The 72,089-nt window shown below is 36.1% G+C and overlaps 2 protein-coding genes across 3 annotated transcripts; one reads left to right on the top strand and one right to left on the bottom strand.

Annotated features, from left to right (window-relative positions):
* Window positions 1-25,888: 25,888 nt before the first annotated feature.
* Window positions 25,889-42,902, bottom strand: NIFK (nucleolar protein interacting with the FHA domain of MKI67). Of its 2 annotated transcripts, none has more exons than XM_051985720.1 (7): window positions 42,708-42,902; window positions 41,390-41,518; window positions 37,630-37,738; window positions 35,097-35,308; window positions 27,889-27,954; window positions 27,678-27,740; window positions 25,889-26,938 (listed from the first exon to the last, which is right to left on the bottom strand). In XM_051985720.1, exons 1-7 carry the CDS (start codon window positions 42,873-42,875, stop codon window positions 26,744-26,746), a joined length of 942 nt encoding a protein of 313 aa, XP_051841680.1. In that variant the 5' UTR covers window positions 42,876-42,902; the 3' UTR covers window positions 25,889-26,743. The 2 variants fall into 2 exon arrangements, with proteins under 2 accessions (XP_051841680.1, XP_051841681.1); XM_051985721.1 differs by lacking the exon at window positions 35,097-35,308 and adding an exon at window positions 31,894-32,105.
* Window positions 42,903-50,827: 7,925 nt separating this feature from the next.
* TSN (translin) lies at window positions 50,828-58,183 on the top strand. The gene is made up of 6 exons (XM_051985722.1): window positions 50,828-51,048; window positions 52,213-52,306; window positions 53,296-53,392; window positions 53,952-54,067; window positions 54,826-54,905; window positions 56,185-58,183. The coding sequence occupies exons 1-6, from the start codon at window positions 50,983-50,985 to the stop codon at window positions 56,416-56,418; spliced, it is 687 nt and encodes a 228-aa protein (XP_051841682.1). The 5' UTR covers window positions 50,828-50,982; the 3' UTR covers window positions 56,419-58,183.
* Window positions 58,184-72,089: the final 13,906 nt, after the last annotated feature.

Here is a 72,089-nt window from a genome sequence, read left to right as displayed (position 1 = left end):
CCAGCCCTGAAGTCAGGGGATCTAAGTTCAAATATATATGCCCTGAAGTCAGGAATATCTGAATTCAAATATATATATATATATTGTCCTGACTTTTGTTGTTGTGATTATCAATTGAGTTACTTCCAAAATTTTGAAACTGAATTAAACATCTAATTTGGTTTTATTATTGAATTACCTTTATAATGTGGAAAAATGCAAAATAAGTATTATAGGTATTTAAGAGCTCTTTGGATTATAAACATATATAACTTATATTTATAATTATAAACACAGCAATTGTGTCTTATTTATCTTTTTATTCCATAGAAACTTGAACATAATAAACATTTAAAGTTTATTAAGGTGTTTCTCAAAGGGGAAGCTTACTGAGGGTTGATAGAGTGAAGGAGGCTTCACATTTTTTTTTATTTACAAAACATGAATGGGTAATTTTTTCAGTATTGACCTTTGCAAAACCTTCTATTCCAACTTTTCCCCTCCTTCCGCTCACCCTCTCCCCTATAATGACAGGTAGTCCAATACATGTTATATATATGTTAAATGCGATACATGTATACATATTTATATAATTATCTTGCTGCACAAGAAAAATCAGATTTAGAAAAAAAGTAAAAATAACCTGAGAAGTAAAACAAAAAATGCAAACAAACAATAACAGGAGTGGAAATGCTATGTTGTGGTTCACACTCACACTGAAGAGGCAATATTTAGCTAGACTTTGAAGGTGACTAGAATTTGGATAAACAAGAGGAGGGAGAGAAGAGATTAGGTATTTAAAAAAATTTAATCTGGTAGCAAAGTGACGGACAGACTAGAAATAGAAAGAGAAGAAGCAGGGATATCATTTGAGATGCTAGTCCTGTAGTCTAGGTAACTAAGGCCTGAATGAGAAAATGAGAAGGAATGAAATAAAGAGAAAGAATTAATGGGACTTTGTGATCGATTCAGTCCTTTACCACAAACATATATGTTACCTTCCCAACTGCCAAAAAAAGCCCCAAGCCAAAGATTATTTATGTAAGTCTATCCAATTTCAGTTCACTAGACCAGGACTTTTAAGCTTTTTTTCATTCATGATCCCTTTTAGCCAGAGAAATTTTCACACAAGATGTTTCTGGAAACGTTTGTGCATGCATAATGCAAAGTGCACACAATATGTGTTCAGAACCAAGGCTGCAGTGAAGTTTTGTGATGTAACACAAGCAAACACTGCCAGAAACAACATGAATTCATTACAAGTTTGATTTTGAATGAATTTTTGGTCACTGAGCATTAAGAAATCTACTGTTGTCAGTTTTTTTTCATCTCTCACATTCAGTTGTGTGACCCTGTATGGGGTTACAACTCACAGTTTAAGAAGCTTTGCGTGGAGAGCCAGACTGAAATGTCTGGTCCCTGATAAAGAAGTGGTATTCTGGACAATATGAGCCTTGCTTATGTTCATTCTATACCATTGGAATAAAAAAGCATTGTTCCTTCAGTGGTGGAGATAGGAGATATCCAGCCTTACCTGGTTCTTCTCAAGGCCAACTTGATTTGTCTTTGAGATGGCCAATGAGGAATGGAGGTATGTGTAATCTGTGATCTATATTTTAAGTCTCTTTTTATCCCTTGCAATGCCTTTCATGCAGGATAAGGCACTCACTGAGTTATATCCTAAGTACAAAACTCCTAGGTTGTGCGATTATTCTGAGCAACTGAACAATTATTTGGAATGAATCACTCACTGTTTTTAGGAACTCATGATGGCATTAGAGATTATAATCTTTGGCTCTATAATCTCTAAATGAATATTTAAAACAGTCCAACACAAATCTTGCTTCTTCTATGGCTGCAGGCTAGAATAAGATTAGATGATAATGTAATACAATATTTTTAATATAGCATAAATAGACTGTATGGGGAAAACCCAAGAATGTGAATGACTTTGGAATATTTTATACTTATAAGGTTTAAATCAATTCCACACATATTTATGTGTGGAAGTGTCTCCTTACTATATATAAGGCCTTGTGTTGGGTGCTGGGGGTACAAAGACAATTCTTTATTCCAAGGAACTTACATCCTAGTTGAGGAATACAACATGTACCAAGTAGATACTACATAAAGCAGAGTAATTTCAAGAGGAAGGGAGTATTAATAATTGAATAAGGAAAGGGGACATTCTCAGATGTCTTAGAGGACTTAGCAAGATGGCAAGAATACACAGGATATTGTCTGAGACTTTCCCCAGCTTCCCACAGAATCAATGCTAGATCAAGCCTCTGAACGGATTTTGGAGTGACAGAACCCACAAGCATTTGGAGTGTAAGAATTTTCCAGCCTAAGATGTTTTGGAAGGACTTCAGGAAAGGTCTGTCTCACTGGGTAGGGTAGATATGGCCCAGTGCAGGTGCAGTGTGGTGAGCCCCAGTGCATGGATGCTGGCCCTGGGCAATCAGCAGGAGGTTCTTAGCCAAAATACAATAATGTTGGTTACTCTGTTTGGTTCAAAAGGCCAGTGGAAATGCAGACCTGTGAGACTCCCAATGCAAGTACAGAAAGCAAACCATGAGCCTCCAAACTCCAGCATAACAGGTGAGACTTGACCAGGCCCACCCCATGCAGTGGGAAAGCCTGTAGTACCACCAGCTCCCAGCCCACCTCTAGACCAGCTTAGTCAGTGAGAGGCTCTTGTCCCCTTGCAAAAGAATTTAGGACAATCTCCCTGTGGAACCAGGTCTCAACTTTTAAAAGTAAGAAAAAAAGCAAAAAGAGCTCTGACCATAGAGAAGTACTATGGAAATGTGAAAGATCAGAACACAGATCCAGAAAAAAAGGGTAAAGGCAAAATGCCTTCAGGTGAAACCTCAAAGGAGAATATGAACTGGACTCCAGCTTCAAAGGCTCCCTTGGAAGAGTTCAAAAAGGACCTTAAAAGAGAGATAGAAGAAAAATGGGAAAAAGAAATGACTGTCATACAGGAGATGTATGAGAGGTTGGGGGAAAGAGCCAATAGCTTAGAAAAGGAAACAGAAATTGATGGAACAAAGCAATTCCTTAAAAAATAAATTTGGTGAAAGGGAAAAAATATACTGAAGAAAACAACTTCTCAAAAAAAAATTGATGAAATAGAAAAGAAAAAAACTCTTTGAAAAATAGAATTGGCAAAATGGGGGGAAAAAATCATGGAACAAAACAACTCCTTTAAAAATACAATTGGCCAAATTCAAAAGGAGGTTAAAAGGCTAACTGATAAAAATAATTCACTAAAAATTAGAATTGAACAAATAGAAGTGAATGTTACTCAATGAGACATAAGAATCAGCCAAATAAAACCAAAAAGAAGAAAAAAATAGAAGAAAACATAAAATACTTTGTTGGAAAAGCATCTAATCTGGAAAATAAATCTAGGAGATATAATCTAAGAATTATTTAACTACCTGCAAGCTATGATGAAAAAAGGAGCTGGACAACATCTTTCAAGAAATCAAGGAAAACTGTTCTGATATAAAACTAAAGGGTAAAACAATCTTTAAAAGAATTTATCAAACACCTCCTGAAAGAGACCCCCAAAATGGGGGCAGCTAGGTGGCGCAGCATATAGAGCACCAGCCCTGAACTCAGGAGGACTTGAGTTCAAATTTGATCTCAGACACTTAACACCTCCTAACTGTGTGACTTTGGGCAAGTCACTTAACTCCAATTGCCTCAGAAAAAAAAAGACCCCAAAATGAAAACTTCAGGGAAGATAGTAGCTTAATTCCAGAATTATCAAATCAAAGAGAACATACTGAATTCAGCCAGAGAGAAATAATTCAGATGTTGAGGAGCCACAATTAGGATTATGCAGAATTTAGCAGTTTCCACTTTAAAGGACTGAAGGGACCAGAATATAATATTCCAAAAGACAAAGAAGCTTGAACTATAACAAAAGTCAACTAAACAAAACTAAGCATTATATTTCAGGGGGAAAAGATGGACATTCAATGAAATAGAAGATTTTCAATCATTTTTGATTAAAAGATTAGAATGGAACAGAAAATTTGATATCCTAATACAAGACTCAAGAGAAGCATAAGAAGGTTAAAAGGGAAGAAAAAAAAATCATTGTTTTTTAAAGGTTAAAATCTTTATATCTCTATATGAGATAGATATTATAGATATGGATTTATTTTTTATGAGATAATAAATATAATTCTTGAGAACTATATTTTTGACAGGGCAGTTAGAAGGGATATACTTAAGTTTTTTTTTTCTTTATTTTTTTTTTAATTTTTTATTTAATAATTACATTATATTGACACTCGTTTCTGTTCCGATTTTTTCCCCCTCCCTCCCTCCACCCCCTCCCCTAGATGGCAAGCAGTCCTTTATATGCTGGATATGTTGCAGTATATCCTAGATACAATATATGTTTGCAGAACCGAACAGTTCTCTTGTTGCGTAGGGAGAATTGGATTCAGAAGGTATAAATAATCCGGGAAGAAAAACAAAAATGCAGATAGTTTACATTCGTTTCCCAGTGTTCTTTCTTTGGGTGTAGCTGCTTTTGTCCGTCATTTATCAATTGAAACTCAGGTCTCTTTGTCAAAGAAATCCACTTCCATCTAAATATGTCCTCATACAACATCGTTGTCGAAGTGTATAATGATCTCCTGGTTCTGCTCATTTCACTTAGCATCAGTTCATGTAAGTCTCGCCAGTCCTCTCTGTATTCATCCTGCTGGTCATTTCTTACAGAACAATAATATTCCATAACATTCATATGCCACAATTTACCCAGCCATTCTCCAATTGATGGGCATCCATTCATTTTCCAGTTTCTAGCCACTACAAACAGGGCTGCTACAAACATTTTGGCACATACAGGTCCCTTTCCCTTCTTTAGTATTTCTTTGGGATATAAGCCCAATAGAAACACTGCTGGATCAAAGGGTATGCACAATTTGATAATTTTTTGGGCATAATTCCAGATTGCTCTCCAGAATGGTTGGATTCGTTCACAACTCCACCAACAATGCATTGGTGTCCCAGTTTTCCCGCATCTCCTCCAACATTCATCATTATTTTTTCCTGTCATCTTAGCCAATCTGACAGGTGTGTAGTGGTATCTCAGAGTTGTCTTAATTTGCATTTCTCTGATCAATAATGATTTGGAACACTCTTTCATATGAGTGGTAATAGTTTCAATCTCATCCTCTGAAAATTGTCTGTTCATATCCTTTGATCATTTATCAATTGGAGAATGGCTTGATTTCTTATAAATTTGAGTCAGTTCTCTATATATTTTGGAAATGAGGCCTTTATCAGAACCTTTAACTGTGAAAATGTTTTCCCAGTTTGTTGCTTCCCTTCTAATCTTGTTTGCATTAGTTTTATTTGTACAAAAGCTTTTTAATTTGATGTAATCGAAATTTTCTATTCTGTGATCAGTCATGGTCTCTAGTTCATCTTTGGTCACAAATTTCTTTCTCCTCCACAAGTCTGAGAGATAAACTATTCTATGTTCCTCTAATTTATTTATAGTCTCGTTCTTTATGCCTAGGTCATAGACCCATTTTGATCTTATCTTGGTATATGGTGTTAAGTGTGGGTCCATGCCTAATTTCTGCCATACTAATTTCCAATTATCCCAGCAGTTTTTATCAAATAATGAATTCTTTTCCCAGAAGTTAGGGGCTTTGGGTTTGTCAAACACTAGATTGCTATAATTGACTATTCTGTCTTGTGAGCCTAGCCTTTTCCACTGATCCACTAATCTATTTCTTAGCCAATACCAAATGGTTTTGGTGACTGCTGCTTTATAATATAATTTTAGATCAGGTACAGCTAGGCCACCTTCATTTGATTTTTTTTTCATTAATTCCCTTGAGATTCTCGACTTTTTATTGTTCCATATGAATTTTGTTGTTATTTTTTCTAGATCAATAAAATATTTTCTTGGAAGTCTGATTGGTATAGCACTAAATAAATAGATTAGTTTAGGGAGTATTGTCATCTTTATTATGTTTGCTCGGCCGATCCAAGAGCACTTAATATTTTTCCAATTATTTAAGTCTGACTTTATTTGTGTGGAGACTTTTTTATAATTTTGCTCATATAATTCCTGACTTTCCTTTGGTAGATCGATTCCCAAATATTTTATGGTATCAACAGTTATTCTGAATGGAATTTCTCTTTGTATCTCTTGCTCTTGGATTTTGTTGGTGGTGTATAAGAATGCTGAGGATTTATGGGGATTTATTTTGTAGCCAGCTACTTTGCTAAAATTATGAATTATTTCCAATAGCTTTTTGGTAGAATCTCTAGGGTTCTCTAGGTATACCATCATATCATCTGCAAAGAGTGATAGTTTGGTTTCCTCATTGCCTACTCTAATTCCTTTTATATCTTTCTCGACTCTTATTGCCGAGGCTAGTGTTTCTAATACGATATTAAATAATAATGGTGATAGTGGGCAGCCTTGCTTCACTCCAGATCTTACTGGGAAAGATTCCAGTTTTTCCCCATTGCATATGATGCTTACTGATGGTTTTAAATATATGCTCCTGACTATTTTAAGGAAAAGTCCATTTATTCCTATGCTCTCAAGTGTTTTTATTAGGAATGGATGTTGGATTTTATCAAATGCTTTTTCTGCATCTATTGAGATGATCATGTGGTTTTTGTTTGTTTGGTTATTGATATAGTCAATTATGCTAATAGTTTTCCTAATATTGAACCAGCCCTGCATTCCTGGTATAAATCCTACTTGGTCATAGTGTATTATCCTGGTGACAATTTTCTGTAATCTTTTTGCTAATATTTTATTTAAGATTTTAGCATCAATATTCATTAGGGAGATTGGTCTATAATTTTCTTTCTCTGTTTTCAGCCTACCTGGTTTAGGTATCAGTACCATATCTGTGTCATAAAAGGAGTTTGGTAGGACTCCTTCAATCCCTATTTTTTCAAATAGTTTATATAACATTGGAGTTAATTGTTCTTTAAATGTTTGGTAGAATTCACATGTAAATCCATCTGGTCCTGGGGATTTTTTCTTAGGGAGTTGATTGATAGTTTGTTCTATTTCTTTTTCTGAGATGGGACTGTTTAGGATATTTACTTCTTCCTCTGTTAGTTTGGGCAAGCTGTATTTTTGGAGGTATTTTTCTATTTCATTTAAGTTGTCGAATTTATTGGCATAAAGTTGGGCAAAGTAACTCCTAATTATTGCTCTAATTTCCTCTTCGTTAGTGGTGAGTTCTCCCTTTTCATTTTTAAGACTAACAATTTGATTTTCCTCTTTCCTTTTTTTAATCAGATTTACTAAGGGTTTGTCTATTTTGTTGGTTTTTTCATAGAACCAACTCTTAGTTTTATTAATCAATTCAATAGTTTTTTTACTTTCAATTTTATTGATCTCACCTTTTACTTTTAGAATTTCAAGTTTAGTGTTTGACTGGGGGTTTTTAATTTGTTCCTTTTCTAGCATTTTTAATTGCAAACCCAATTCATTGACCTTCTCTTTCTCTATTTTATACAAATAGGCCTCTAGAGATATGAAATTTCCCCTTATTACCGTTTTGGCTGCATCCCATACATTTTGGTATGATGTCTCATTATTATCGTTTTCTTGGGTGAAGTTATTAATTATGTCTATGATTTGCTGTTTCACCCAATCATTCTTTAGTATGAGATTATTTAGTTTCCAATTATTTTTTGGTCTACTTCCCCCTGCTTTTTTGTTGAATGTAATTTTCATTGCATCGTGGTCTGAAAAGGATGCATTTACTATTTCTGCCTTACTACATTTGAGTTTGAGGTTTTTATGTCCTAATATATGGTCAATTTTTGTATAGGTTCCATGAACTGCTGAAAAGAAAGTGTATTCCTTTCTGTCTCCATTACATTTTCTCCAGAGATCTATCATATCTAACTTTTCTAGTATTCTATTTACCTCTTTGACTTCTTTCTTATTTATTTTGTGGTTTGATTTATCTAATTCTGAGAGTGCAAGGTTAAGATCTCCCACTATTATAGTTTTACTGTCTATTTCTTCTTGCAGCTCTCTTAGTTTCTCTTTTAAGAATTTAGATGCTACCCCACTTGGTGCATATATGTTTAATATAGATAGTGCTTCATTATCCATGCTACCCTTTAGCAAGATATAGTGCCCTTCCTTATCTCTTTTAATTAGATCAATTTTTGCTTTAGCTTGATCTGAGATCAGGATGGCTACCCCTGCTTTTTTGACTTCACCTGAAGCATAGTAGATTTTGCTCCAACCTTTTACCTTTAACCTGCATGTATCTCCCCGCTTCAGGTGTGTTTCCTGTAAACAACATATTGTAGGATTCTGGCTTTTAATCCATTCTGCTAACCGCTTCCTCTTTATGGGGGAGTTTACCCCGTTCACGTTTATGGTTAGAATGACCAATTCTGTATTACTTGCCATCTTGTTAACCCCGGTTTATGCTTTCCTCCCTTCTTTCCCCTTTCCCCCCCTTCCAAGTATTAAGCTTGTGAGCACCCCTTGCTTCTCACAGCCCTCCCTTTTTAGTGTCCCTCCCCCCGCCTTAGAGTTCCTCCCCCTATCTTACCCCTTTCCCTCCCAGTTCCCGTATTCCCTTCCGCTTAGCTTATTCCTTCCCTTTCCACTTTTCCCTTCTCACTTTTCAATGAGATGGGAGAAGTTTCACCATAGATTGAATATGTCTTAAGATTTTTCACTTAAAGCCAATTCTGAAGGCAGTAAGATACCCACTATATTCATCCCCCTCCATTCTTTCTCTCAGATATAATAGGTTTCCTATGCCTCTTCATGAGATGTACTACCCCCACTTTACCCTTTTTCTGGTACAGTGTCCTTTCCACATCAATTTCTAGAACAAGGTATACATGTATACTTTATACATCTATATAGTCAAAATATAGTTCCCAAGATTAATCTTTACCTTTTTAGATTTCTCTTGAGTTCTATATTTGTAGATCAAACTTTTTGTTAAGTTCTGGTTTTTTCATCAGAAATAGATGAAATTCGCTTACTTCGTTGAATGTCCATCTTCTTCCCTGGAAAAAGATGCTCATTCTCGCTGGGTAAGTTATTTTTGGTTGCATACCAAGTTCCTTAGCCTTTCGGAATATCATATTCCAGGCCCTTCGATCTTTTAATATGGATGCTGCCAGATCCTGGGTGATCCTTATTGTGGCTCCTTGATACTTGAATTGGGTTTTTCTAGCCGCTTGCAATATTTTTTCTTTCATCTGAGGGTTCTGGCATTTGGCCACTATATTCCTTGGTGTTTTGATTTTAGGATCCCTTTCAGTGGGTGATCGATGAATCCTTTCAATGTTTATTTTTTCCTCTGTTCCTATGACTTCTGGGCAGTTCTCTTTGATAATTTCCTGGAAGACAGTGTCCAGGCTCTTTTTTTCATCATGTTTTTCTGGGAGTCCAATGATTCTCAGATTGTCTCTCCTGGATCTGTTTTCCAGGTCTGTTGTCTTCCCCAGAAGGTATTTCACATTTTTCTCCATTGTTTGATTTTTTTGGATTTGCTTGACTGATTCTTCTTGTCTCCTCGAGTCATTCAATTCCACTTGTTCAATTCTGATTTTCAGTGAAGTATTCTCTTCACTCACTTTTTTAAAATCTTTCTCTAATTGTCCAATTGAGTTCTTTTGTTCTGTGGAATTTTTTTCCATTTCGCCAATTTTGTTTTTTAGAGAGCTGTTTTCTGTTTCCAGTTCACTAATCCTATTTTTCAAGGATTTTACTTCTTTATCCACTCTCTCTTTAACTTTCTCCAGGCTCTTTTGCCAAGCCTCCCTCTCCTTTTCCCAAGCTTCACTCTGCTTTCCCCATTTTTCTTCTAGCTCCCTTGTGAGAGCCTTTTTAATCACTTCTATGAGGTTCATCTGTGCTGAGGAACAGACAATCTCCTCCTTTGAAGATTCACCTGGGGACTGCCTGTTTTTAGTCTCCTCAGGATTTAGAGTCTGCTCTCTATCTGTGTAGAAGCTGTCAAGGGTTAAAGTCCTCTTCAGCTTCTTGCTCATTCTGTCTATTAATCAAAGACAAACTACCAAAGAAAAACAGAAAAAACTGGAGTCTTTCTTTGGGGGGGGGGCTGGGTGTGTTATCGAGCTTCCTCTACAGACTGCAGGGGGCAGCAGTGAGGCACTAGCAGGACTGTGTGCGCCTGCGCTCTGAGATCCCAGAGCGTGCTGAGTCACTGGGGGGGGGGGGAAGGGGGGGGGGCGGCCAGGTCCTGAGAGACTCCAGCTGTTTGGGGTTGTATTCTTCAGCCCCGGTGTTTTTAGCTTCTCTGCTGGGCTGTTGACTTGCTGCCGGAGGAAAGTATCCAAACCTGTAGCGAAGCTCTCCCCGCAGAAACGGCTACGATCACTCTCCACCCCCTCTCCAGTCTGCTCCTGTGCTCTCACTGCCACTGCCCTCAGCCTGCGCCCGATCTAAAACCGCCCCAGCCCTCCAGTAAAGACAGACCTTTCTTGGCGGATCTCAAGGATGGCTTCTCTTGGTAACTATTTGTGGGTTTTTTTCAGTCAAGCATTGATTCAGAGGCTTGTAATGAAATGGATAGTGAGAGAAAGCGCGGAGCTTATGCAGCTGTGAGCCTCCTCTCCGCCATCTTAACCGGAAGTCCCTCGGGATATACTTAAGTTGACTTTAATGTGATATAAAAAAGAAATTGGGGTGGAAAAGGGATTGTAATGGAAAGGGGAGGTTAAAAATGGATAAATTATTCTATATCAAAAAACACAAAAGATCTGTTACAATTGAGGGAAAGAAGGGAGCAGAATGAGCATTGTTTGAACCTTAATCTCATTGGATTTGGCTCAAAGAGGGAATAGAATACATACTTAATTTGGTATACAAATTTGTTTCACTATAAAGGAAAGTAGTAGGGGAAAGGGGAGATAAAGAGGAGGCTAATTGCAGGGAAGGAAGAAGTAGAAGGGTAAGGGATAAGAAAGGGAGAAAGAGTTGATGTGGTGGTCAGAAGCAAAATACTATTGATGAAAGAAACGATGAAAGGACAAAGAAAAGTATAATTTAGGGAAAATAGGATGCTAGAAAATACAGAGTTAGTAATTTTAACTGTGAATGTGAATGGTTTGAACTCTCCCATAAAACAGAATTGGATAGCAGAGTGAAATAAAAGTCAGAATCCTATAATATATATTTCAGATAAAAAAACAAAACAAAAATAGATCTAATTAGAAGAGATAAGAAGAGAAATTACATCTTGCTCAAGGATACCATAGGTAATGAAATAATATCAATATTAAACATATATACACCAAGAGGTACAGCATCCAAATTCTTAGAGAAGTTAAGTGAATTGCAAGAAGAAATAGCAAAAATATAGTAGTGTGTAATGCCAGAGAAACTGAGGCAGGAGAGAGATTAGAGAGTTTTTTAATATTTTATTAATGGGAGAGTAAGATTGACTGGACAGGACTCTCGTCTCAAATTATCCAGTCAGACAGAGATAAAGATATGCTGGGACCAAGGAATTCATGTTGGTCCCAGGTCTGGAGGAGACTATCATCTCAAAGAATCCAGCGTCCAGCATCCACAGCCAGCCGCCATTCTCCAGCAATGAATGGAGAATCTCTAACCTTTATATACCTTTTAGAGACAAAGAAGAGGGAAAAAGAGCTGGAAAAGCCCAGCTGGAAAAGGCTGTGAATCAAAAAGGAACCCAGAGACAGGATGTCTGAATACCCAGAGATAAAGATGTTAGTGAAATATCTTAGAATATTTTAGAGGGATGTTGTAAATTCTCAAGGACAGAAGATAATCAGGAGGTCTACTCTCTTGTTTATCTTGCTTGGGCTAACAATTTATAACCTTAGTCTAATTGGTCCTCAGCCTTCATGGACCAGAGGGAGATTTACAGCTTAGGGGAGTAATTAGGAAGACTGAGACAAGGGAAACTTGTACAAGGAAACTGAGTCAGGACAGTTAAAGAGAACTGTGGCATAACAAGTGGAGTTTCTCAACTTCCCTTGAGAACTAGATAAGTCTAGCTACAAAATAAACAAGAAAAAAGTTAAAGTGAATAGAATTTTAGAAAAATTAGCTATGATAGACCTTTGTAGAAAGTTGAATGGGAATAGAAAGGAAAATCCTTTTTTTTCTCAGCGATACATGACATCTACACAAAAATTGACCATGTATTAAGGCAAAACAACAACAACAAAAAAAACCCAAACAAACAAACAAAAAAAACCCCTCACAACCAAATGCAGCAAGACAGAAATAGTAAATGCATCTTTTTCGGATCATGATGCAACAAAAATTACTTTAATAAGGAGTCAGGGAAAGATAAACTAAAAAGCAATAGGAAATTAAATAATCTAATTCTAAAGAATAAATGGGTGAAGCAACAAATAGAAACAATGAATAATTTTATTCAAGAGGACAATAATGAGAAAACATATCAAAACCTATAGAATGTAGTCAAAGCAATTCTTGGAGGAAATTTATATTTCTAGGGGCTTACATGAATAAAATAGAGAAAGAGAAGATCAATGAATTAGGCATGCAACTAAAAAAGCTAGAAAAAGAGCAAATTAAAAATCCCCAATTATATACCAAATTAGAAATTCTGAAAATCAAAGCAGATATCAGTAAAACTGAAAGGAAACTATTGAACTAATAACAAAAAAAAAAGGTTGGTTTTATGAGAAAACCAACAAAATAGATAAACCTTTGGTTAATTTGATTAGAAAAAGGAAAGAAAAAAAATTACTAGTATAAAATGAAAATGGTGAATTTGCCACCAATGAAGAGGAAATTAAAGCAATAATTAGAAACTATTTGCCCAAATGTATATCAATAAATCTGATAATGTAGGTGAGATGGATGAATACTTATAAAAATATAGACTGCCTAGATTAACAGATGAGAAAATAAATTACTTAAGTAGTCCAATTTAAAAAAAAGAAAAGAAAAGAAAATGAACAAGCCATTAATGAACTCCCTAAGAAAAAATCTCCAGAGCCACATAGATCTACAAGTGAATTCTACCAAACATTTATGACACAGATATGGTGCAGATACCTAAACCAGGAAGGGCCAAAACAGAGAAAGAAAATTATGAACCAATTCCCCTAATGAATGTTGATGCAAAAATCTTAAATAAAATGTTACCAAAGAGATTTCAGCAATCTACCATCAGGATAATACCCTGTGACTAAGTAGGATTTATACCAAGAATGAAGGACAAGTTTACTATCAGGAAAGCTATCAGCATAATTGACCATATCAATAACCAAACTAATAGAAATCATATGATCATCTCAATAAATGCAGAAAAAGCATTTGACATAATACAAAATCCATTCCTATTGAAAACACTAGAGAATGCAGAACTTCAAATCATCAGCAAGTATTATATGTAATGGGGATAAACTAGAAGCATTTCTAATAAGATCAGGGGGGAAACAAATATGCCTCTTATCACCATTACTATTCAACATTATACTAAAATGTTAGCTTTAGCAATAAGAGAAGAAAAAGAAATTGAAGGAATTAAAGTAGGTAATTAGAAAATAAAATTATTACTCTTTGCAGATGATATGATGGTATACTTAGAGAATCCTAGAGAATCAACTAAAAACTAAGAGAAACAATTAAACTTTAGCATAGTTGCAGGATATAAAATAAACCCACATAAATCATGTGCATTTCTATATGTTATCAACAAAATCCAGCAGCAAAAGATAAAAAGAGAAATTCCATTTAAAATAACTATTATAATATGATGTATTTGAGAGTCTATCTGCCAAGATAAAACCAGGAACTTTATGAACACAATTACAAACACTTTTCCCCACAAATAAAGTTTGTTCTAAATAATTAGAAGAATATCAAATGCTCATGATTAGGCCATGCTAATGTAATAGAAATGACAATTCTACCTAAATTAATCTACTTTTTCAGTGTCATACCAATCAAACTGCCAAGAAATTACTTTACGAGATAGACCAAAATAACAATCAAATTCATCTGGAAGAAAAAAAAGGTCAAGAATTTCAAAGGAATTAATGAAAAAAAGGAAGGTAGCCTAATTATACTAGACTTAAAACTATATTATAAAGCAGTGGTCATCAAAACCTTTTAGTATTGGCTAAGAAATAAAATAGTGGATCAGTGGAACAGGTTAGGTTTATAAGAAACAATAGTCAATGACTATAGGAGTCTCATGTTTGACTAATTCAAAGACTCAAGTTTCTGGGATAAGAATCACTATTTGTCAAAAATTGCTGGGAAAACTAGAAAATGGCATGGCAGAAACTAAGCACTGACCAACACCTAACATCCTACAGCTATATAAGATCGAAATGAGTTCATGATTTGTACAAAAAGGATAATATTATAAGCAAATTAGGAGAACAAAGGATAAGATCCCTTGTAAGATCTCAGATCTGTGGAGAAAGGAGGAATTTATGGCTAAAGAAGAACTAGAGAATATTATGAAATGCAAAATGGATAATTACATTAAATTAAAAGTTTTTGTACAAATAAAACCAATGTAGCCACAATAAGAAGGGAGGCAGAAAACTTAGTGGAGGGAATTTTTATATCAAGTGTTTCTGATAAAGGCCTCATTTCCAAAATATATAGAGAATTGACTCAAATTTATAAGACTACAAGCCATTCCCCAATTGATAAATGATCAAAGGATATGAACAATTTTCAGATTATAATATTAAAACCATTTCTAGTCATATGAAAAAATATCCTAAATCACTATTGAATAGATAAATGCAGATTAAGACAATTCTGAGCTACCACTTCATACCTCTGAGATAGGCTAAAATAACAGGAAAAGATTTTGATAAATGTTGGAGCAGATGTGGAAAATCTGGGACACTGATGCCTTGTTTGTGGAGTTGTAAATTGATGCAATCATTTTGGAGAGCAATTTGGAACTATGCTCAAAGCATTATCAAACTTTGATTTAGCAGCATACTGGATCTGTATCCCAAAGAGATCATAAAAAAAGAAAAAAGGACTCATACATGCAAAAATGTTTATGGCAGCCCTTTTTGCAGTGACAAGGAACTGGAAATTGAGTGGATGCTCATCATTTGGGGAATGATTGAATAAACTATTGTATATGAATGTAATAGAATATTATTCTATTAAATATAATGAAGAGAAAGATTTCAGAAAAGTCTGGAAAAACTTACATGAACTGATGCTACATGAAGTGAGGGAAATCAAAAGAGCATTGTACACAATAACAAGAAGATTATGTAATGATCAGCTGTGATGTACTTGGCTCTTTTCAAAAGGCAATTCTAATAGACTTGTGATAGAAAGAGCCATCGACATCCAGAGAGAAAACTATGGAGATTGAATGTGAATCAGAGCATAGTATTTTCACATTTTTGTTTGTTTGCTTGAGGTTTTTTCTTTCTGATCTGATTTTTCTTGTGCAATATGATACATATGGAAATATTTGGAAGAATTGCATGTGTTTAATCTATATTGATTGCTTACTGTCCAGGGTGGGGGAAGGGGAAGAATGGAAAGGAGAGGGAGAAAAATTGGAATACAAGGTTTTGCACAGGTGAATGTTGAAAACTATCTTTGTGTGTATTTGGAAAAATAAAAAGCTATTATTAAAAAAAGAAAAGATGATTTATTATAAGAAAAGTCATAACTTCACTACTAAAGATCTATAAATGGGAGTGAGGATTAGAGTGCATTTCTAGATATGAGTTGGCAAACCATTTTTGCCTGGAACAGAGTGAGTTAAAGGGAATATTGCTATTATGCTGGTAATTGTATAGTTATAAGTATGCTGGAAAAGGCTTTGGAATCATGCAACCTTAATTTCAATCTTAATCTGGTTCTGCTACTTACTAGGTGAGACCAGGGAAGAGTAATTTATCTTTTCTGAGATTCTCCAAAAGGAGTATTATGGAATATACGAAAATTTTTTTTAGTTTTGATAATTTTTTATTATGCTTTATTTTTTCTAAGAGTATTTTATTTTTCCAAATATGTGTAAAGATTGCTTTCACCATTCATTTTTGTAAAACTTTGTATTACAAATTTTTTTCTCTCTTTTTCCTCTCCCCTCCCCAAGATAGCAAGCAATCTGATACAAGTTAAATATGTGCAATCATTTTAAACATATTTCCATATTTGTCATGTTGTGCAAGGAAAATCAGACCAAAAGTAAAAAAAAAGCAAGAGAAAGAAAAAGCAACCAATCAACAAAAAGGTGAAAATACTGTGCTTCAATCTACAGCCATTCTCCATAATTCTTTCTCAGGATCTGATTGGCATTTTCTATCCCAAGTCTATTGGAATTGCCCTGAATTATTGCATTTTTGAGAAGAGCCAAGTCCAACTAGATGAAATCTAAGGTCCTTTCTAGCTCTAACAAATTGAGGTGATTCCCAAGGGCTGCTATGAGAAAAGTAATGGAAGTGTGAAGTTGTGCTTGTCTCCTGCTTGATTTCTCGCCTTCCTTGGGAAAAGGAGAGGTTGATTTCTCACCTTCCTTGAGAAAAGGAGAGGTAACATGGGCCTTCTATTATCATACCTTTACATTATTCTGTGTGTATTTCCTACAGAGAGAGGAGAAGATGTTTCCATCTTGTGGCACCTGTCTCCTGATTGACTTTTAGCATCCAACTGGAATGTGAGAAGGAGCATGTAGATAGAAGAAAAAAGAAGAAACAGACTTTCCATTTGACTGCATGTCATCCACCTTATACCATCTCCTTTCTGATCTCCAGCCTCCCCAAGGAAGAGGAGAATCACTTTTTGCTTAAGGATTAACAACTTCACTCCTAGTCATACCGTACACATCTCAGAAACTCTGAACTCCTGCAAATAATAATTCAAATCCATTTTTCATTCCTCACTAGCCAATTTTTCTTTTTATTTTCCTCAACTCACTCACCCCAAAATTTCAGTCAAATGCTATCTACCCCTTTGAATGCCTACTACATAGATAATAATCTTGCTTTTATTTTAAATGGTTTCCTCTCCTACTCCTTCCATCTTCTGGTTATTACTGAGACCTGATTCCCCACTGATGACAGGCCTCCCTGGCCACATTTTCTAACACTGTATTCTCACTCATTTCTCTCAATTGGTTTGTCAAGATGGGAGTGTCAAAATACTCTTTGCTCTCCATTGCCATTTAAATTTCTCCCCCTACCTATTTCACTCAATAACTTTTTATCCTTTGAGAATTTTACAATTCACATCTCCCTCTCAGTCAAAATTTTGCTGCTATTGTTTATAGATCTCCAGAATACTCTTCCTTTTTTCAATAAGCCCAGTATCTGGGGCTTATATCCCAAAGAAATCTTAAAGAAGGGAAAGGTACTTGTGTGTGCAAGAATGTTTGTGGCAGATCTCTTTGTAGTGGCCAGAAACTGGAAACTGAGTGCATGCCCATCAATTAGAGAATGGCTGAATAAATTGTGGTATATGTATGTTATGGAATATTATTGTTCTGTAAGAAATGACCAACAGGATAATTTCAGAGAGGCTTGGAGAGACTTACATGAACTAATGCTGAGTGAAATGAGCAGGAGCAGGAAATCACTATATACTTCAACAACAATACTATATGATGATCAATTCTGATGGCCGTGGCCATCTCCAGCAATGAGATGAACCAAATCAGTTCCAATAGAACAGTAATGAATTGAACCAGCTACACCAGCGAAAAATTCTGGGAGATGACTATGAACCACTACATAGAATTCCCAATCCCTATATTTTTGTCTGCCTGCATTTTTGATTTCCTTCACAAGCTAATTGTACACTATTTTTTGTACAGCAAAATAACTGTTAGGACGTGTATACTTATATTGTATTTAATTTATACTTTAACATATTTAAAATGTATTGGTCAACCTGCCATCTGGGGGAGGAAATGAGGGGAAGGAGGGGAAAAATTGGAACAAAAGGTTGGCAATTGTCAATGCTGTAAAATTACCCATGCATATAACTTGTAAATAAAAAGCTATAATAAAAAAAAAAATAAGCCCAGTACCTGGTTAACAATTTTCCTTTTCTCTTCAACACATGCCCTCATGCTAGGGAATTTTAACATAATACACATTGATGCTCCCTAAAAGTCCCTAATTTCCCAGTGCCTTAATATATTTACCTTCTGTGATCCACTCCACTTCATCTTAGCCACATAGACAGGTGATTATACCCCTGATCTTTCCATCACCTACAAATGCACCAGTTCAAGAACGCTGAGATTCCTTACCTGATCACAACCTTTCTACTCTGAGGCTTTCCCACACCAAACTTTACTATATCACGGACCTTCAGTTCCTTGATCTTTTGTTTCTCTCCTAAGTTAATCTCCTTTGCACTATCTTGCTCCTTTGGTGAATCAATTCATCTTTGCATTGTCCTCTTCTGTTAACTCCCAGTTCTCCTTGTCATATCCCTAAATTGTGTCCTGATAATCCCGAATCTTGGGTCACTCCCATTATCTACTGCCTTCATTCCCATGATGAGAAAAATCATGTTACCCTTCTGACTGCATCCACTACAAATATATGATACATAAACTCAATTAGGTCCTCACTACAGGTAGAAAATCCTTCTACTTATCAACTCACTATTCCACGGCCCACAGTGATTCTTCCAAACCTTTTTATTTCACCTCAAATCTCCCACGATATTCTCTTTCTCTCACCACTCAGCTGAGAACCTAACCTTTAATTTTACTTAAAAAATAAACAAATGAAGCCATTCATCATGCTTTCTCTTCTCTCTTCCTTATATCTCTTCCTTCATCTTACTTCAATGCTTTTTACCACTATATATTCCTTCTCTTCTGTTTTATACAAATCAGTGAACCTATTTCTTGCCAAGGGAAATCTCTCTACTTGGACAAATGATCTCATTACATCCTATTTTTTTTCCCAGTAGATTACTAGTCTACAAAATGCTTACATTTCAACCCATTCTCAAAAATCCTCACTTGATCCTTCCAATCCTGCTAAAATATCATCTCATATTTTTTTTTCTCCTTAAAAAAACAGACAAAAATAGGTGTCTCTACTTTCTCTATTTTTAATCTCTTCTTAACTCTCTATAATCTGGCTTCCAGTCTCTACTCCACTGAACTTGTTCCTTCCAAAGTTACTAGTGACCTCTTAATTTTTAGATTTGATGACCTCTTCTCAATCCTCATGCTTCTTGACTTCTAGGAAGCCTTTGACACTCTTGATCATCTTTCTCTCTTTAATACTCTCTTCCTTTTTTTTTTTTAAATTATTTGTTATTTTTTTACCCAAATTGTATTTTATTTGGAGAAACAGAATAAGCAAAAAGAAAAACAGAAGAAAAAGAAAACAAAACAAAATGAAACAAAACAAGAGAACATTTTCATGTGCACAGCAGAATAGGGAGGATTCAAAATATGTAACAACAAATGCCAATTAAAGAAAGTATATATATTAGAAGAAATTATATTCATTGGTATCTGTCTTTTCTTTACTTCCTTGTAAGTTGTTCTTTTGTTCTCTGCTGTATACCTTATTTACTTTATTCTTTCTCCTCCCCCCCCCCATTTCATCTCCCCCATCCTCCAGCAGGCTATAGTTAAGAAAGGACACATTTATATATACACATGTACATATATAAATACACATACATGCATATACACACACATATTTCCTTTTCATCTCCACCCTCCCAAGCAAGCTATGGTTAAGATATATTTATGTATACATACCCACACTCACACACATATAACCCACATACACACGTCTTTTCTATCCCTATTGCTTCTTTAATTAAATTCTCCATAACTTGCCTTGCTATTACTTAACTTCCCCCCCATCCAAGGATCCCTCCCCTTGTCTTCTTCCCTTAGCCTTTACTTCATCCACCTATCCCTTCCCCCTTATTTCTTTAAACATTTTAGAGGGTGCTACACCCTTCATGGTATATATGTAGGGTTGCCTATTGAACCCATTCCCGATGTGAATAGGTTTTCAGAACTGTGAGCCACCCCCCTACTCCCCCAAGGCTTCTGTGTCTATTCTTCCTCTGCACATCATTTGAATAACATGATTATTATTTTTATCTTTACTTTGCCAATCTTTCTTTTGAACTTACTCTATTGTTGATGTAAATCTAAAATATAAAGTATATATTTCCTATGTAAAAAAAATAAATAATTTGACTATGTTTAAACAGTTTGTCCATGTTGAGTTTTTAAAAATTGCTCTTTGATATTAGCTCTTACATGATAAACTTTTTGTTAAATTTGGGTTTGGTTGATAGAAAATCCTGAAAATATGTTAGTTGAATGTCAATTTTTTTCCTCATTCAAAATTATAATTTTGCTGGATATCATATTTTTGGTTACAGGCCTAGTTCTTTTGCTTTTCTGTGGATATGATTTCAAGACTTGATATCTCTTATTGTAGCTGCTGATAAGTCTTATACAATTCCATTTGTAGCTCCAGTATATTTGAATTGTTTTTTTTCTTGTTTCTTGTAAAATTTTCTCTTTGATCTAGGAATTTTGAAATTTGGCAATAATATTCCTATATGTTTTCCACAAATAATCTATTTAAAGTAGTAATTGGAGGATTTTTTCTATTTCTACTTTCCACTAATGTTCTATCACTCCAGGACAATTTTCTAGGATTATTTCCTACATTATTGTGTCAATATTCTCTTTTTGGTCAGAACTTTCTGGCAGTCCAATTATTCTTATATTTTCTCTTCTTGATCTGTTCTGAAGATCTATTGTTTTTCTTATGAGATGTTTCACATTTTGTTCTATTTTCTCATTCTTTATAATCTGTTTTATTTCTTGGTCTCTCATAGTTTCACTGACTTCCCCTTGCCCAATTTTAATTTTTAGAGTTATTTTCATCTTTGAGACTCTACCTCTTCTAATTGGTTAACTTTTCCCCCATAATCTTGTTTTTCTTGGTTTTAATTTTTTTTCTTTAGTTTTTCTTTAAAGTCTCTTATTTGATTTTTGAATTCTTTTTTGAATTCTCCTATAAATTCTCTCTAGGCAGGGAGCCATTTTACATTACTCTTTGGGGTAGAAACTTTTTTTTTTTTTTAACTAAAGTTTTCTCTGAAGATGAACTCTAATCTTCTTGTTTCCATAATGTGTTTCAATGGTGGGGTTCTTTCTTTGGTAGTTCATTTTAAAATAAGAGGTATTAGTGTAAGCCCCTCTAATCATGGGGTAGGAGTGTTATGCCACAGTTCTCTTTAACTGTCCTGACTCAGTTTCCTTGTACAAGTTTCCCTTGTCCCAGTCTCCCTAATTACTGCCCTAAGCTGTAAATCTCCCTCTGGTCCAAGAAGGCTGAGGACCAATTAGTCTAAGGTTATAAATTGTTAGCCCAAGCAAGATAAACAAGAGAGTAGACTTCCTGATTATCTTCTGTCAACATCCCTCTAAAACATTCCAAGGTATTTCACTAACATCTTTATCTCTGGGTGTTCAGACATCATGTCTCTGGATTCCTCTTTGATTCACAGCCTTTTCCAGCTGGGCTTTCCCCGCTCTTTCCCTCTTCTTTGTCTCCAAAAGGTATATAAAGGTTAGAGAGTCTCCATTTTATTGCTGGAGAATAGCAGCTGGCGGTGGATGCTGGACGCTGGATTCTTTGAGACGATAGTCCCCTCCAGACCTGGGACTAACATGAATTCCTTGGTCCCAGTATACTTATCTCTGTCTGACTGGATAATTTGAGACGAGAGTCCTGTCCAGTCAATCTTACTCTCCCATTAATAAAATATTAAAAACTCTCTAATCTCTCTCCTGCCTCAGTTTCTCTGGCATTACAGGAGGATGATTCTTTAAGCTTCCCTTCAGCTCTCCCCTCTGACGAGGAATCCCAAACCAAGAGCTCCCTCCTCCTGCCGGTGCCTGCAGCCCACAGTGTCCCTGCCTCCCTGCCTCTGTACTTACATGTTCTTCTTGTTATCCAATCAGCGGCTCCTGGAAAAACAATCCGAGAGGTCAAAGCGTCTGTGGCTCCAGTCACAACCAAAGAGCCTGAGGGGCCCCTATTTGTTGTTTCTGCAGAGGTCTTTGCACTTCAGACTGGTTAATCCGAGGTCAGGGTTTTTTTTCAGATCTTTAGTTGTATCTGGAGGACCCCTGTTCTGTTCCAAGTCTTCTTGGTTTTTCATCAATCTATGTTTATCTTGAGAAGCAAATTTGTTCTATTTATGGGGGAAATCGGGAGAACTTGAAATTTGCCAACTATTCTGCCATCTTCTCAGAATTCTCCCCCACATTCTCTAGATTTTTGGAACACCATTCTCTTCTGGCTCTCTTCCTCTCTAATCCCTCCTAGTCATGGTTGAGAGATTTTCATCCAGGTCACTCACAGGGCTCTCCCTTGGGCCTCTTCTCCCTCTATCTTAACTACTTCACTTGATGAGCTCAACAGCTCCCACAGATTTAATCTTCATCTCTGTGCTGATTTTGAAATCTGCTTATCCAACCCTAACCTCTCTGCCAACCTCCACTTATACATTTCTAACTGCTTTTTGAACCTCTTGACCTGGATATCTAGCAGACATCTTAAACTCAGCGTTTCCAAAAACCCTCCTTTCCCTGAACTTTTTTGGTATTACAGGGCACCAAACTCCCAGTCTCTCCACCGAGGTGCCTTGTCCGATTCCTCTCTATTTCTCACTCTCCCACTCCCATAGTCAATCTTTTTGCCAAGACCTGTTGATTTGGAGATTGAGGTAGCAATTCCTACTTCAAAATAAACATGTGACTAATTCACAATGGCCATTCTCTTTGGCAAAAGGAAGGTTTATTTAGGAGTTTACATACAAAATAAGAAGTAAAACAGGGACCAGGAGTGGCAAATATGAAAGAATTAGGAGAGTACATAGAAAGGAGAGGAATTTGCCATGAGACCTAAGCAGGCTGCAGACTGGCAGGTTAGGTCCAGAGGCCACTCCTGATGTCTATTTTACAGATCTTTCCTGCCAAATGTTTAAGTCACCTTTGGCATCTCTGGGCTGAGATCTGACCAGTGCTGCCACTGGTGCAGAAGCCCCAAGGCCTGCTCCTGGTTTACTGGGGCGAGGGTTCTGCTGGCATGGTGCAACAGACCTTTCCTGCTAACCTTCTAAGTTGTCTTTGGCTGGAAAATTGTTTGACTCCATCTCTTTGTAGGTTCTGATGCGCTAAAATTTTAGTCATTATTTAAAAGTATTTGGAGGGGTTTGGGGGAAGAGTTTGGGTGAGATCCTTTTTTGTTTCCTTTATTCTTCCAGCCTTTCTTAATTTTGTACTTTTAGTTTTGGGTTCAGTTCTTCTCTATGGGGAATGTCTGGCCTGAGCTTCTATCTTTTTCTTAATTTTTTTTTTTTTTTTTTTCCAAAATGGTCCTGGGAGAGATCTGCTCACTGTTCTCACAGTCTCAGTTTTTGATCCAGGTTTGGATTTGTTGGCTTGTGTGGTTGAGTACAAAGAGTCCACAGATTCAGAGAAACTAATTTGCTAGCTCCTCTTTGATCTTGGTCTCCCTGCTCTGGTTATTTTACTGTAGGTTTATGTGTGGGAGCTAAAGATTAGAATTGAGTCCCCATTCTGCTTCTGGAATCAGTCACACAGCTTTATTTCTGAAACTTGTGCCTTGATCTGTACATAGGGACCCTCCTACTTGTGACTGCTCCTCTCTCCATTGGAACTGTGTAATGGGCAGCAAAGCTGTCAAATGGTAGTCATTCCCACTCCTAGATCTAGGTCAGGTAGATGTCTCCTGGGATCTCTTTCTGCTTTGCTGCTTACTGCTCTGTGTTCAATCTAAGCATATCATGGTTACTGTTGCAATTCCTTTCATACCTACTTTCATACTGTTGTCCTGCACTTCTAACCAGCCCCACCCCTAGTACCCACAGAGCTACCTTTCTAAGCTATCTCAGGCTGGAAAAGGATTCACTATCATTTTTGACTTTGTTATTCAGAATTTGTGGAGAAAGTGGACTTAGTGAGCTGGGCAAATATGTTGATCAGCCAGAAAATCTATTATCTTATCTCTTCAGGGGCAGGCTTGGTCCTTATAATTATATGCCATAATTTTTTAATTTCAGTTATTTTGGGGGTTGCTTTTTATTTTTTCCATTTACATTGTTGTAAACATCTTTTAAAAAGGGGCTTATATATATTATAGGTTAGAGTGCTGGTCTCCATCAAGAGCAACATTTGAATATTGGCTCAAACACTTACTGGCTAAATGAACATGGGTCATTACTGATATCTCTAAGCATATTACATATGGATTACTGAATGTAAATGGTGTAGCTAGATGGTTCAATGGATAGTGCATGGGCCTAAAGTCAGGAAGACCCAAGTTCAAATCCAGCCTTACTAGCGGTGTAGCTCTGGCAAGTCACTTGGCCTGCTTAGGTCAGGCAGCTAGGCTCCAGGCCCAGGTGATGGGCCTGGAGCAAACAAGACAGAAGTTCAGATCTGGCCTCAGTCACTTGGGCAAGTCACAGCCTTGGCTAATCTAAATCTATTGAAGAACAGTGGAAATAAATGAATAAAAATACACAACCATCTAAAGATCATGTAATGAAAATGTAATTGTACGACAACTGCTAGTACATACTAACCGGAAGGTGGCCTGCAGTGTTTGTCCCTGGAGCATAGTTTATAACGATCTAAGAACTGCAGCATGATGTAGTACAAAAAATACTGAATTTCCTGGATTCAGGAAAGTTGGGTTCCCTATCAGGTCTGGTGTCATGTAAAGATCCTCAAAACCAAAAGTACTACACTTATCAACCGCAGGGTATTGTGGAGAAAGTGACCCTCCCCCCTCCCCAATTACAGTGCCATTCTTGACTCTCTCCCCTGTGTTGTTTTCTTTGTATCCCCTTTACTCTCTTAACACTGCTAACATGATACATGGTTCCTCATCACCTCCTGCTCAATTACTGCAATAGCCTTCGAGTTGGCCTCCGTGCTTCAGGTCTCTCCCCAGTTCAATCTGTTTCTCACTTGGCTGCCAATGGTGTTCCTAAACTGACGAGCACCTCCCTTGCCCTAACATTCCAAGGGCTGCTTTGGGATTGTATATAAAATTTTGTTTGGCATCTACAGCCCTTCACACAATCTGTACCTTTACCTTTCTCAACAATCTAGTGACAACAGGCCTCTTACTGTGTTCATTAAAAACACTCCCAATTCTGTGGGTTTTCATCTACTGTTCCCCCTGCCTACATTGGTGTCCTCCCTCAACTCTTCCTTACTACAAGACTCAAATCCTTTGCAAGCCTGTCCAGATCTCTCCCACTTCTAGTGCCTTATTCTGAGAATACCACTCTCATTTATATTGCATTAATCTCACATGTATACAATAGGAATACTTTGTGGGAGGGGGAAGAGTAGGGATGCTGTTTTTTGTTTTTGAATCTCTAATAATTGCTTCTTGGTGACACTACCTTTCTGTAATTTACAGTAGATAATTTATGGCCATTCAAATTAAGGATAGGAGGGATAAGTGCTCCTAGAGTGAAATACTTAACTTGGTTGTCTAGAATTTAAAAAATGTTTTGTACAAAATCATTTTTAATTTTGCTATAGGCCTGTGCACATCTAGATAGCCACATAAAAGGAGGCTCTGTAGTTCAGCCTGGGAACTTAACTATTTATGTCCAATGTAGGCATTAAGGAGCCAAGAACATTTGGATCCCAATTTGATGGCTCAGATTTAGGTAAAAAGGAAAGTGGTAGAGAATCCAGGCCTCCAACCCTCCCTCCTCCCCAGACCCCTGCAGGTACCCATGCATTATTATTTTTCTCTAGTTATCAGCCAAGTTCTATTATTTTATGAATTCTCAATTGACTACTGGGAGCTTAAATCGTTCACATTTATGATTTGAAAAGCACTTTAATACATATTGTTCTCAAATTTTAATATAAAGGTAAACTGTTAGAAAATAATTGTACTTGTCAAATAAGGTAGCTGAGAACAAACAACTACTACCTTCTATATACTCCATGAAAATAAGCCATTAGGTAAACACAAAAGGAACAATTTGTTTTATACTACAGGAATATCATAAATGGATTTTTTTTGGGGGGACAATGAATAACTACAGTTGTAATGTGTTAATATTACTGCAAAATAACAGGTCCAGTAACAAAAGGGCATGCCTTTAACATGAATTTCTTTGTTAGTATGTTGGGCAAAGATTAGGTTACAAGCTGATGCCCCAAACCAATGTGATTTAATATAGTTTTCAGTAAGTGTTCCTTCCAACCACAGGGTTCATCTATGGGATTATGGATAAACAAAAGCAACAGAATTGGAAACTATTTGTATTATTAGTGAGCAGCACAAGTAGGGCAACTGAAAGGCTAGTTATGTATTAATACTTTTTGTCAAAAGGTTAAATTTTTCTTTTTTATGTATGCATACTGATGTTGTTTCTTCCCCTAAATCTGAGTACTATTTTTCTACATCTTAAAAAGCCTGAAAATGTTTAACTTGTTTTAACGTGCTAAAGAATAAGTAAATACAAAAGTAATTTTACTTCCTTTCATAAAAACATTATTAAAGTATTATTAAAGTATTATTACATAAATGGAAGAATTTTACAAAAGTTTTCCCCCCACAAAACTAACAATGAATAAATGGTTAAGAACAACCACTCAAAACTGCCATTCTATACAAAGAATAGGTTCTAATAACAAAACCCAAGTTCTCCTGGCAGATGTCATATTCAGGATAAACCTTTATTGTTCTTTGCCTTTTTTCTTCTTGAACTTGGTGGAGTCTGAGTCAATGGAGTTGCTTTCTTGTTAACAATTGGTGGTAGCTTAAGTACAATTTCATTATCTTCATCATCATCATTCATTTCAGCTGCTTGAGCTTTCCGCCTCTCTAAAAATGTTGGTGAACAAATGGGTGTGGGCCCCTAGATAAAAAAGCAAAAGAAAAAAAATATGTTGAATGCCATTTATGATTTGTATATATACTTTAAATTTTCAGAGCTACAGAAATGTGCACTCTTTCTAAGATGAAATAAGGATGCAAGAGGTAATCTAATACAAATTTTATTTTACAGATTAGAGACTTAAGTAAGAGGCTAGGAAAGTCAAGTGATTTGCACTAAATCAAAGAGTTAGGACATTAGACCTAAGTATCAGTTCATTTTTAGAAAGCAGCTATAAAGCTGGTTTCTACATTAATTTCAAGGTCATTATACCGTGACATATTTAACATGCATAGGACTGCTTGCCATCTGGGGGAGAGGGTGGAGGGAGAGAAGGGAAAAATCAGAACAGAAGTGAGTGCAAGGGATAATGTTGTAAAAAATTACCCTGGCATGGGTTCTGTCAATAAAAAGTTATTAAAAAAAAAAAAAATTTTCAAGGCCCTATCATACCTCTTAATTCAATTTGCATATACAAGTAGGTAATAGTTCAGATACAGTAAATAACATGACTCATATCTTCCCCTCTAAATTAATGAGAACATTAATACTGCAGGTCCATGATATTGATTGCAAATACTACTTTTTCAGATTATACATCGCGTATAAATTTAGGTGAATCAAAATGTTTTAACAGAAATGAATTACTTATCTTCATCTATAGAATTTATTATAGATACTGTGTCTAAAACTCTATGCAATGTAAATAATGTAAATTTACCTGGCTATCCACAGAATCAAATGCAGTTTCTGAAATATTCATTTTTTCTTTCTTGGGTAAATCCTGTAATACATTATTTAACATGTTACTTAATATGTACACACATTCCCCATCAATACATTTCTACACATGCATCTCCTCTATTCATTCTGCTGGCTTCTGAAACAATCTTAGTTATCTATTGCTAACATTTGGTTCCCCAAACACTTACCTCATTATCAACAGACTTTTGAAGAGTAGTCCCTGAAACCTTCTTTTTTCTCCTGTTCCGTAAAACCTTAAAACAAAATTTTAAGAAGATAAAAGTTTTAATACAGTTTCAAGATTATTACTTGTTATTGATGATAATTTAAACTAGTAATTTTCATCCTTTATTTTCATGGACACCCTGCTTCTCCCACCCCAGCCTTGTGAAGTGTAGAGGGCCACAGACAGCGGGGGAAACTCTGGGCTAAAGGGTCTTATACCTTACCCAGAGTTCCCCCAATATCCGTGGCTCTCTACATAGAAGCCCAGAGATCCCTTTCTTAGAACAGTTTTTAAATGAATTAAAAAGGAAACCAATTATATTGAGATAGCTATAAAAATATTATGAAAAAAGAGTTAATAGACTGCAAGTTAAGTACTCCTGAAATCTTCCATATATAACATAAAACATAGCAGTTGCTTCCCTTAAGAGGTTTAGATGCTTCTAGTAAGGTGGAGAGAGAGAAAAAGGCAAGGATGAAATCCAAAGTTCTCTAGGAAAATTTGTGGAGGGCAAAACCAAAGCCAACCAAGAAGAGTTGTTGGAATAAAAGAATTTGTACTAATTTCATGGAGGGTAGCAGCTGAGATGTGCCTTGAAGGGGGATTTTTAACAAGCCTAGGGAAGGAAAACAGAAGTTTGTTGAGAGAGCAAGTTGAATATTCCAATCTGGGTTGTGAAAGGAAATAATGGAAAACAAGGCTAGAATGACAAACTGGACAATTAAGATTGCGGACTGACTTGAATGTTAGGCCAAAAAATTTCTATTTTATCTTAGGAGCCATAAAAAGTTGTGGAAAAGCTTTTTGGCATAGAATGCAACATAGTCATATCTATACATTAGGGAAGAACCTTGTTGTTGTTTGCCCTTTGTTCTCAAAGAGGACCATGATATTAGGCAGGTAGTACATGACATGCAAGTGAATTAAATAGATTTAAGCAAGGGAGAGCTGGGCAAGGTTCCCCTGCCTCACTTTCCCCTCCAGAGCCATCTGGGTCCAGTGACCAGATTTAGATCAGAAACTATAGATATAGCCCTACAGGAAATGGGAGATTTTGGCCTTTTTAAGCTAGGTCTCAGTTTGATTGAGGCTGCATCCATCCCCTGATTAAGGCTAGGTAGCTCCTCAGGCAAAGACTCTTTTACCTAGTCCCTCCCCCCCTCCAAAAAAAAATTCTAGAACTAATTAGCCTGATGCAGAGTATACTTGTAAGCAGAGAACAAATGACAAGACTGAAACTGAATGAGCTCTAAGGAGAAGGGAGAGAAATAATGTTCCCGACATTTTGAAGGAAAATGGTAGTGTTCTCAACAGAAAGAAAACTGAGAACACAGAAGAGGAGTTGTGTTCTGGAAATTTCTACCCTTCTCCGCTCCAATATCTCAAAACATAAACCTATGAGATTATTTGAAATATAGGAAGGAGTTCCAGATGTTGGAATTGAACATTTAGATTTGAAGATTAAATAGAGGTAAAAATTAAGCCATGGAAATAGATGAAGCAAAGAAGTTTAGAGAGAGCTAAGATGAAGTAGGAAGGGAAATTATATTTAAGGAATAGTCAAGTAGACAATGAATCAATGAAGATGACTGAAGATAAATAGGTAAAGAAGCAGCAGGAACGAATAATGTTATGAAAGTCAAAGAAGAAGAGAATATTCAAGAAGTAGGTGTAAATGACTAAAACAAATTTCAGCAAGGTCAAGAAGGGAAAAAGAAATTTACCAATTAGAAAGTACTAGTAATTTGTATTGGCATTTGAAGAAAATCCATAAATACAGTATAGGGACACAGAGAGAATATGGAAGAAGCTGTTAAGAGTCCAAATAGGATCAAAGACTTAAGCTGTTCAGAAAGACATCAGAGTCATGTTCGGGAAGCCAGCCGATCCACAGTAAGGTAACATGTTTATAATTATATAATATGTACCCTCATCCCCACTTTAGCTGTTAACTAACAAAGCTGACCTACAAAGAACCTACGCTATATAAACATAATTAAGCCATATCTGAAAATTGCTTTAAAAATCAATCATTTCAGCTTTGAACTGGTCCAGGAAAAAAAAGAGGTGGGGGGGAGGGAAGGAGAAGGGGAAGATAGACACACAATCCTCTAAGATCTTAGGAAGAAGCTAAAAAATAAGCTTGACTTTTGTCATTGGGTTGACAAGTTTTTCTACTGTCTGCTGCCCATTCTGCCCTTCACATTTAGCCCATTCGTCATGGAAAGGACTACGTCACTTCTAGACTCTGAGCATTCTATCCTAGGTTGGAAAGGACTATTAACACAGGCCTGAGCACTGCTTCTTCCATCCTCCTGTGCTAGACAAAAGCACGGTAGCTGCTGCTACTGCTAGGGCCTAATGCTTCCTTCCTAAATTGGAGAATAGATATAGTACAACACAAAAGTTAACAAGCTACAAACTTCTCTAGGCCAGTACATGTGCTTTATTTCTCTATGTGAAAGCAGCATTTCTGTTGGAGTTAAGGAAATGCCCTTGAAGCCCGAGTTCTATGATCTTCAGAGACCCCAAGTTAGAAGAGAATGAATAGTTCATTAAGGGAGCCAGGGTGAAGTATGGGGTGCAGGAGGGAGAGTAGAAACTTTTTCAACTAATACAGCATTCCTGATTGTCCTCAGCTAATTAAGTGGGAGGCAATGGGTGTCCAAATCCTTAATTCTATAAATATCTCTGGGCCTCTAAGGGAGAATTCAGGATTATCTTTTCAAATGCTATTCCTTCATCCCAAAGGTTGACAACAAAGATCCGATTGATCTATTGCAGCAAAATTAAGTGTCTCTCAAATTCCAAGTTAAAAATCAAAACTCAATATAGTTTCTTTAGCACAGTTAAAAAATACTAAGATACAACGGATCTGCTTTGGATTGCATTACCTCACTGCTAAGAATTTCATATTGCCTTTTTAAAGGCAAGTTATTTCCATATACAATTTTAGGATTGCAAATTCAGCTGCATAATTCTTCAAAAGGTCATTCATTCAAAACCAAAGTGTTTTATATGACTTCCTAAAAGCTAGTTAGCTTTGTAAGTTTCAGAAGGTTGCTCTTAAATTGGGTGACAATATCTAAGGAATCCAGTCCTAGTTGGAATTAGTCTTCCTAATGAAGGGAAATCTTTCTCCATTCTCTAAACTTCAGCCCCTCTAAGCTGCTCTAAAGGTAAACTGAGATCTTTAAGAGATTCTCCCAGCAGAATATAAAGGCTTAAATTATCAGGCTGTTAATCCAAACAAAACCAGAAGGTCTAAAACAAAATTTGCCCAATCACCTTCATTTCACCTGGCCTAAAGAAGTTCACCCTCTAATTGTTTATGAGGTGAAGCTCACAGCTAGCAACCACCATTCCAGAAGCATTACCAAAAGTATGAGAACTAGTCAGGGCTTACCATCCTTTGCACTGCCAATTCACTGAGTTCATTATGTTGGGATAAAGATGTTTTTATCCTTCAAAAAACTAGGGCAAATATTCTAGTCTGGTCTTGATTCAATCAAGTCTTTGAAGTACTTTAGGTTTGATATCAGAACAGAATGAGATATTAGCCTTAACAGATAAATATTCAAGATGATTTAACAGAGCTTCCTTTTCTAAATTCCTTATCAAGATTATCAGCCAAGTATCAAGAGAACCTCTGGAGCCATTCAGGACTGCTTTGTGGTCAGATGATGAGAACAGAGTCAACCAAATGTGGAGGAAATCTCCATACCTTTTAAGGAAAAACTAGATTAATTTGCCTGGGAGTAGGGATTAGGATATTGCTTCTATTATAGAATGGTAGTGATATTCGACTTATCTTCAAATTTAAGGTGCCATAAAGTAAATAAACTTTACTGAATAAATTCCCAAGGTTTACTTTCGGCAAAGATAAATTCCTAACTTGGCCAAATTCATAAAATTCTTAAAACACATCAGACATTATATTAAATGTACTTCATGAAGAAACACCTACTAATTTAGGGAATGTATAATCAATTCCCTTTTCAGCTAATCTCTTTCGGAGCTTATTTTCTTTCTTTTTAAATCGTTTTTCCATTCTTATCTTTTCTTCATATGTCCGTTCCTTGTTATAGCGTTTTACTGCTGGATGAGAGGGCTTTGAAAATGGAATGTCACAGCCTTTGAAAAGTTCTTCATGTACTTTTTCAGGTGGCACAAAATGACCTATAAAATACAAACAAAAGGTCTCTCAAGCAAAATTGAAGATGCTTTCCCTAGTTACTAACTTTTGAACCATAATAAGTTATAGAATATAATTAATGAGGAAAAAGTATTATTGATCTCATAAATAATATGCTTCATTTCATGTGTTAGAACAATGATAACGAAATCTTTGAGTTCTTTATATACTTAGTTCTGAAATTCTTATAGGAGGTCCATTGTTACATTTATTTTATTGTCATTTCCTTACCACCAATCCTTTTATATTTAATGTTCCAGAAGTAATCAAAGTTCAGTTGGAAACAGAAAGTTTCCAAGAAATTTTCATTTGCCTGTCTGTAGCTTTATGATAACTAGTATCTATATATAAGTTACTATGTATATCAGGCACTATGCTAAGGCTTTATAAATGTCATCTCATTTTATCCTCACAATAACTTTGGGAAATAGTTATCCCCATCCTATGAATGAGGAAACCGACTAATAAGAGGTAAACTAACTTGCCCACGGAGACACAGGTAGTTAAGTGTCAAAGGCTGCATGTTAAGTGTTCCCAACTCCAAGCCCAGAGCTCCATCCATTGCCATCACCAGCTACCTCACTACTTACTAATTTTAACTAATACTGGATTCTAGATCTCCTGATCTTTAGGCTAGTGTTCAGAAATGTACAAGCATGGAAGACTATAATCATCTTAAATAATAATTATTATTTAAAGTATAGCACGGGTTTAAGGCATGGATAATAAAACCTATCTTTCTTTTGTCTTTTGAAAATTATTCTGTACTTATTTTAAAATATGTAAATAGCTGAATGATAGTGAAACCCAGAGTGGCTAGAACCACTCTAACCATTTAATTCAGAAGATATTAGAAAGCTCTCTAGCATCAGCAATTATTCACAGAGCAAAAAGCTGAATATTACCTATGTGTCAAATTAATTGCAAAATGGTTCAACTGTGTTATCAAAATGTAATGAATTATTATGGGACTGCTGTTGCTCAATCATTTCTGTTATGTCTGACTCTTCTTGAACCCATGTGGAGTTTTCTCAGTACATACTGGAATGACTTGCCATTTCTTTCTCCAATTCATTTCACAAATGAAGAAATGGGGGGGGGGGGGGGGGGGAAGATAGACACACAATCCTCTAAGATCTTAGGAAGAAGCTAAAAAATAAGCTTGACTTTTGTCATTGGGTTGACAAGTTTTTCTACTGTCTGCTGCCCATTCTGCCCTTCACATTTAGCCCATTCGTCATGGAAAGGACTACGTCACTTCTAGACTCTGAGCATTCTATCCTAGGTTGGAAAGGACTATTAACACAGGCCTGAGCACTGCTTCTTCCATCCTCCTGTGCTAGACAAAAGCACGGTAGCTGCTGCTACTGCTAGGGCCTAATGCTTCCTTCCTAAATTGGAGAATAGATATAGTACAACACAAAAGTTAACAAGCTACAAACTTCTCTAGGCCAGTACATGTGCTTTATTTCTCTATGTGAAAGCAGCATTTCTGTTGGAGTTAAGGAAATGCCCTTGAAGCCCGAGTTCTATGATCTTCAGAGACCCCAAGTTAGAAGAGAATGAATAGTTCATTAAGGGAGCCAGGGTGAAGTATGGGGTGCAGGAGGGAGAGTAGAAACTTTTTCAACTAATACAGCATTCCTGATTGTCCTCAGCTAATTAAGTGGGAGGCAATGGGTGTCCAAATCCTTAATTCTATAAATATCTCTGGGCCTCTAAGGGAGAATTCAGGATTATCTTTTCAAATGCTATTCCTTCATCCCAAAGGTTGACAACAAAGATCCGATTGATCTATTGCAGCAAAATTAAGTGTCTCTCAAATTCCAAGTTAAAAATCAAAACTCAATATAGTTTCTTTAGCACAGTTAAAAAATACTAAGATACAATGGATCTGCTTTGGATTGCATTACCTCACTGCTAAGAATTTCATATTGCCTTTTTAAAGGCAAGTTATTTCCATATACAATTTTAGGATTGCAAATTCAGCTGCATAATTCTTCAAAAGGTCATTCATTCAAAACCAAAGTGTTTTATATGACTTCCTAAAAGCTAGTTAGCTTTGTAAGTTTCAGAAGGTTGCTCTTAAATTGGGTGACATATCTAAGGAATCCAGTCCTAGTTGGAATTAGTCTTCCTAATGAAGGGAAATCTTTCTCCATTCTCTAAACTTCAGCCCCTCTAAGCTGCTCTAAAGGTAAACTGAGATCTTTAAGAGATTCTCCCAGCAGAATATAAAGGCTTAAATTATCAGGCTGTTAATCCAAACAAAACCAGAAGGTCTAAAACAAAATTTGCCCAATCACCTTCATTTCACCTGGCCTAAAGAAGTTCACCCTCTAATTGTTTATGAGGTGAAGCTCACAGCTAGCAACCACCATTCCAGAAGCATTACCAAAAGTATGAGAACTAGTCAGGGCTTACCATCCTTTGCACTGCCAATTCACTGAGTTCATTATGTTGGGATAAAGATGTTTTTATCCTTCAAAAAACTAGGGCAAATATTCTAGTCTGGTCTTGATTCAATCAAGTCTTTGAAGTACTTTAGGTTTGATATCAGAACAGAATGAGATATTAGCCTTAACAGATAAATATTCAAGATGATTTAACAGAGCTTCCTTATCAAGATTATCAGCCAAGTATCAAGAGAACCTCTGGAGCCATTCAGGACTGCTTTGTGGTCAGATGATGAGAACAACAGAGTCAACCAAATGTGGAGGAAATCTCCATACCTTTTAAGGAAAAACTAGATTAATTTGCCTGGGAGTAGGGATTAGGATATTGCTTCTATTATAGAATGGTAGTGATATTCGACTTATCTTCAAATTTAAGGTGCCACAAAGTAAATAAACTTTACTGAATAAATTCCCAAGGTTTACTTTCGGCAAAGATAAATTCCTAACTTGGCCAAATTCATAAAATTCTTAAAACACATCAGACATTATATTAAATGTACTTCATGAAGAAACACCTACTAATTTAGGGAATGTATAATCAATTCCCTTTTCAGCTAATCTCTTTCGGAGCTTATTTTCTTTCTTTTTAAATCGTTTTTCCATTCTTATCTTTTCTTCATATGTCCGTTCCTTGTTATAGCGTTTTACTGCTGGATGAGAGGGCTTTGAAAATGGAATGTCACAGCCTTTGAAAAGTTCTTCATGTACTTTTTCAGGTGGCACGAAATGACCTATAAAATACAAACAAAAGGTCTCTCAAGCAAAATTGAAGATGCTTTCCCTAGTTACTAACTTTTGAACCATAATAAGTTATAGAATATAATTAATGAGGAAAAAGTATTAAATATTGATCTCATAAATAATATGCTTCATTTCATGTGTTAGAACAATGATAACGAAATCTTTGAGTTCTTTATATACTTAGTTCTGAAATTCTTATAGGAGGTCCATTGTTACATTTATTTTATTGTCATTTCCTTACCACCAATCCTTTTATATTTAATGTTCCAGAAGTAATCAAAGTTCAGTTGGAAACAGAAAGTTTCCAAGAAATTTTCATTTGCCTGTCTGTAGCTTTATGATAACTAGTATCTATATATAAGTTACTATGTATATCAGGCACTATGCTAAGGCTTTATAAATGTCATCTCATTTTATCCTCACAATAACTTTGGGAAATAGGTATCCCCATTCCTATGAATGAGGAAACCGACTAATAGAGGTAAACTAACTTGCCCACGGAGACACAGGTAGTTAAGTGTCAAAGGCTGCATGTTAAGTGTTCCCAACTCCAAGCCCAGAGCTCCATCCATTGCCACCACCAGCTACCTCACTACTTACTAATTTTAACTAATACTGGAGTCTAGATCTCCTGATCTTTAGGCTAGTGTTCAGAAATGTACAAGCATGGAAGACTATAATCATCTTAAATAATAATTATTATTTAAAGTATAGCATGGGTTTAAGGCATGGATAATAAAACCTATCTTTCTTTTGTCTTTTGAAAATTATTCTGTACTTATTTTAAAATATGTAAATAGCTGAATGACAGTGAAACCCAGAGTGGCTAGAACCACTCTAACCATTTAATTCAGAAGATATTAGAAAGCTCTCTAGCATCAGCAATTATTCACAGAGCAAAAAGCTGAATATTACCTATGTGTCAAATTAATTGCAAAATGGTTCAACTGTGTTATCAAAATGTAATGAATTATTATGGGACTGCTGTTGCTCAATCATTTCTGTTATGTCTGACTCTTCTTGAACCCATGTGGAGTTTTCTCAGTACATACTGGAATGACTTGCCATTTCTTTCTCCAATTCATTTCACAAATGAAGAAATGGGGGGGGGGGGGGGGGGGGAAGAGTTAAGTGACTTCCCCCAGTATCATGCATAGGTAGTGTCTAAGATCCTATTTTAACTCAGGAAGATGAATTCACCTGACTCAAGACCTGGCAGTCTATCCACTGAGCCTCTCAGCTGTCCAAAGGGGTGTGGGAACGCTAGATGTGGAATGCAGCATCTCAAGAATGAAGTAGGTACTCAGTACACCAGAGGTACCATAGCAAAATAGTAGAGGATGCCAAACAAACACATACTTATAGAGATTGCATTCCAGGTAGGCAAAACAAAACTACGAAACTAGATAATAATTTTAAGCAATACCCATTAACATTCCACTTATGTGGAGATCAGAGCACAGATTTATAGCTAAAAGAAAACACAGAGGTCAAACCCAAGTCTTTGAAAACTATCACTTAGAGATACCAACTTGCTCAAAGTCACAAAGAGAGCAAACAGAAGAGCAATGATTTGAACTCAGGTTTTCCAACTCCACATCTGGATTTCTTTCTTTTATACCAAACTGCATCTTGTTTTTATCTTGGGGCAGGCTGACCTATTGCTCACTTAAAGAGAAATTCTGCTTTGTTGAAACTACTGTAAATTATGGTAATGTTTTAGTAAGACTTCCTTCAGACCCAATCACAGTAAAATTTATGTAAGATAAAAGCTTGACAAATAGAATATTCATCATGTAGAATGTTCTCCTATGCGGTTGGAAAAGTAAAGAATCACTGTCTAATCAGGCAGGAAACATAGTCATGCCCTGGATGGTACTTTATAGACATGCTTTTTCCTGGCTCACACCTTGTCCCTGTTTCCTTCAAGGGACAAGGATCAAGTTAATTATTTTGCTTTAAAAATGAGGGAAGCTCAAATAAGTTTTTCATGAAATTATCTTTAAAAAGCTCATTGCTCTTACAGCATTACATAACCTATACATTTTTGATAAGTATTACTCTAAAATTAAAACTGGAAAATGAACCTAAATCTCACCCATCATCCACAAGGAATTACTCTGGAAAGTAAATGAATTGTTTCTAAGTGGCTGAGCAGCTTGATCACCATACACAAAAACCACCACCACTAGTAATTTTAAATGTAAGACAAAAAAGAAAATGAGAAGACTGTCCATCTCTGGGATGGAGACCATAATACAATGATGTCACAAGTCTGACAGGAAAACATCTTCCAAACAGAGATACTTACACTTCAATAGCCTTTCACAAAAAAGGTAGTTGTTCATTGTATCAGCAACAATCTTAGCAACATCATCAGATTCAAACTCCAGAAATCCATAGCCCTTACTATTTCCAGTCTGCAAGAGAAAGTCCATCATGAGAAGGCACAGTGTGAAAATTTTAATAGTCAAACCAAAGCATTTCACTAATTAAATCATGTAAATTACTTGTTAAGTATGCCAGACCAAAGACATCTAACAGAATACTTCACACAATGATAAATGGCCAGCAATTAAAATTAAAAAAATAATAATAGTCTTTTATTTTTCAAAATACATGCAAAAATATTTTCAATATTCACCCTTGCAAAACCTCATGTTCCAAATTTTTCTCCTTCCCCTGAACAGCAAGTTATCCAATATAGTTTAAACATGTGCAATTCTAAACATATTTCCAAATTTATCATGCCATGCCAAGAAAAATCAGATCAAAAGATAAAGAAAATAAGAAAAAAAAAAAAGCAAACATCAACAAAAAAGATGAAAATACTGTGGTATAATACACATTGAGTCTTCATAGTTCTCTCTCTGGAGGTCGACAGCTACTTTCTATCACAACTTTATTGGAAATGTCTTGAATCACCTCATTGTTGAAAAAAGCAAAGTCCACCATAGTTGATCACATAAGCTTGTTGTTACTATGTACAATATTCTCTTGGTTCTAGTCACCTCACTTAGTATCAGTTTATTTAAGTCTAGCCAGGCTTTTCTGTAATTAGCCGTTTATCATTTCATATAGAATAATGATGTCTCATTATATTCATATCATAACTTATTCAGCCATTCCTCAAATGACAGGTATCCCTCAGTTTCCAGTTCCTTGCCACTACAAAAAGGGCTGCTTTTAACATTTTTGCACATGTGAGAACTTTTCCCTTTTTTTAGGATCTCTTTAGGGTACAGTCCTAGTAGAGATTCTACTGGATCAAAGGTAATGGACAGTTTCATGGTCCTTTGGACTTAGTTCCAAATTGCTCTCCAGAATGCGTGGATCAGTTCGCAACTCCACCAACAATGTATTAGTGTCCTAGTTTTCCCATATCCCCTCCAACATTTATCATTATCTTCATCTTAGCCAATCTGAGAAGTGTGAGGTACTACCGTACCTCAGAGTTGTCCTAATTTGCATTTCTTTAATCAATAGTGATTTAGAACATTTTTTCATATGATTAGAAATGGCTTTAATTTCTTCACCTGAAAATTGTCTGTTCATATCCTTTTGACCATTCATCAATTAAGGAATGGCTTGTAGTCTTATAAACTTGAGTCAATTCTCTAATATGTATTTTAGAAATGAGGCCTTTATCAGAAACACTGGATGTAAAATCCCCCTTACCTATCAGCTTTCTGCTTCCCTTCTCATCGTAGTTTCATTTACTTTTGTTTGTATGAAACCTTTTTAATTTAATATAAATATCCACTTTGCAAAGTTCATAAGGTCCTCTAATTTTTCTTTGGCCATAAATTCCTTCTTTCTCCACAGATCTGAGAGAAAAACTTATCCCTTGTTCTCATAATTTGCTTACAGTATCATCCTTTATGTATAAATCATGAACCCATTTCGACCTTATCTTGATATAAGGTGTTAGGTGTTGGTCAACGCTTAGTTTCTGCCATACTATTTTCCACTTTCCCTAGCAATTTTTGTCAAATAGTGATTTTTATCCCAGAAGCTGGAGTCTTTGGGTTTATCAAACATTAGGTTACTATAATCATTGACTATTTTATCTTGTGAACCTAATGTATTTTACTGATCCAGAGAGACAAGCAGGCGGGGAAGGCAGGGAGAAAAAATTTGTAACAAAGTTTTGCAAGGGTGAATGCTGAAAACTAGCTTTGCATATATTTTGAAAATAAAAAGCTATTTTAAAAAAAAAGACAAGTAGAGACTTGTTTGCTTGGATCTCATCAATTTGTGTGGGAGGATGTCTAAAAGATCTGCCTTTCCAGGTCTCAGAATAATAATCTTAAGAATTGGAAAACTTTTGTGGTCAATAAATTTGTTTTTCTGCCAACTTCTAACTACTGCTCTAGTTCTAGCCTTTGGGACATAACAGCCCTTCAAAAACTTGAAGACTGGTGGTATGCTAAATAACCTGACTCTCCAAAGTACGTTGGGGTTGTTATTGTTAGTAAGCCCACCCAAAGCTAAGAAATGATATTCAGACCAGTATCTTATCATCTTTAAGGTCAATTTTCAAGTCCTGGATCAAAATTCCTAATATTTCCTTGGGAGAAAGGACAGTGGGAGGGAAAATTTTGGAAGCAGTAGCTTCCACTGGGATAAAATGTCATGATCAACTATATATTGTTGTTCACTCATGTCCAACTTTTTGAGGTCCCATTTGAGGCTTTCTTGGCAAAAATACTCATTTTACAGATGGGGAAACTGAAGCAAACAGGGTTGTGACTTGCCCAGTAACACATAAGAGGTAAATGTTTTGAGACCTGATTTGAACTAAGGAAGTAGAGTCTTTTTGGCTTGAGGAATATCCACTGCATCACCTAGTTGCCCCCAATCTGACTATAAATCTTTGGTATAATAGAACAGATTTAACCTGCAAGAATCTTCAGAGTTTTTCTATTGCTTCTAGGATAAAATACAGGTATGCCTTCACCTAACACTTAAAACTCTATAATCTGGCTCCATTTCTATCACTCCAGATTTCACAGTATTCTACCTTACAACTTCTACATTTCAATCAAAATACTCTATTTGCTGTTCCTTGACCCAAATATCAAGGATTAATCTTGTCTTTAAGGATCTGCACATTAGCTTCTTTAAGGTTCAACTAAGGTACTACCTTTGATCTTTGTTAACTTCACTTAGCACAGTACTTATAGTAGCCCCTCTTTCACATTATAGCTGCTTAATGTTTACTGATTTGAAAGGAAGCCGATTCCATATGATAAGAAAGATTGTCCCCCACCCCCACCAAAAAAAAAAAAAATTGCCTTCTGGAGTTATTTAATTCTAATTAAAAACTACAGGAATGTCACAGAGCCACATGTTGCAGTATATACACTGAAACAAGAAGCTTATTTATTTATTTTTTTTACATAGCTTACAACAAAGAGTGGAAAGATATCAATTGATAGTATATGAGGAGCATGGGCTCTTGAAAAACAATTCAAATTCACCCTTTCAATGATTTTTTTCAGTCTCAAGGGAGAAGTTAAAACTCTCTGCAAGAGAACAGATACCCACCCACCCCTTGCAATATATATATTCTTTAAAAAATATGACAAATGAAATAATTAAACTTAGCTGGACTTGACTTTTATGGAAATTATTTAATACTATATTACAAGCCAATTGAAAGACAACATACTCAATCCCCTCCCTGACACAAAAACAAATATGGAATCATGATGTATTAAATAAAATTTAGTACAATTACGCTTCCAATAAATTCTTGATGTCTAATTGTCAACAATGCAAAGTGGCTGGAAAAGCACTGAAAAAGGAACAGAAAATGGGATAAAAATATTAAGTTCTACAGAAAGAAAATAAACTTCTTCCATAAAACAAGCTAAATTAAAAATAGAACACTAAACTTGGAATCAGGAAGACCTGAATTTAAATTCTGCCTTGGATAAGTCTTACTTGTGTAATCCTGGGCAAGAAACTTAATTTCTGCAAGCCTGTTTGCAAATATGTAAAATCAATCTCTTAAGGTCCAAAGTCAGGCTTCAAATCTATGATCCTTTGAACCACAAAATCTTTACCTTTTTACTTCGGGAGAGCCTGAGTCTTTTGACAGTTCCAAATTGAGTGAAGTATTCCTTGAGTTGAGGTTCATAAAGTCCTCTGGGAAGGTGACCCAAATACACCACTCCAGGAGTCAGTTTCTCTGGCTGAAAAGATGGGGGGAAAAGAGCTCACATTATTTCTCATTCTCACTTAACCTAAGAAAAGTTTTCCCTTAATATAACTAATCCAATTCTCATCTGTAAAATGGGGCTTATATGCCTTCTTAGGTCCCTTTCAATTCTATGATCTCATACTTGTAATTCTAAAAATGCCTACAAAATCATTTACCATTCATAATCTTTAAAAAAAAAATAGCCAAATTTCAACCTTTCACACATTTATTCATTGTGATTAAGTCTCTGAAACATGACCATCCAAGTTAATAGGATTGCTTTAGATTGCAAACTAGAAAGGTGGGAATGACTTTCATCAAGTAATTGTCTCAACAGAAAAATAAGAGCCTGAATTACTTCCAAACTATTTGGGCTGGAGGAAGAGTGGGAATATCAGAACTTTTGAACTGCTTTTATCCCACTGCCTATATTTGATGTTCTTACCTCAGAGGGTAAGGCAGAAGAATATATTATGAGGGGGTGGTGGCAAGAGGAGTCTTTAAGACATTTAGGATTGGTCAACTCAAGACCTCATATTACTATCTTTACTGTTGTCTCTCCTCAAAAATGCATATTTTCTGTCTCTTGCCTATATTCTAACTCTGGTATCTGCTTAATCAGGGCTTATTTGACTTGACAACCCAAATCCCAGATGTGTTCCAAGATCCCTTCCAGCTTTAATTCTACTGTCTTATTTCTTCATGACCCAGTTCATGTCCCATTTCCTCCAATACGTGTAGTAGTATGATAAGTCTGTCACAGACAGCAGGTCCCTTAAAGGCAAACCCCCTTCCATTACTACAGTGTTTCCCTTTCCCCATCATTCCCTTGAAAATGCCTTTCTCCCAACAAATGTCATGTCAAGTATAAGCTCAGCTATTTTTCTCAGGGAGACCTTCACCTACCGAGGCGCAGGAAACCTGAAAGAGTCATCAAAAAAGAAGGGGGAGGGGCAGGGAGTAGGAAAATTAAACAGCGCGCTCTCGGGCTGAGACAGGGAGCAAGACCCCCGAGGCCGCAATCAGGTCTGAAGGCACGCGCGTGTCCATCTCGTCACAAACCCCCCGGGCACGCGCTGGACCCCTACGGACGCGCGTGGCTCGACCTCCCTGCAATTACCGTTGACTGGTGGCGAGCACGTGCAAGCGTCCCCATCAGCCGATCCTCAACTGCCACTCACCTTATTAGCTCCGCGCTTGCGGACACTCGCCACCCGCTTTTGAAACTCGGTCTGCAGCTTCGGGTCTAGAGACAGAAGCTCTTTGGGAACTGTGTTCACCGTCTTCGACCCCGAGGCTGTAGCCACAGGCATAGCCTCAGTCACATTATTGGACCACTGCTCCGCCATCGCGTCCTCACTCGGGAAACGCCGCACGCCAGTTGGCAGCACAGGAAGTGCGTCACTCTCTGGAGTCCGCGAGCGGAAGATTGGGCGGAGCAATGGAGGGACCGAGGCATTGGAAAGGAGAGCTTCTGGAGCGTCCGTGAAGGGTTTAGAAAGTAGAGGGGGGCGGGGCCTTTGGTTCAGAAGAGCGCATGCGCCACCTGCTGGCCTTCACTTTGCTTTCTTTGGCTCAGTAGAGAGATAGGTTTTCTAGCCCCGGTAGGCGAGTTGGGGATGCTCGAGATGCAGGATCTTCGAAGCCTCAGGAGTCATCCCTTGTCTCCTTAATTTCATAGTTGGGGAAACGAAGGCTTAGAGAGCCTCAGAAACAGATTTGCCCAAGGTCATACAGCCACACTAGCAGACTTCACATTTGCATTCCCTGATTTGAAATCCCCAAACGGAGAGCTGGCATTTCCCACAGTGCAAGGCTCTTGCCTGTGGCTTCCCTCGGCCTTATGACCAGCCTGACTTTCTCGTGGCCTTGGAACAAACTGACCCCTATAAGAAACCCAATCCACCACAATTGCACCTGTAAGTCTTAGGGAGATGATCCTGGGCACTTAGCCCATGATACCCAGAAAGTCACTTCACCATAGTTTGCCTCAGTTTCCTTATCTGTAAAATGGGATTAATAGTCCCTACCTCTCCAAGTGGGTGGGAGGATCAGGTAATGTGCCAAGTGCTTAACATAGTGCTTAGTGCTTAATAAATATTTGATTCCTCCATCTTCCCTTTCTCTATATTGAGGCAACTTGGTACATGGGAGAAACATTGCCTGCATGGAATCAAAAGACTTGTTTTTAGAGCCCACCCTCTGGTTTTTATCTAAATATAAATGATTATGCAAATCTTTTAGCCTCCTTAAATCTCAGTTTCCTCATCTGTAAAATGGGGATGGTGGTGGCAGACTAAATTGTCTTTCAGTCCGTCCCCTTCCAGTTCTACATCTGTGATAACATATACATCTATGTAGTACATGCATATTATTCAGTCATGTCTAACTTTGTGACCCCATTAGGGTTTTTTGGACAGAGATACTGGAGTGCTTTACCATACTTCAGTTCATTTTAAGATGAGGAAGCTGAGGCAAATAGGATAAAGTGATTTGCCTAAGGTCACATAGCTGGAAGTCTCAGGTCAGATTTGAATTCATGAAAATGAATATTCCTAACTTCGGACCCCATGCCTTATTCACTGCCGCATCTTGTTGCTCAAATACATATATAATCACACACACACACACACACACACACACACACACACACATATGTACCCAATAATCTCTCCTTTGAAGTTCATGCTATTCAGATCCACCTAATGAAAGTCCTGGTAGCTGTCCAGGTCACTCTTCTATTTTCCTCAATGACTTCAATATCTGTCTTAGAATTTTTCTCTTTCCCAATTTCTGTCCTCATACCTGGGATCTTTGTCATTCATATTGGTTCTCCCTTAAATATCCTAAAAGCATTTAATTCCTCAACCTAAGTAAATCTTGCCTCCTGATTCCTCTATCCCACCTTCCCAATATGCAAAAATAGGATATTATCAATCACAAACTACCTCCCTGTTAAAGAATTGTGTATTCTCCTATTCAAGCCATAATCCAATGGCTTTTCATCTCTCCTTTACATAATCTATTTTCCTTTACATAATCCTACTCCTCATCTATACTATGACATTTAATCCTTTGACCCCTCAATTCTCAGGCTATCTTCCTCCAACTAGCTACTCTCTCCTTTTTTTCCCATCCCCCAATTCAATCCTACATTGCCCTCCTCTCTTGAATCTCTAATCCCCTATCATATCACCAATCATTATACCTAGCTAATCCTCAGCCTTGTATCATTCCCCCCATTTTTAAATATATATATGTGTGCTGCTTAATGAAGGTGGAGAAAATCCTTCTCATGCAAGGATTTGTGCAACTGTTGTGATTGAGTCTACTACAGACTTGTTACATAACCTCAACAGGGCCCTTACTGCTATGAGGCAATCCTATAATAGTTCCCTTACCAATTTGCTATCCCTTCTTTCCAGAGCAACTCTTCCAATCCTTTTTATCCCTCTCCAAAACTCCTATGGCTCCTTCCTTCTCCCACACTCTCAGCTTTTCTTTTCTTTCTTTCTTCTCTACCCTTACCTCAGTCCACATGAGTTACCATACTCATACCAGCAGGTGCCCTTCCCAAAATATAAATTTTGATCATTGAAACCTTACAACACATTTTGGGGTTTAAGGACTAGAACTCAAGAAGCCTTTAATCCAAATTACTCTGGCTCTTACTAATTGACCAACAATAGAGCCCAGGCCAAGACCTTTGGTCATTATTTGGGTCTGCTCAGAGTGAATGTAAATTGCAATTGTTTGTTTTGGCCAGAAATCCTGAGGGTCTTTCCCTCTCAGATTGTTAATTTTTTTTTTTTTAACTAGGTAAAAGGCCATTCTCTGCCTCATTTATTATCTAGCTTTAATCCTTGGTGGGCATTACCTCAGTCAAATTGAGACCTGTTCAAGACCTTTATTTAAAAAGTCAAGGTCTCCCACTGAATCCAGGGCCACCTCCGGTCCTCCTGATCTATATTTGGCCACTCTAGATGGCTCTAGAAAGGAGATGGAAGCAGGGAACCTTGCACAGCCTCCCTCACCTAACTCCAATTCATTTGCATGTCATGACATCATCTCCCTGATGTCAGGGTTTCTTCAAAATTGGTAGGACAAACAACAATTTCTCAGCTGGGAATCTACCTCATTTTACAGAAAAAAAAAAAACTGAGGCCATTCACTATGAACTCCCTCTTTCTCTCTCCTATCACTCTGATGTCTTTTGTCACTATCTCCTCCTTCACTTGTTCCACATAATGAAACCTTACTCCCTACCAAAGTTAACCCCTCTACTTATTTGTGATCCCATTTCATCTTATCTCCTCCAACAGACTGTCTCCTCTATCATCACATTCTTTGATTTTCAGTCTTTCCCTCTCTACTGGCTCATTTCCTACTGCCTGCAAAAAGCTGTTGTCTCTCACTTGATCCTTCCATCCCTGCTATTTATTATCCTAAAAATTTTTTTGCCCTTTGTAACCAAATTCTATAATAAGTGCTTCCACTTTTTATTCTTTTACTCTCTTCTTGACAACTTATAATATGACTTCTTACCTTCTCCAAAATTACTAATGGTTTCTTAGTTTGTCAAATATGACCTCTTCAAAACCCTCATACTCTTTGACCTTTCTGTAGCTGCTGACATTTTTGATCACTCTGATAGTCTCTTTTCTATAGGTTTTTAGGACATTACCCTTTTGGTTTTCCTTCATCTATCTGACCAATCATGACTCTTTTGTTGGATTCTCCTCTAGATCATAGCCTTTAACAGAGGATGTCCCATACACTCCTCTGTCCTGGGCTCTTTTCTCCCTTTATTCTACTTTGCTTGGGGATCTCATCAGCTTTCGTGTATTTAATTATCAGCTCTATGCTGATGATTCTCAAGAGAGACTTGAACTGGGATCTATTGTTGGCTAGTCAATGAGAGCCCGAGTTATTTGGGTTTTGTAAAGAGCAGGAACTTTGAAGAAATATACTTAAGGCTCAGTATGATTGATTTAAACAAAGTGTTAAGGCAGTGGAATTGATAAGACAATGGTTACATAGTTTAGCATGTGAGTTCTCTAGTTCAGTATGATTGATTTAATCTTACAACAAATAATGATTCCCTAGTGATATAACGATTGGCTTATACTCAGTATACTGTAATGATGTAATGGTTATAGAGCATATAAACTGGGAACAAATTGAGCCAGAAAGAACTTCAAGATAGACCATTGTGGTGGCTCTTTTGCATTCCTGCACTAAACTAAGACCCATTCCGGAGGGCTTCCAGAAAGTTAGCGAGCTCCAGGCAAGGAGACAGACTGTGAAGGTAACAATAAAGACTTTTGGACTTTATCTCTGGATATTCGTGGTGATTACTCTGCTGAAACAAAGGCTGGTCCCAAGATTTCCAGAAAGCTAACCAGAACACTACAGGGTTTAAAGGATGTTAAACAAATTTTAAGTTAAGAAGAACCTCATTAGTGATGTTTTATTGATTTGAGCATTTCAAGATCTTATTATATCTTTTAAATGACTGTGGAAAGATGAAAGCCAATGAATAATATTAGTATAAGAATTATATATAAATAAATACATACATATATTTGGGATAATCAGATAAGATAAGCCTCCAAACTTTAAACTCCAAGCTCTACGTTCACAGTTCATTAACCTGTTATAAAATTCATTTGGTTAAATACAAGAATGCTGACTCTATCTTTAGTCCTGTGGGACAAAGACCAACATAGGTAAGTATCTGGACCTCCATCCTCTTTTGCTTAATCACTGTGGCCAAGCCAGCATAGGTGGAAGGTCCTCATATGACATAGAAAGTATCCCAACTTATTTTGCCCCTCCCCCAATATAAGAAGACACCTATCTTAGGAGCACTTAGTGATGACCCCTTGCCTTACCCATCCTGTGATCACATGTGTGGTTACATCATTTCTGGCCCTCCTGGAGATTGTATTTTATTTTTTCTCTCCTGTGAATCCTGGTATCAAAAAAGTAAGGCCCTAGGGACAATCTTAGGTCATCAGGAAGATATGAGGTCCCACTCATTAAAGTACACATCATCCTTTAATAAATGGTTATTGAGTCAGCACTCTGACTCAGAATTTCTTGCAGATTGGACATTTTTGGGGCCACAGTCTTCTCTTTAGATTTTAAACTACTTGAGGGTAAGAAATGCCTTTTGTCTCTTTTTGTATAGTAGGTGCTTAATAAATGTTAATTGATGGATTGATAGATTGCTTGATTGACTCCTAGTTGTCTCTAGACCCCACTTTGAGAACTGCTGCTCTAGTGAACATAATGCTAACTTGAGATTCAGAAAACCAAATCACTGCTCTGCCACTTAATTGAGTGATCTTGATCAAATACCTTATTCTCTTTGGTCTTTAGTTTCCTATCTATAAAATAAAATGAATGACCTCTATTTGCACTGTTGGAGGAAGTATCCATCTCAATAAAAGATTTTGAATCCACTGAATCAACCAAGCATTTAAATATTTGTTCTGACATTGGCTGAAATACTGGTGAGGATTCAAAGACAAAAAACAGGGAAAAAAAATAATGAGTTCTTTTTTAGCTACAGGATCATAGATTTTGTCATGAGAATTTGTTTCCTTTTATTAGTTTAGTGTCAAAGTTATTCCTTCTGTAACTTTTGTTCAATTGAAAGCCCATCTTGTGTTAATATTAACCTCACCCAACCAAAACCTGACATATAGGAACTGGAAATTTACTTAAAAGCCTTAAACATTCCTTAGATAAGAAAAATCTCCACTGTCCCTAATTTCTTAGCTATATAAAAATCTCTCCCCTACTTGTGAACCCTTTAATTGTAGTTTAATTTGTAACTGATTTAGTTTACCTGTGTGTGTTAGTTATGAAATTATGACTCTTAAGTTTATTCAGCTTTTGTAACATTGAAGGAAACATCAGATTATCTTTTTTTTTAAGAGAGAAATGTCCTAGATCACAATATATAAAAGAATTATTTCTGTCTCTCTAACATAATTTTGCTATAAGAGACCTTAGAATCCTAATGGTTATTCAGATTTTTTTGGTGAGATGTGAATGTATGCATAAGTTTAATAATAAAAACTGTCTTTTCTTTTTTTATTGAAACTTATTGTTTTTAAAACATATTTAAGGGTAATTTTTCACCAGGGACCCTTGCAAAATCTTGTATTCCAATTCCCTCCTTCTCCTCAACCCCTTCTCTAAATGGCAAGTAATCCAGTGGATGTTAAACATGGTAAATCAAATATAGGCATACATATTTAATTATTTTGTTGCATAAGAAAATCAGATTAAAAAGGAAAAAAATGAGAAAGAAAATAAAATTCAAGCAAACAACAACAAAAGAAGTGAAAATGCTATGTTGTGGTCCAGACTCAGTTCCCACAATCCTCTCTCTGGGTGTAGATAGCTCTCATCACAAGATCTTGACACTAGCCTGAATTGTTTCATTGTTAAGAAGAGCTGAGTTCATCAGAATTGATCATCATATAATTTTGCTATTGCTGTGTATAATCTCCTGGTTCTACTCACTTCACTTAGCATTAGTTCATATAAGTCTCTCCAGGCCTTTCTGAAATCATCTGCTGATTGTTTCTTACAGAACAATAATATTCCAAAACATTCATATACCATAATTTATTCAGCCATTCTCCAATTGATGGGCATCCACTCAGTTTCTAGTTTCTTGGCACTACAAAAAGGGCTGCCACAAACATGTTTACACATATGGGTCCCTTTCCCTGCTTTAAGATCTCTTTAGGATACAAGTCCAGTAGAAACACTGCTGGATCAAGGGTATGCAGTATGGACAGTTTGATAACCTCGCGCATAGTTTAAGTTTTTTCTTTGATTCTATAATTTCTCTGTTGGGGTAAACATATATTTTGGCATCCATTATACACTACATAGATTCTGGAGAAATTTCTCCCCTAACAATTTAGAGCTGGAAGACACCTAAAGTCAGCAATAACTCCTTCATTTTACAATTGTGGAAACTCAGGTCCAAAGAAGTTAAAGGACTTGCCCAGCATGATGACATAAGATAGGACTCATTATAGATTTTTTTTTTTTTTTAGGGCATTAAAATTATTTCTTCCATCTGGGAGCTTAAAATTTGTCTGTTACTGGTTTTCATCTTTCCCCAATCATTTAAAAGATGTAGTAAGACCTTCATATGCTCAAGTACAATAAACACCACTAAATTCCTCTTAATTTAGAGTGTGTGATAATTCTGACAGTTCAATATCTATGATTCTTCTTGCCTAGAAACTATGAAACTTAACCTAGAAATTTTATTGTGGGGATAGGAAACTTTTTGTGATTTTAAAATTTATTTTTGCTCTGTATTCCCATTTATTACTTTGATTTAGAATAAGCATTGGATATGATGTTACATTCATTCCTTTAACATTCTGGCCTTTCCATTAATTTCCCTTACTATACCACTGAAGCTTCCTCACTTCTGCCCTTCTCACACTCCCTCTGACTGGCTGCTTCCTCCCAGAATTCTCATTTTAAGGTTATCTCTCAGGTCAGCCATATCTTTCCTCCTCTCCAGAATGAGCACTTGTGTTTTCAGACTTTGCCAACATTCCCCCTCATCCCCACCTGCTTCCTTTCGTGTGTTTACCATTAGAGTGTAAGCTCTTAGGGCTGGCACTTTCTTCCTGCTTTTATTTGTATTTCAAGTGTTTAGTTCAGTACCCAGCACATTGTGAGAGCCTAATAGATACTTAATTTGGATGTTCTTTCCTCCCATCTCTTAGTGCTTTTATTACTGTATTATAAAAATGATCAACTAAGAATTTATTATTCCGTCGAAAAATATTTTGAAATCACAGAGAAGTTTTCCACTTCGTTTTCCACTTTTCACTTCACTATCAGGAGAAACGCAATGCCTGCAATACTGCTTGTTATTATTATTATTTTTTTAAAGCTGTTGGAATAATTGCTAAGGACGCCACGAATACGGCACTTTTCAACGCCTTTAAATCCACTGGTTCCTCCTCCTTCTTCCTCCTCCCTAACATAGGACCATGTGCTGGAGGGGGGGAGCGGGGTGGTCTACTCTTCAGGATATCTAAAATAGTGCCTGTTCAAAATTCTTGGACAACAACTCCCATCTCTGTAGTCGCTTAGCATCCCCACCACCTCATTCGGGAAGAGCTCTAGAATGTGGCTAGACCCCTAGCAGCCGGCAAGATTCGCTTTCATAGTCCGGGAAATAAACGGATATCAATATCAGGCAATTTGGAGGGCAGTCTCTCACTGCCCCTGGCGCGCCGAGAGGTCAGCGAGGACCCCTGCGACGGCTGCGACGACGGACTCGTGGGCGTGAAAAGCGGGAGTCTGGGCGGCAGATTTTCTGTAGTTGTTTTATAAACTAGGCTTCTTTCTATTTGCTCGTTAGCCTTCTCCTAATCAGTGTTACCCGCTGCCTTCAACAGCATGTCTGTGAGCGAGATCTTCATTGAACTGCAGGGATTCCTGGCTGCTGAGCAGGACATCCGAGAGGCGAGGCTTTCCCCGGGTTTTCCACTCGGCCTCTTCCCCCTCCGTCCCCCGTTTCTTGTCTCCCCCCCATCCCCAGCCTCGTTAAACCTTTGTCCCTTGGGCCTTTCCTCTCTCCCCTCCCTCCCAGCTCTCCTCATCCTGCGCTTCCCTTAGTGGGGTGCTCAGGCTCTTTCCCCGTAGCTTCTTGCAGGCCTGTGCTCGTGCCCCGCCCCCTCCGGCTTTTGCTTTTCCTTTCTACCTAAGAAAATTGCAGGCCAGTTTTGCACCTCATCCAGGAAATTTTGTTAAATTTAGTTACTCATTCCAACTTCTTTACCTATAACATCTGGTTTCTAGAACCTGAAACATGCATCTGCAGCATCATGGCAATGATCATAATAAGCGTAGGGATCGAAGAGTACATATTTTATTTAGTCCAATCTAATAATTTTACAGATGGGTAAATTGAGACCTAGCGAGGGGAATGTGACTCGCCTGAGTTATATTCGTAGTAAATACATCCTTTGACTCCAAATCCATTGCTCTTTGTGCTGCTCCTCGAGTTTTAAACTCAGAGCAGAAAAGGAAGATTAGAGAGTGTTGGGATTTTGGGATGGGGGTGGCAAAGAAAAGGCTAAAATCCAGTTTGATTCCCAGTCATCTAAATAGTCCAAATCCCTGGAGATTAAGATTTTTTTGGTCAATGTTCTTGGAAAACATTACACCGAGGACAGCATCATGTCAAAAATTTACAAAACATGGAGAGTGTGGGCTTTGTCTCTATTTGCATCAATTAAGTGGAACCATCTTTTCTTTCCCTAATGACCCCCCCCTTCCACCCCGATTTAATTTTATATTCTAAGTTTTTGTTTGTTGATGGTAATGGGCTTTTAAAAAGTTTTGATGGCTTCTGTGAATGAAAAATACAGAAAAGTGAATTTTTTTTTTTTTTTTTTTTTTTAGCAATTGTGAGCTTATAGGGCTTTTAATGTTCGATTTATTTAGTATGTGGGAACAAGTGATAATGATTTGAACTTTACAGGTTTTTTCATTTGAATATTAATTAAGTAGATGGTATTTTTAGTGGGAAGTGTGAAAAGCTAAAGCTGTATGAGTTTAAACTTGTAGTGCTAGAGATTATATTAAATTTATTTAATAATTTAATTTTTCATTCTCTTCCCTCAGGAAATCCGGAAAGTTGTGCAGAGTTTAGAGCAGACAGCCCGAGAAATTTTAACTTTGCTTCAAGGGGTTCATCAAGGTGCTGGATTTCAGGACAGTGAGTTCATATTTGTTTTGATATTGGTATTAGAGAGATCATTGCTTCTACAGTATATGCATTTCCAGCCAATGATTGTAATTCACACATTGTACACATGTATGGCCTTGTATTTTCTGTTTAAAATGACCATTTTGCTTTTAATGATGTTTATGAATTTAAGGAGTAAGTTGCTATTTATTTTTTAGGTTTACTGAATTCTAAGGTTGGTTTGTATCTTTAAATGACTTTGGATATCTGTATTATATAATTTGTTATTTAAAAATCCTATGATGAAATTCCACTAAAACTATGCCTCTGGCATTTGAGAGTTATAATTTACTTCTTTTGTTTTATAGTGTCCCTAGTTGAGTGTGCTGTGGTTTGTATTTATAAACTAAAGGTAATAAGTATTGTTTCTGATTCAAGGGTTTTACAATCAGCTCCATGAATTAGAAGCAAATTTGTGTCAAAAGTCAAATTGAAGATCCTTATGCATAGCATGAGCCCATGTAGTTGAAATGTAGTTTATTATAATACTTTTTCCTGCATTTGTTGATGACATCGATAACCACTGGCTCATTGAAGGAAAGGGGCTGGCTGATAAGACTCAATATAAGGTGAAAAAAAGATGTTAGTTATCACAGTTACCATAATTAATATTATGAAAAATAATATCAAGAGTAATTTGCATCTTTCTGAGGAAAATTTTTGTCTCCTCATTATATCTTTTCCTTAATCCTCATGTTCTCCTCTTTTTTCAATTTGTACATAAACTAGTTTTCCATGGCTGTTTTTAAATTGGTTAGTCACTGTCGCTTTGAAAGTCAAGGTTATTCTTTTCAGACTCAGTTGAGTTAGTAGAAATGTATATTAACAATGGTTCTGAAGCAAAAAATATGTTGCTTTGTTTCCAGGTACTTTACATATGGAGACAATTTAGGCTAGAACCTTATGTGATATTCAGTCTTGCCTTCATTTCTTAATTTTGATCATCTTTTTACGATCAGTTCCAAAGAAATGTCTGAAAGCTCGAGAACATTTTGACACAGTAAAAACACAGCTCACATCTCTGAAGACCAAGTTCCCTGCTGAACAGTACTACAGGTTTGTGAGAAATTTAATGTGTTTTGTAGAAAACCAAAGTAGAAAATGTCTCATTGATGTTATTAGTAAGCTACACCTGAAACTCTGCAAACACTCTGCTGAGGAGTCAGATGACAGATGGGAGGGATTGGCCTTTTATATTTAAAGATGAAATGAAATAATAAAGTCTTATAGACTTTTTTGAAGAAATGAAATAATATCTTATTTTATAGATTTATTCTATGTGAGAGTCTGGTGACATTTAGCCAAAATTTTAGAATTCAGCTGTTTCAATTTCCATTAATTTTTAAGAAAGACAAATATCTCAGAATCTGAGTAGTGAGCCTTGTTTTTCAGGTAAAGATGGTTGGAAACCAGTGAAATTAGTTTACTTGTTTGACTTTACAAGACAGAGCTATGACAGCTAGGATGAGAGCCCAGTTCCACAAACTCCCAGACATTACTTTAGGAAGCATTTCTAATTTGGCTACAGTGATGTTGAACAAGAAGATAACTTGAGGTGGGAATGGAATTTTTCTAATTTACACAAGTTTTAATTTATATGCTTATTTCATTGTAGATTTCATGAGCATTGGCGGTTTGTATTGCAACGCTTGGTCTTCCTGGCGGCATTTGTTGTGTATTTGGAAACAGAAACACTTGTGACCCGAGAAGCAGTTACAGAAATACTTGGCAGTAAGTTTGTTCTTAAATTTAAATTAATAATGATCTATGTAATTTGGGAGGAGAGTAAATTTTTAAAAATGTTTTCAAGGAAAGATACCATGGTATTTATTTTTGAGGAAGAAAAAAAAAACTTAGACATGATTGAATAGTTTAATTTGTCATGTTCACAGCTGACTTGAGGGGCATTTAAAAAATTAATTAAAAAAAAATCTCAATTCAGAAAAGTTTATTATATCTCTCCATCTTATTTTTTATAACATTTTATAACATTAGCTAAGTTATAACAGACATCTTTTCACATTATATTGGGTCTGGTTAGCCAGCCCCTGAGAAAAAAGAGAAAAAGCCTCTTGTAAGGAATGTGCATAGTCAAGCAAAACATTCCCTCATTGGTCATGGTCCCAGGAAGATGTGTCTCCCTCTGCACCCTGAGTCCATCATATTATGGTCTATCACATGTTTCCTCTGGAATCCTGGTGGGTCATTGTGTTGATCCTAATTCTTAAATCTTTTTTGAAGTTTTTTGTCTTTGCAATAGTGTCATTGTTTAAAGTGTTCTGGTTCTATTCATTTCATTCTGCATTAGTTCATAGAAATCTTGCCAGGTTTCTTTTAAATTATGTCTTTATAACATTCATGCATCATAACTTGTTAATCTCTTCCCCAATTACCCTGTGGGAGGGAGGGGGGATAATTTGAATGTGCTATTATATTGGAAACAAATTATATGTGGAGCATAACCTTACTTTTAATGTGACATTTTTTAGTTGAACCTGATCGAGAAAGAGGATTTCATTTGGATATTGAAGACTATCTCTCTGGAGTGCTAATTCTTGCTAGTGAACTGGTAAGAGAACACTAATTTGTCTTTTAAAAAAATCAGCTTTTTGAACTATCAAAGGATAGCCAGTGAATATTAAATACTGTTAGCATATTAAGTCTCCTATCATCCAACAAATGTTATTGAACATATATATTTCCACAGCCCTCATTGAATAATTACTGAGTTAAAATTATGTACCAAGCACTATGCCAGATCTTTTCAGAGATACATGCAATATATCCATGCTCTCCAGTAATATATGATCTATTGGATGACCATATGAAAAGTTAATTAACCACAAGGTAATAAAATGAGTGTTATAATGTAGACGATACTCTATGATTTCCTTCCTTAAGATACAGTCTAATGAGAAAAAAATTAAATGCATGAAATATTGTTGGCAAGAGAGGATGTCATCAAATGTACCTTTTACGGTAAAGACTATAAATGTGATAGAAATTCAAAAAAGAGAATGCAGTTAGTATAACCTGAAATCATAAGGAAGATTTTCTAAATAGAAGGATTCTAGTAATATAATAAGGACATAGTAATATGGGTTTGAAGAGAATTGGTTTTAAGATAATATTACTTATTATTACATTACATTAATATTACAACAATAAAATTAAGATAATTTTAATGTTGGATTCTTAAAATTTTCTTTCTCTTGCTTTTGTGGGACTGGTACAGTGATAATAATGACAACATTTATATGCTTACAACAACTCTTTTTGTTAGATAGTGAATATTTTCATCCCCATTATACTGATGGGCAACTGAAGCTTAGAGAAGTTATGACTAGTTCAGGGTCACATAGCTGGTAAATATTAAAGGTAGGAATTGATAATTTTCTGACTATCATTTTACCATACCAATATGTTTTTCAGTATGAACTATTTAGAAGACTTCACTAATTCTATTCATCTCTAACTAGATTTATGAAAACAGCTGAACTTCTGAGGTCTTTATTAATTTTCATTTGCCTTGTACAATAGTATAAATGAGTTTTAATCAATAATCCTGGTACACACATGATTCAGCCTACTTTAGATATGATTGGATAAATCTTAGAAGGTGTTTATAATAAATTTTAACAAGTCTTAAGTAAGCTGAAATTATTTCCAAATAGTTTACTTTAATTGAGAATCTGTATTTATTTAACAGTATAGAGAGGTGGGGATTTGATTTGAAATACCTAGGCATCCTCTCTCCTCCTTTTTTAGAATTATATTTCAAGTTACGTAGTGCTAAAAGGTAGCATTTTAATGATATATTACAATTTTTTTTCCCTTTCTGTTTACAGTCTCGTCTCTCAGTTAACAGTGTCACTGCTGGGGACTATGCCCGTCCTCTTCATATCTCTACTTTCATTAATGAGCTAGATTCTGGCTTCCGACTCCTGAACTTAAAAAATGATTCACTGAGAAAACGATATGATGGCCTGAAGTATGATGTGAAGAAAGTAGAAGAAGTGGTCTATGACTTGTCAATCCGAGGTTTCAATAAGGAAGCAGCAGCTGCTTGTACAGAGAAATAGATTTCCTACTTGTTGACCTTGCTTACCTCTGATAGTTGCCAGTGAGGGATGGGAGCTTTAATAATCCCTCTCCTGTGGTAGTTTAGAAGATGCAAATGCTAAAAACTTCTCTTTATTTTCTTACCAGTTGCATGGTGCAGGTATAAGAAATGAGACACTTTTTTAAAGGAAAAAAAAAAAGCCTTCAGAAGGACAGAATTCCCTTTGTTTGAGTGAACCTATTCTATAATTTAGTGTATTTCAGTTCTGCCAACAGTAGTGACTGCCAACTTCTCGGTAAAAATAGTTCTCATGTTAATCCTGACTTCCTTGACTTATTGTATTGAGTGTTTGATGTCTTGCTTGTACATTTTTCCCTCTGTGATAATTCCTACTCTTTACATATCCCAAAAGACAGATCATTCATGCCTGGATCTGGCATGAACTTATAAATAGACAATTAAAAAGAATTTTTATAAAATTAAAAAATATATAAAACATGCTTTCTGGTTAAATAATGCTTTTGTTAATTCAAGTCCTGTGAATGAATTGAGTGTCAAAAGTTTTATATGGGAAGTATTTCTTAAGTATTCTTAATATTTGTAAAAATAAGATTTGATTTGCATAATCAAGCTAGAAATTATTTGAGAAGGTGAAGTGTCTATATAGGTGTTAGTTTTTGGTGATTTTTTTTGGACCCTCTTTAAAGGATGCTATTAGGCTCAAACAAAAATTTAATCTTTAAAAAAACCTTTGCATTTTGATGTTGCCAGAATGATTCATTTTCATAAGAATTACCATAAGAACAGTCTGTTTTAAGTTATAATCACATGCTTCATATGATAGATGCCTAGATGACAAATCACATTTCTAGAAATATCATCATTTGTTTTTGCAGAAATTTAAATATTTTTTGCAGAAATTTACATATTTATATTACATAAATGAGAATTCAATAGCTTGTACCTTGTGTAAAAGAAAGGTATTACCCTTAATACTGTACTTGTGAGGTATGATTAATCTCAAATTGAATGCCATTGGTTTCCTAAGTACCAGTATCAGATTTTAGATTGATGAATTTTGGTACATTATTTCAGCTTTCTCTTTTTCAATTGGTAGGCTGAATTAAGGATACACTCCATCAGTTATTCATGGATGTAATGAATGTTATTAAGACTTTAACTATACTGCTTAGAGTTAATTGAAGGAAAGTTGTCATTCTTTATACTTGTAATACAAAGTAGTTAATAGCCTAGAGGTTGAATAATAGTCATTCTGTTTGTAACATAGAACAAACACAACCATAATTTAAATTAAGGATTTTGGCCTTTTTGCTAAGGAAAATAGAAACAGTGACACAAGTTATTATAGAGATTAATTTATAAACTGTTGACAGCATATAATTTACAGACTATTGACAGCTGTGAATTTTAAAGATAATCAATGGGAAACATTTTTGAGAACTCTTTCAAAATAGTGGATTGTAGAAAGGTCTGCTTTAAAGGACTTAGAAAGATGCTCAGGCAGGTGAAGCAAGGCATTTAAAATAATATCACTATCAGATCTGAAAAGAAAAGGCTTTTCACTTACATGATCTAAAGAAGATGGGGAGTTGATATCAAATTTTAAAAAAATATTGATTCTGCTTGAGAGTGTCCAAAGTTCTGTGGGAAAAATGCATTCAAATGGGAGGACAAGTTGATTTTTGAATGTGTGTTTTGTTTATTTGTTTTGCTGTATTGCTGTCATATAAGAAATAAATTTTTTTTATTATTTGTAGTGGTAATCAGTAGTATGATATGAGAATATTTTACATAGAAACTTATTTTCTATAGTTTGGGGCTATAGAAGGATGAGGTTTGAATGTGCACACATTAAATATGCCATGAAAGATTCAATACTGGTCATAAGAAAGTAACATGCTCTAACAGTTTCTAATGTAACACTTTACAGTAATTTAATTTTTTTACTTTACAGTAAAGTAATGCTTTAACACATAGCAATCTGTCCCTTGCTATGTGTTAAAAGTTTGGTCCAGGAATCAGAATTATTTGATTTATGACATAAAGAGAAACAACAATTATGGTTTTAGCATGACACAAGTTTGGTCACACTTTTAGAATTAAAACAGGGTGGGAGGACATGAAAGGATTTGCAGCTTGTCAGATTTTGAAGGGACCTAAACTCCATTTTATTGTCTTGGTGTTAAAAAAAAAAATGAGGGCAGGGGATGAAAGAATCATTTTTTATTTTAGAATGAATAGTTTCTATATATATTAGCTTTAGCTTCCATGGAAATGCAGTAAATGGTGGAATAAGTATACTTTAGGTACAGGCTTGCCAGAGACAATTTTTGTGAATTTGTCTTTAATGAAAGCATTTGAAAAGATTTCCAAATTGGTCAAGATCCCCTCATGTTCTCAGACTTGTTTCATACAACTTGTTTTAATGTAGCATTGGTAAGAATCTTGAATAAGGAAACAGTCAACAATATGATTACATAATTTAGGTCAATTTTATCTAATAGAATCTTAGTCGTTTAATCTTTCAGAAATGCTTAGGGAGTCATTCTCAAAACCACTCAGTCCATCTTGGACCACTCCTAACAGAGCTTCTCCAAACTAATCGAAGATGTGACCTGATGGAACCAAAACAGCTTCTTAATGATATCTATTACTTTACTGATCCCATAACGGGATGGGGAAAGGCAATGAACATGAAGTATTTTTCATCCAAGCCTGGTTACCAGTCATAATCTACTTTCTAGGGCCTTGACTTTTTAACTTTTCTAAAGGGAAATTATTTAGGTATTGATCTTGCTTTAAAGAAATGTTTTGAAAACTAAATATAATGTTTCTTTTGTAATCTTAAATATTTTATTTCACACATATAAAAACATGAAAAGAGATCTGTAGGCTTTATCAGACCCAGATGGGTCCATGACATGAAAAAACCTGCTCTAGATCTAGGAGAAAGGAGGGGTGGGGATGAAAATTTTAGACTCTTGAGAAAATTGGTTAGATAATGATACAAGTTTTCTTTCTTCAGGTAAGTCTAGAAAATATTTTAAACTATAGAAACATTTAGAAGAAAAATGTTTATTTTAAAAAATATTTCAAGGGCAGCTAGGTGGTGCAGTGCATAGAGCACCAGCCCTGAAGTCAGGGGGACCTAAGTTCAACTCTGGCCTTAAGACACTTAACACTTCCTAGCTGTGGGACCCTGGGCAAGTCACTTAATCCCAATTGCCTCAGAGGGAAAATTTTTTTTTCAGTTGACTGAGAAGGTTGTTTAATAGAACCTAGAGGAAACCAAGATTATCTTATTCTTCCCTCTGAAAATTCACCTGTTTCAATTATATCCTTAATTTCCACTTCTCTTCTGGACACTGAAGGTAGAATGGAAAGAACAGATAGAAGACATTTTAAATAATCCACAAGGCCTGAAGAATCTACAGTATTTGAAGACTAGATGTAGAAGCCAAGGTGATTGGTATAGAAATTTTAAGAGTGGTACCATTATTAGCAATAGGGAAGCCAGGAAGATGTTCCAGTTTTGGTGGTATTGGGGAGTGATTTTGATGTAGGACATGTTTGGTTTGGGGATATTCAGAAGGAAATAACAAACAGATTGGAGTTAATGAAACAAGTTAAAAATGAGGAATAAAGTGAAAAGATAATACCTTTAATTTCTACTGGACATATTTCTATTTTAAAATATAATTGATTTCATATTTTTGATTTTTTTCCTCAATAGTATTTTATTTTTCTAAATGTAAAGATTTCAACATTTTTGTAAGATTTTGTGTTCCACTTTTTTTTCTCCCTTCCCTTTATCTCCCCCCTTCCCAAGATAGTAAGCAATCTGATACAGGTTTGGATTTTTTTTTTTTAAATATGTATAATTGAGTCTGCATCTGCCTAAAGCCAATTTTTCATGTCTTTGAGTTGAACCCAGGAACTTAACTTTCCCTTTGATTTGGCTTAAATTAGTTTTAAAAGTTCTCTCTCATACTAATACCCTCTGGGATACTTTCTGGATATCTGTTTATTAAGCCTAACAAGTTAATTTACCATTCCTAAAATATGTAATCCATTCCTGTCTATCATCATATAGGTAGGAGTTTTTAAAAAGGTATTAAAAAATTATATGTAGAGACAGTTTTAAATATTTATTTTCACAAACTTTTGAGCTCAATTTTTTTCTCTTCATTATTCCTAAAATGATAAGCATATTATTAGTCATGTTATAAAGGAAGAAACAGACCAAAAGGAAAAAAAAAAAAAAACATGAAAAAAGTAAAGTGAAAACAGTATGTTTTGATATGCATTCAGATTATAGTTCTTTCTCTGGATGTGGATTGCATTTTCCATGATGAGTCCTTTGAAATTATTTGGATCATTGTATCTTGAGAAAAGAGTTGTTATTAATAGTTCATATTGCTGTTACTTAGTACAATGTTGTTCTACTTTTGCTCATTTTGCATCAGTTCACATAAATCTTTCCAGATTTTTCTGAAATCTGACTTTTTATCATTTCTTACTGCATAATAGGATTATATTACATTCATATACCCCAGCTTGGTTAGCCATTCCCCAATTGATGGGCATCTCAGTTTCCAATTCTTTGCCATCACAAAAGGAGTTGCTATAAATATTTTTGTACATATAGGTCCTTTCCTCTTTTTTATGATCTCTTTGGAATAAAAAAACTAATTAGTGGTATTGCTGGATTAAAGGATATGCACAGTGTGATTGCCCTTTGGGTGTAGTTCTAAATCGCTTTCTATAATGGTTGGATTAGTTCACAACTCCCCCAACAATGCATCAGTTTCCCAATTTTCCCACTTGGAGAAATTTGTATCCCTTCCACTGAGACAGCAAGTCTGGTATTGTGATCTCCTACCAAAGATAATAAAATGCAGATAGGTCCCAAAAAACAATTAAACATTTCTCAACAACACAGAGGCCCTATATAGGTGCTAGCTTGCTTTCCTTGATGTAAGCAATTGTTTTTCCTTCATCTACCAATCTTAATTGTTATCTTGTAGTTCCCCAAACTATATGAAGACTAATTAATCCCTATCTCATGGTCTTTGGTTATTGAAAGAGGTTATAGAACCAATTTATTGGTTACTGCTAGCCTAACTAATAATTTGATCATGCTCAGATCATTGCCCTCTCAGTTTACTTTAATTTTCAAATGTAACGAGATAAATTATGGAGGTAATAATTAAAGCTTTGACAAAGTGGATGTGTTAACCAAGGGTGAGAAAAGAAGGTTGAAACAACACTTGGGGCCCCATGGAGATAATAGTGATTAAAGTATAAGGGAACAAAAGTGAGGAGGAAGCCTTAAAATTAGATGTTCTTTCAAAGGCTGTTACTAGTAAAGGTAGATATAGGGGTGTTTGGTTACCGATTTATGATAGCATCACACTAATCTGATAGGAATTAACTCCCCAGAGATTTTTTCATTACATTCCTGAGTTTTTGAGATACTCATTACCATTTTGTTCTCAGGAATAAAAATGGACCTATGAAAATGCTTAGAGAATTAACACCTTGTATCTTTTTCATGTCATTTCCTTGTGATAATTTATCTGGTGATAGCTCATTATAATTAATGTTCACCCATCACCATCTGGTCTGGCTGGTATTTGGTATTCCTAGATTTCAGCTGCATCTCACCAACAGAATTCTGATCTCATTATGGACAGACCTGTTGGTCAGGTTGGCAAGTCCACTTTAGGAGACATAAGAAATGTTTCCTTCTCACTTCCATTGCCATGTCACCATTACATTTAACCTTCGCTCAGCCTGACAGCTCTGATGGAGACAGAAAAACAGTTTTCAAAGTTAGGGACTGCTCAGAAGTAGGGCAAAATGTTCTGGCTTTCTGGAATTCTATAGTTCTAATAGTTCTGGATAAACTGGGCATGAATACTCATCCATATGGACTCTTCCATGTTAGTTTAAAATGTGTGATTTACAATTTACCTTAAAAGTACTCATGATCTTTGAAATATTTCATTAGTGACTATGCAGTCATTCAATAAGCATTCATTAAGAGCTTACTAGAAAATAAAGTCAAAACCTTTAATAAGATTATATTCTTGTACAAAGGTGATTTTAGAGGGAGTACATGAGTGAGGAGAGGATGAAACTGGGAAGGGCTTTTTGAAGATGAGATTCAGGGAAACTAGGAGGTAGAGATAAGGAAGAGATGTTTCAGAAATTGGGAGTGGGAGGTGGGGAATAGAATGTTTATCAGAGTCAGGACTAAAGTTTGCCCAGCTTAGTCCTCAAAACAACAAGATGTGTGAACCCCTTTGGAACAATGTTTTGATTATCTTTTTTCCCTTTTTTAAAAAACTTCAATCAAAACCATTTACTTAGCAAAAACCAATATCAAGGACTGAAACATCCCAGTTCCTCTGTATAATGCAAAAATGCATGCAATTTCTTTGGTTGCTTCATTTGTAAAAATGGTCATTCATCAGAGTATTTTTATCATCAATGTGAGAGATCTTTCTGTGTTACCAAAAAGCCCCAAAACACTATAGCCAATGTGATTGATCAAGAATAGTTGTTCTTTATTGTTCATTTGAATGTGCTGATTATTGACAGAATTTGATGTTGCATTTACTTTTTTAAAGCTATTCCTCTAAGGTCTTTGAGATATGGATACTGTGTTAAACTGGAGACTCAGAAAAAAAAAAAAAAAAAACTTGATAAAGGAAAAAGGTCCTGCAGGTCTTGAGGGCTTATGGAAATGTAAGGATGAATACAGAAATGGAAAAGGTTGAGAGATTATTCTTGTGAGATTTTTTTTGAACACAAGCTAATGCATTAATTCATTTCAGGTCATAATCATCAATGAGCATTTTATCAATTCAACAACTATTTATTGAATACTTTCAATATGTACCCATTGCTATGCTAACTGCTGTGGTAGGTATAAAACATTGTTCTTGTCTCATAGGAATTAGAAGTCTAATTGGAAAAACATATGTAAAATAGGTATATATCATTGATTTTTTTATAGTGTGAATGAAATTAGTGATAAAGCTAATAAGAACTATTAGAATTCAGAAGAGGAAAAGGGAAGGTTTTTCACATAGTTTATGCAAATGTTTGGAGTCAATGATGTATTTGGGTGTGTGGGATTATGAGGAGAATGGCTTCCCTTGAGTACTAGTGAGTAGTGAGTCACTCCTCAAGGTGGCTTTCAAGGCCCACTATGTTCTACTCACTAGTAGACATAGTGGGCCTTGAAAGCCACCTTGAGGAGTTTGGATTTTATTCTATGGGCACTGGAAAGATTTAAGTTGACTTAAGAAGGCTCACCTGGTCTCGTGTAGATATTATTGCTACCTCAGTTTCCTCCTCTGTAAAGTTGAAGATAATACTAACATCCAGCTCCCATGAGATAATATTTGTAAAACTATAAAAATACTTTAATTAGCTATTATTTTTGGAAAGGGGAGAAACAGGAAGCAGGGATCCCTGAAAGCAGGCAGGGAAGTTTGACATTCATCAGTATACAATTAGAAGTTGATTTGAATGACATGACCTCTTTACATCTATCCTACTCAGTGACAGACAAAATGTGCTCTCAATTCTTCAGCCTAGATAGGGAAAAACCCATATTTGTGTATGGTCAGGAAAAGGACAATCTTCTTTGCTTTCTGCAGCTTGTCCTTTCCATTAATCCTGTATGAAATAAGGGTATTTTCTAAACCATAATACTAAGTTATATGCCAGTATCTCATTAGCTTTCATCATAACCCTGAGGAATATGTGCAGCAGGGAATATTAAACCTATTTAATATATAAGGTCTAGACAATTTTCAGATGATGAAATTGAAACTATTACCACTCATATGAAAGAGTGTTCCAAATCATTATTGATCAGAGAAATGCAAATTAAGACAACTCTGAGATACCACTACACACCTGTCAGATTGGCTAAGATGACAGGAAAAAATAATGATGAATGTTGGAGGGGATGCGGGAAAACTGGGACACTGATGCATTGTTGGTGGAGTTGTGAACGAATCCAACCATTCTGGAGAGCAATTTGGAACTATGCCCAAAAAGTTATCAAATTGTGCATACCCTTTGATCCAGCAGTGTTTCTATTGGGCTTATATCCCAAAGAAATACTAAAGAAGGGAAAGGGACCTGTATGTGCCAAAATGTTTGTGGCAGCCCTGTTTGTAGTGGCTAGAAACTGGAAATTGAATGGATGCCCATCAATTGGAGAATGGCTGGGTAAATTGTGGTATATGAACGTTATGGAATATTATTGTTCTGTAAGAAATGACCAGCAGGATGAATATAGAGAGGCTTGGAGAGACCTACATGAACTGATGCTAAGTGAAATGAGCAGAACCAGGAGATCATTATACACTTCGACAACGATATTGTATGAGAATGTATTCTGATGGAAATGGATTTCTATGACAAAGAGACCTAACTGAACTTCAGTTGATAAATGATGGACAGAAGCACCCAAAGAAAGAACACTGGGAAACGAATGCGAACTATCTGCATTTTTGTTTTTCTTCCCAGGTTATTTATACCTTCTGAATCCAATTCTCCCTGTACAATAAGAGAACTGTTCAGTTCTGCAAACATATATTATATCTAGGATATACTGCAACATATCTAACATATATAGGACTGCTTGCCATCTAGGGGAGGGGGTGGAGGGAGGGAGGGGAAAAATCGGAACAGAAGCGAGTGCAAGGGATAATGTAAAAAAATTACCCTGGCATTGATTCTGTCAATATAAAGTTATTATTAAATAAAATAAAATATTAAAAAAAATATATATATAAGGTCTAGAGAAGTAAAGAACTATGAAGGGAAGAAAAGTTTGAGATGGGTATTTTATTCACTGTTCTTATTTCTTTTCCCTTTCCTCCTCCCTAGGATAGCACCTATTACAATTGTCAAGTGCCTTTTTTTTTTTAAACCTGTACTCCAGAAATATCTGAGAAATGCTTTTACACTGTTTAATACATGAGTCTTCAGAAGAAGGTTTGCATTTCAACAGTATGCAAAGTTTTAATTCAAAGGAATGAGTCTATAGTTGTAGAATTTCACTTATTAATAAACTAAATGGAAGAGGATACTTTTTATACTGAGTTTCCTTCCTAACTCTTCTTCCTCATCAAAATTAGAGCCATTTACTGTGTCCACTCATAAAGCCTGCATTGAGTATGGACTTTATAGAACTAAATTAAGAAAAAATATATATCTAATTTTCTTTGTCACTACTCTTTAATTATGAAGAAAAGACCCCTCCAGTGTTTCTCAATGGCTTTACAGATCCTGGTGGGGTAAGCCTTGTGATAGGGTAAGAAATGGTGGTACCTTAAAAGACTTTAAATAATTTGTTAAAACTTTGAAGCATCTAGTAGCAAATTGTAATTTGTGAGAAAAAGCTAAATTTAACACATTGGTCTGATTATAAAATAGCTTGATTTTTGTGTGTTGCTAGCAAGTTATTAACCATTTAATGTTTCAAGTGATTCTTTACAATTGAAAAGGCAGAGGGTGCAAGCAAAAGAGCTGCATTGGTAGAAGGCATGCTTCTTTGTGTGCTCCCTTCATTGATAAAACAGTGGTCCAGTCCTCCCCAAACCTGGAAGAATAAATTTTAAAGATACAAGTTTCCCTATATTTATAGCTTTATGTACTTTAGTCATGGTTCAGTGGCTAGAGCACTGGGCCTGGAATCAGAAGGACCTGATTTCAAATCTGGTCTTAGACTCTCACCACTTGTATATTCCTGGGCAAGTCACTGTTTGCTCTAATTCACTGGAGAAAGAAATGGCAAATCACTTCAGTATCTTTGTCAAGAAAACCCTATGAAGGATCACAGAGAGTCAGATCTGACTGAACAATGCACTTGAGGGCTAGGGCACATATGGAGAGGGCCTTGGAGCCTTCAGAATTCCTACTGCAGAAGGCACATCCCCTTTGTAATTATGACCCTTTGGATCCCCAGCAGTTATTGCAGGAGTTATGGCTCCCCTCTATTTACATTTTCCTAGATCTCCACAGATTGAAAACCATTTGTGAGCCACCTATTGTTTGGGGAACAGGCACTGAAGACATTTCCATGAGACATCTGGCCTATTGGGGGTAGATTGATGGAAATGATAGAGACAGAGAAGACAAGCAACTTTGATTTCCTTCCCCTAACTACTTCCCTCTCCAAGACACACAGAAATTCCCAGGATTCCAGAGCATTGTTGGGTCAACAAATTAAAATTAAAATTTATTTTTAAAGCTCTCAAGAAATTTGGAAGTGTTAAAAATGGAGGCCAGTTGACACACTCCCAAGTGTGGTCTGAATGAGATAAAAATATAATTGTGAAATATTTAGCAAAATAAATAAAAATACAATAAAACATAGATAATATGACATTTTAAAACTAAATCAATATGTACTTTGCAGATCTGAGGTACAGATTAGTGGTCTTCATTTCCATTTGAGTTTGACACCATTGTTCTATATTATATTCCAGTACTTGGCTACTTTATACTCCAATACAAAGTAAAGATATGCCTTTCACTGATGCAGATTATAATTTATCCATGCCTACTCATTCTGTGCCAGTTTTCTGTAAGTTCTTCTATAAATCCTCTGTGGAAGATCTATCTAATGTGCTGAAAATCTTCTTCTAAGATCCTTTAATATTTCACAGATACTAGCAAAATGCCGTTAGATGCTCTGAGTCACTTTCAATACATGACTGATAACCCACCTTCTTTTCTTGTCAGACATGCCCTGGATATGTCTCCTGCACAAATTGTGTCAAATTCACACACCACCTATGTACTTCTGTCACCCTCTGGATCATCAGTTTTTATTCTTCAGAAACTGTAATATTATTTGATTTGTAGACTGTAGCATTACCCAGAGAATAGTATGTCAGAAAGTCAGACCATAGGAATCTGGAGCAGCTTGCAGTGATTTAAAGTGTTGTACAATTTCCCAAATGCAATTCCACTTATTTTCCTTCTATTTAGTTCTGGGTTCTAGTTTGTTCTGTATGATAGAACAAGGCTTCTTAAAACTTTTTTCACTCGTGACCCCTTTTTGTTCAAGAAATTTTTACATTCTCCCGAGTATATAGATATATGATAGGCATCTTATAATAAATTAAACATTTACTGATAATAAAGCATAAATAAATTTATTTTAAAATAATTCTTTGGTATTCATATAATTTTACCATTTATTAAAGATAAAAGCAAATTTACAATTCTAATGAGATGGATGTGCTTACTTATTTTTACATAAAGAATTAAATCTTGGTGGAATATTTGATTGCATTTACTATTGCCAAATTTTTTGTAATCCCCACATTCACATGTGGTTGAAAATAATAGTTTGAGAAGCTTTGTGATAGAATGTATTTTATATGATTTAAAGAAATTATTCTTCTGTGAGAAAAAATATAATTAAACTTCTGTATATTTTCTATGTGGCCCAATATGGAACTTTTCCAGGAACTATCTTCTCACTTACAATTAAGTGAGTCATTAACATTTTACCAACTTGTCATGTATCATTCAATGGTTTCTCAGTGACATTGAAGTGGTGACTGTCCTATCTTTATCCTCTTCCTTGTACCCTGCCAATGTACCATCCCAGACAGCATATATAGATATGAAGTTGTTGAGCTGAAGTTCTGAAGAAGTTGTTGCTTCACAGAGATTTTTATATTTGAGTTTGCCTAAACTTAGCTTTCTGGAGGTTACCAAAATTTGTAAGAAGAAAGCATTAGAAAATAAAGTCATTTGATTAAGCTGTATGAATTGTAGTTCAGAGACATTCAATAAAGAGTTTTTTTTACATTTGAGATCAAATGGCTTTATGTTATTATTTTGGTTATGTCAAATAATTGCAGATTGTACTGAGCTGTAGAGAGTCACAGCAATAACAGACTGCCCAGAGAGCTTGGTACAGGGCTGTAGCTTGATGTGAAGCAGGCTCTCTACTCTTCCGTGACCAAGGCTGAGAATAGGATGTGCTGAGCTGATGCTGACTTTGTGATACACAAAACAGTGCTGTTTGTACAAGGAAGTCATAAATAAGGAAGTCGTGCATGAGACACAGAGACACGAGGGAGTTACAAAAAACAGATATTCCCATAGAAAATATACTTCGTTTTTGTGTATATAAGCTTGGACCCTCAGATTAATAAACTGATTTCTTTGCTGAAATCTTGCCTCATACTTTTTCCACGGCAAGGACCTTGAGCGGGTCTCAAGTGGCACTGAACAGAGACTGAGCCAAGAGAATTCAGGGAGAGGAGAAAGTACCCTCAAACAAGACTCTGGAGTAACTGAGATAATAGGGCAACAGGTAAGCAAATAATCAACAGGCCCAGTGGGTATTGGAAGGAGAAGAGGAATTGTAAATTCATTTAAGTCTTAGGCTGGATCTAACTTCACTTTGTCCAACTTAGCAAAATGGGACAATCTCAATCAGGAGAAAAACAGAGACATATATTTAAAGGTTTTGAAAAAAGTAGTAAGGGAAAGAAGGTTACTTGTAACTACTGAGCAATTAGTGGAGTTTATGCTCTGTATAGAGGAATGCTGCCCTTGGTTCCTGCCTTTGGGAACTTTTGACTTGGAAAAATGGGAGAGAATAGGAAAACAGATGAAGGAAGGATTTAGGATTGAAGGTTCTGAAGCAGTATCCATAACAGTTATCTCTATCTGGAATGTGCCTGAAAATGTTCCTAGAACTACATAAGCCATGCAGGTGGATGCAGTAGCTACCTCCTCCCCTTCATATCACCATTATAATAATCTAGAAAAGATGAACAAAGACCCATAATATGGGGGGCAGCAGCTGATGGCCATTCAGAGAGCTTTTAAGGCAGCTGAGAGTAGGGGCAGGACATTCCTTTGAACACTGCCCAGTGTTAGAAGTTCCTGATTCACAGAATCCTGGTAATGTACACAGAGAACACTAACCATTGGAATTTAAAATACTGAAAGAATTGATGACAGGAACATCACAGTACGGGACCAATTGTCCTTTTTTTTTTTTTTAATTTAATAACTTTATATTGACAGAATCCATGCCAGGGTAAATTTTTTTACAACATTATCCCTTGCACTCATTTCTGTTCCGATTTTTCCCCTCCCTCCCTCCACCCCCTTCCCTAGATGGCAAGCAGTCCTATATATGTTAGATATGTTGCAGTATATCCTAGATACAATATATTTTTTGCAGAACCGAACAGTTCTCTTGTTGTGCAGGGAGAATTGGATTCAGAAGGTAAAAATAACCAGGGAAGAAAATCAAAAATGCAAATAGTTCATATTCGTTTCCCAGTGTTCTTTCTTTGGGTGTAGCTGCTTCTGTCCATCATTTATCAATTGAAACTCAGTTAGGTCTCTTTGTCAAAGAAATCCACTTCCATCAGAATACATCTTCATACAGTATAGTTGTTGAAGTGTATAATGATCTCCTGGTTCTCTCATTTCACTTAGCATCAGTTCATGTAAGTCTCTCCAAGCCTCTCTGTATTCATCCTGCTGGTCATTTCTTATAGAACAATAATATTCCATAACATTCATATACCACAATTTACCCAGCCATTCTCCAATTGATGGGCATCCATTCATTTTCCAGTTTCTTAGCCAGTACAAACAGGGCTACCACAAACATTTTGGCACATACAGGGGACCAATTGTCCTTATGTGAAGGCTTTGATAGAGACAATAGCAGGTTCAATATTGTGCCCTCTTGATTGGCAGCAGTTATCTAGGATAGCTTTGGATGGAGGTGATTACTATATCTGGAAGGCTGCTTTTTACAAAGCATGTCAGAAAATAGACAGAACAGACAAATGGGTATTAATATTATTTTTGAATAATTAACTGGAACTGGAGCATATACTCCTCTCAGTCAGCAATTGGGCTATGACATACAAGTTTATAGATAGATAACTGATGCATCCAGGACAGCATGAGCTCAGATAGCAGGGAAAGTGGACAGGGGCACATCATTTACAAAGAAAGGGAGTCAGAAGTGTTTCCTGTGTGGAAAGCAGGACACTTTTAAAAAGATTGCAGCTAGACCCCCTGGACCTTATCCAAAATGTAAGGATCGCACTGGGCCAGTGAATGCAGGTCCCAACCTGGAAACTCATTTTGGGGCTCACCCCAGCCCCAACAAACAATAGGGGCAGCCTTTCCAATGACTCCCCCATGTCAGTGCCTCGACAAGTGTCATTCAATGATCAGGAGAGTCTTTAGTCCAACAGTCTGATTCCCTAGTTTTCCCTCTTTTAGCTGAAACATACTGAATTATCCCTAACAAAAGCACCAGTGTCCACTTCCTTTATTAGACCCTTACTACCCAGGATTACGGTATAATCACTGGTACATACCACACTGCAGTCCTTGGTATTGTTTCACAAACCAATGCCATTCCCTGAGACTATCAAGGATCGGAAATGGTAGTCTTATATATCTTGCTGCATGCTAATATAAAAATTAAGATAGCAAACATGATTGGTAAATTGATACTTACCCCTACCTCTGATTTTACAAAGATAAATCAAATTCAGTCCCTAGTTCAATCTTGATGAACCTAGGAATTGAAGGAAAAAGATTTAAAGGGTTAATAGATACAAGGGCAGATAGCTCAGCCAATCATCCAAAAACGTTGCCCAGCCTTTTGGACCTGAAAATGGACAATACAGTTCTCTGGGGTGTAGGTGGTACTCAATAATCCTGTGAAGCACTCGATGCTTAAAATGGTAGAGTGAACAGAGAGGGTATTTAAGCCACATGTCCTTCCATAGTTCCCTGTGAATTTGTGGGGTTGAGACATTTTACATGACCTGGGAATAAAAATAGGGACTGGGGATTTTTGTTAATGGTCACTGTCGAGAAAGTGGAGGTTCCCTCCATACAATGGAAGGAAAGTTCTCCAATGTGAGTGAAATAGTGGCTTTTTAATAAGGAAAAGTTGGAACCACTGAAATCATAATAAAAGAACAGTTAGAAAAAGGACATATTGAACCTAGCATAATAGTCCCTGGAATTCTCCCATATTTGCCATAAAGAAAAAAACTAGAAAATGGAAAATGTTAACAAACCTTAAGAAAGTAAATGAAAGGATGGAGAGCATGGGAACTTTACAACCTGAATTTCCATCCTCTGCTATGATCCCAGCAAATTGGTCATTGTGGGTTATTGATTTACAGGATTATTTCTACACTATTCCCTTACTCAGAAGCAGGATTGCAAATATTTTGCTTTCTCATTGCCTAGTATTAATCATAAAGTCCCCCACAAACTTTATCAATAGAAAGTTCTCACTTAAGGGGTGAAGAACAGTCCCACTTTGTGTCAACAATATGTGAATCAAATCCTTTGTCCCATTAGACAACAATGATTACAAGCTTATATATTATTCATTCTTTGGATGACATTTTATGTGCTTATCCTATAAAGCAAGAATTACCAAATATTCTTGAAAAGTTGACACAACAATTTGAAAAGTATGGACTGAGAGTAGACCCAGAAAAAATCCAATGGGAACTCTGTATGATTACTTAGGCCATATTGTGTAGTCCCAAGAGATTATACCTCATAAGGTACAATTACAGAAAAATACATTAATGACTCATAAAGACTCAT

The sequence above is a fragment of the Antechinus flavipes genome, chromosome 3 (genome assembly GCF_016432865.1).
Source record: "Antechinus flavipes isolate AdamAnt ecotype Samford, QLD, Australia chromosome 3, AdamAnt_v2, whole genome shotgun sequence".
Taxonomy (NCBI): Eukaryota; Metazoa; Chordata; class Mammalia; order Dasyuromorphia; family Dasyuridae; genus Antechinus; species Antechinus flavipes.
Note: the sequence above shows the minus strand (reverse complement) of the source record. Positions and strands in the feature narration are given on the sequence as shown.

Excerpts from the sequence above, each read along its gene's own strand:
- NIFK (XM_051985720.1), bottom strand. The coding sequence starts at position 42,875 with ATGGCGGAGCAGTGGTCCAATAATGTGACTGAGGCTATGCCTGTGGCT. Across the intron at positions 37,739-41,389 it reads GGCTCTCCCGAAGTAAAAAG|ACTGGAAATAGTAAGGGCTA; the intron begins GTAAAGATTTTG and ends TTTCTCTTGCAG. Across the intron at positions 27,955-35,096 it reads ATTATACATTCCCTAAATTA|GTTTTACGGAACAGGAGAAA; the intron begins GTAGGTGTTTCT and ends TTTTGTTTTAAG.
- TSN (XM_051985722.1), top strand. The coding sequence starts at position 50,983 with ATGTCTGTGAGCGAGATCTTCATTGAACTGCAGGGATTCCTGGCTGCT. Across the intron at positions 52,307-53,295 it reads AGGTGCTGGATTTCAGGACA|TTCCAAAGAAATGTCTGAAA; the intron begins GTGAGTTCATAT and ends TTTTACGATCAG. Across the intron at positions 54,906-56,184 it reads TAATTCTTGCTAGTGAACTG|TCTCGTCTCTCAGTTAACAG; the intron begins GTAAGAGAACAC and ends TTCTGTTTACAG.